At 43.1% G+C, this 72,089-nt stretch overlaps 2 protein-coding genes and 1 long non-coding RNA gene across 7 annotated transcripts; all 3 read left to right on the forward strand.

Moving 5' to 3' along the window:
• The first annotated feature begins 9,238 nt into the window (after positions 1-9,238).
• On the forward strand, positions 9,239-10,973 carry LOC146716686 (uncharacterized). The gene is made up of 3 exons (XR_014915685.1): positions 9,239-9,308; positions 10,048-10,107; positions 10,847-10,973. It is a non-coding gene; the product is annotated as an uncharacterized LOC146716686 (long non-coding RNA).
• A 3,198-nt stretch (positions 10,974-14,171) lies between these two features.
• Positions 14,172-48,086, forward strand: LOC146716687 (uncharacterized). Its single transcript, XM_085434582.1, has 5 exons — positions 14,172-14,226; positions 18,312-18,551; positions 18,898-18,979; positions 46,968-47,926; positions 48,046-48,086. The coding sequence occupies exons 1-5, from the start codon at positions 14,172-14,174 to the stop codon at positions 48,084-48,086; spliced, it is 1,377 nt and encodes a 458-aa protein (XP_085290708.1).
• LOC146716688 (uncharacterized) lies at positions 44,302-52,276 on the forward strand. 5 transcript variants are annotated; one of them, XM_085467348.1, is made up of 6 exons: positions 44,302-44,414; positions 45,195-45,462; positions 49,094-50,116; positions 50,359-50,514; positions 50,832-50,924; positions 51,357-52,276. In XM_085467348.1, exons 3-6 carry the CDS (start codon positions 49,100-49,102, stop codon positions 51,678-51,680), a joined length of 1,590 nt encoding a protein of 529 aa, XP_085323474.1. In that variant the 5' UTR covers positions 44,302-44,414; positions 45,195-45,462; positions 49,094-49,099; the 3' UTR covers positions 51,681-52,276. The 5 variants fall into 5 exon arrangements, with proteins under 5 accessions (XP_085323474.1, XP_085323476.1, XP_085323475.1 ...); XM_085467350.1 differs by having other exon boundaries at positions 44,309-44,378; XM_085467349.1 differs by lacking the exon at positions 44,302-44,414 and having other exon boundaries at positions 44,933-45,462.
• Positions 52,277-72,089: the final 19,813 nt, after the last annotated feature.

Below are 72,089 nucleotides of genomic sequence, written 5' to 3' on the forward strand. Positions count from 1 at the left end.
CAGACTGAGAGACAGCTTTTTCCATCAGGCCATCAGACTGCTGAACACGTCATAGACACCTCAGCTTCACTACTGGAACTTCAACATTATGCACTCCATACTGTATATAAATGCCACTTGTTTTGCACATATTCAACTCTGTATATTTTATATATTTTATTATTATTATTATTATTATTATTTTATTTTATTTTTTTACTATTTAATTTGTAAAAATGTGTATACACACACACACACACACACACACGTAGGAAAATATTTAGTATACACATCCAGAAATGCATACACTATTATATATTGTACATATATTTATTAGTTTCAGGTTGGCCATTCTTGTATTTTGCTCGTTTGTGTTGTTGTGTTTGCACATCTCTGTTGCTTGTGGGGCTCGCACACAAGAATTTCACTCGCATGTGCTGTGCCAGTGTGCCTGCACATGTGATGTGACAATAAAAGTGATTTGATTTGATTTGATTTGATTTGATATTATAGTCTTGCAGTAACTTATACAGAGTGGGCCTGGAGATGGAAAGGATAGATGCAGCTTCAGTAAAAGATGTTTTCAGGGAAAGAACATTTTCCAGTTCCTCTTTGGAAATCTGAAGCCTTCCTTGGTAACCATCCTAGAACACGGCAAAGATAATCTCAATGAGAAAAATTCTCTAACAGAAAATGGGTAATTTGAGGCAATTATACTGTGACAGATTAGCTAGGGAGTAATATTTTATCAATAGTTTTAAAATATCAAATTGGGCAATCAAAAGACACTTCACAGCAAAAACAGTAATAAAATATGATGTAAAACTTGTGAATGTTGTTGGTGGTGATGTGACACTGCTAGTGATGGACCCCTAAGAAGATGAAATATATGTAGAATCAGAATCATTACTTTGACAGGAGTTAATTTAAGGTGATATATTACACCAAAGAAAAAAAAAAGCCAGTCAGCTAAATGATATGTGTAAGAAGGCCTACCGAGCGGTATGGTATCCCAGTGGAGACGGCAGATCTACTTGGTCCGGGTGCATTGCTGGATTCCTAAGGAAACATTTACATCAAGAACGACTGTTACCTACCAAATAAATAAATAGAGTTGTATGATGTTCGATCTGTCTGCTGCCTACCAAATGAAATAATTGAGGACTAGCTAAGTAATCTAGCTTTGCTAGTTTTGCTAACACTCCTATCAACCCGTCCAAAACAGTCAATGGTCCAAAATGTTATACAATAAACTTACCAAGTGCTGCGGCGTTTGTGAGGTGGAGACTGCACTACCGCTGAATCGTTGGATGGCCGACAAAACGGCTCTTCCAATGTTTTCAGCTAAATCGCTGGACATGCTGGTAGGGAATCAGTGACCCGTACAATAAATTTGCATATTAGCTAAATATTTAGTTTCCCGTAACATTTAGATTTAACATTTAAATTTAACATTTAAATTTAACATTTAGATTTAAATATAATATTTAGATTTAACATTTAAAATTGTGTTTTAAATATCAAAAGTTACAAATATTTTACTAAATGTTGTAAAAAATGACTCAAAAAAAGATGTTTTTGTAAGATTTAGAGCTAAATGTGGAAAAATGTTGCCATTAATTTCGGCATGTTTCAGTTTACAAATGGCGCCCCTTATAACTGAGGGTAGGAACATAGATCAAAAGGTAAACTGATAGCTTCACTGTAATGCTCAGCTTGCTCAAAGCCTGCTCATCCTCTTCTTGAATGCAGCTCCTGTAAGGGTGGCTCGATAGTTCATAACAACTCTGAGGTGAGTCACTGAAGAGACTAATAGTTGGTGATTCTGTTTTGAGATGTGATGCTAGAGACTCTTCCAGGGGCCAGAGAAGGCGACACTGAGGGAAATTTAAAACTGCTGGATAAGGGTAAATGTAAATTCAGTAAAATTAGAATTAAATAATCAGCTATGTACCACAGGCCTTCAAGCTGGCTGTAGTTAAACCGATAATTTTCTGTGCATCGTTGCTTACTTGATGAAAGCCCAATTAGGATAACCAAAGATGCGCAGAAAAGAAGATCGGACACAGGCTAGGAAGGATAAGAAAGACAAACGCAACAACACTGTCATCCCCTATGTAGCTGGTGTATCAGAGAAACTCAGGAGCGTTTTCTCCAGACATAACATCCCAGTTTACTTCAGACCCAGCAACACACTCAGACAAAAACTGGTTCACCCGAAAGACAAAACTCCAAAACACAGACTTAACAATGTGCATGCTGTACAGTGCAGCGAGGAATGCAAAGACTTCCACATTGGAGAGATGAAACAGCCACTTCACAAGCGCATGGCACAGGATAGAAGAGCCACCTCCACAGGACAAGACTCAGCAGTCCATCTGCATCTAAAGGTCAAAGGTCACTCTTTCAAGGATTCCAATGTTCACATGTTGAGAACAGATGGTTTGAAAGAGGAGTGAAAGAAGCCATCTATGTCCACTGTGAGCGACCATCTTTGAACAGAGGCGGTGGCTTACGACACCAACTGTTGTAAGCCACTGTCATCTATAATCCAGCTTTGAGATCCTTACCAGACGCCTTAATGCCCACTCACACCCTGGGCCATCTGATCTCAGGAAATCACATGATAGGGTGAGGCTAGGTTTCACAATGAGCCCCTCCGAAACCCTGGCTGATTGGGACCCACACCTGTGATTAGCTAGAGGATCATTAGGGGGTCCATGACCCTCTTGGGGGGATACTCCCACTGGGTTTACATCTGGGACTCTCCAAAATTTGACCTTAGAACTGAAGAAGCTTCTCGTATGAGAGGTGAAACGCCTTCAAGCAACTTACAGAAGTCCAGACGCTTTTCTTTCCAAGCTACTTAGACTGCGATGACCTGGATGACTGAGAACCTTCACAGACATCTTGATGGTTGGTGTTTCGATCCTTGGACACTCCAGTCTGCATGGTACATGCATGCCTTGGCCATGATACTAACTCCAAGTTGCTCTTAGCTCATCAGAGTGTGAATGTTGGTCAGAAGACATTTAAGCATAGAAAACAGTGCTTGTGTGCAGTGGGTGAGGACAAGTGTCAGAAATGATTTATGACAGAGGGATAGCAGCAAGAGTGAACGGGAAGGTTTACAAGATGATACTGATGTATGGTTTGAAGATGGTGGCACAAACAAATGGACAAGAGGCAGTGCTGAAGACATCAACATTCCCACTAGAAGTTACCAGATTTGACAGGATTACAAATGAGTACATCAAAAGGAGGAGCTGTTTGGAGACAAAATTAGATCGTCGAGGCTGAAATGGTTTATAAATGTGTATAGGAGGGAGAGTGGATATATTGGACGAAAGATGCTAAATTGGAGGAAAAGAGCATCTCCTCTTGTCAGAAGAGACTGCTACCCTGCTGAGCAGCCTCAGCCTTCCTATTCTGAACATCCTCCGCCTTTGTATCCTAAATCTTTAGTGCAGGCAGGCACAGCACCTACACAGCTTTTAGAGCCAGCGGAGCCTGAGCCGGTATACGTCAGGTGATGCCTGAGCCCAGGCCTGTGGGGCCCACACAGTCTGAGGGTCTCCACCTCTGCTGGAGGCCACATGTCAAGTCATGGGTTGGTGTGACTGAAGAGGCAGATGATCTGCGACCCTACACAGCAAATTCAAAAGTGTTAAATGTTTTGGTGTTAATAGTCTTCTTGCAAAAGTAGAGTTAATTTTACTCTAAGTAGAGTCACATTCTTTTAATGTAACTCTGAGGTGTAAAATGATAGTAGTTAAAATCGAGTGTTAAAAATGAGTGTTTCTCTGTCAAATCTGGAGGTGTTACAATGGAAACATTAACTCTTGGCCTCTTAACTCTGAACTCCTAGAGGGGCTATGACACCAGTAGAGTAAATTCACAGACTCCGCCCCCAGCACGGCTCCAATCGAAGCTGAAGTGAAGCCGTTTCAGAACATTTTGCTCTACATATTTGAGTTGTTTGCCATGCTTGGTAAGTCATTTTTTCAAAGATTGTTTCAATTATTATTATTAGCTTTTACTTCTGTGGCTCTTTGGAGTTGAGACAAAGCTGTGTGAAAGGCATTAGCCATGTTGCTTGCTGATAGCATAATATTCTGTTTTAGCTAGCTGAAAGATATTGTTTGCGGGCAAATACCACAGCCTTGAAAAAAAGCTTGCATGTGAATTTTCAGTCAAACTTTTGGTCAAATACACCTAAAACAATGTCTAGAATGTGAAATGTTGGTATAATGGTGCTGCTTGAAGCCTGAAAACGATCTCCTATAAAAAAACAAGCAAACAGCAGTAGCAGACGTCCTGACTGGATTCTACGTTAGCATACATCCCTCCAGAGTCTTGTGCACACGGTTTAGGTAAAAATTAAAAAGGTTGAGGTTTTACATTTAGTTCAGTATTACCTGTTGCCTGTGTCCTTGTCTTTTGGGAAAATACTTTACACCAGTAATGGCTCAAAGATGATTCCTTTTCTTTACTGTGCTGCAATTGTTTACTGGATTATTTGTGCCATTAATTAGTGTCAACAAATTTTTATTCAATCTCCACACAGGATATGCTTGTGAAGATGGAATATGGGGGAGAGCAGAAGTGCGTTGAAGTTCCACAAAGGGATGAATGAAGGACATGCATATTGTATTGAAGAAATAAGTGTTGAGAATGCTGTTATTTGCATTTACCACACTGTAAAAAAGGGCAGTGAAATTGACATAAAAACCATGTAAAACCCCTACAGAAATGTATAGTAAACCCCGAAAACACAACTTTCGTGTTTCGATCACAGTGAATTATTGTAAACCTTTAAACAGAATGTTCCTGTTATATTTACAACATGAATGTGTGATTATAATCAAATTTATTGGTTAAAACTATAAATACTGTGAATAAAAACAGTGAAACACTGTAATACTCATAACCAAACAATCATGTTAATTTGACATGCAAATACTGTAAAAATCACAGTTTTAGTCAGTTTTTCTTAAAAACACATGACCTATATGTAAGTCACTTTACAACTGCATGGATGTACTGGGCCTACTTTTAACATGATTCATGAAATGATGCAAAGTCATGGATAGGACTAATAAAAATGTTTTCACAGAATGTCATGATCCGGAGTCTGCGACTCCGTGTTTGTTTAGTTTATTAGTATTCTGTGGTTTTGGTTACCTTGGGTGTTTATACTCTTCTGTTTCATGGTTCATGTTCCTATGTTCTGTGTCCCCCAGTCTGTGTTAAGTTGGTGTGTTATGTCATTGCGTGTATGTGTTTCCTGTTTTATTGTGAAGGTCTGCGTCTTATGTGAGTGTTTCAGTTTGTCTCCCTACTCTCGTCACGTGATCACTCCCAGCTGTGTTCCCACCTGTATGTAATCTCCCTGTGTTCTCTGAGTGTATTTAAGTTGTGTCTTCTGTCATAGTAATTGCTGGTTCGTCTGTGTTGTTTCCCCTCGGTCTCCCTGCGTCTTCCCGTATGTATTTCTCCGGACCTCCCTGCATCCTCGTTTCTGGTTTGTCTTATTAGTTTACCCAGTTTAGGTTTCCAGTTTCATGTTTTGTCGCCACCGTTGTTTGTACTTACCCACCTCTGTGAATAAACACTCACCTGCACCAGAGCTGCCGCCTTTTGGTCCCTTTCTACAATTCCACACGGCTTGCCCCGGCAATCCGTGACAGTACGAACCAGCCACCATGGACCCAGCGGCAGTAAATCTGTCCGAGGAGCTCCGGGACGACGTTACATATAACGTGGAGATTCTCCTCGGGCTGTGGCTTGAGGACCCTCCAGAGGAGCTTCACCGCGCCGTGGAAAGTCGGCTACAACGGCTCTTTTCCGGCCTGCCATGGCTTCTAACTTCGCTTCCTCCGACCGTGCAGGCTTTTCTCCGGCACACACCCCACCTTCTCTCAGCCACTCCTGCCTTGCTGCCCGACTCGCCGGATGTGATCTTGCCCGGCCCGTCGGAGCCGTCTGCGGGGAGGAAACGCTGATCGCGCCGCAAGCGCGCCACCCCACAGCCGGACGTTCGGGCTTCTAAATCGCCGGCTGTGGTGAGTGAGGACTCTTTTTCATTTTCAGACTGCATGACTGTTCATTCAGGGGCTGCGTTTTGTGTGGCGGATGTCAACGCGAGCTGCTTATCGCCTGTGCAGCTACCGGCAGCTCAGTTAGCTCCCCCGCGGCCACTCTCAGCTCGGTTAGCTCCCCCGCAGCCACTCTCAGCTCGGTTAGCTCCCCCGCAGCCATTCTCAGCTCAGTTAGCTCCCCCGCAGCCAGTGCTCCTCTCAGCTCAGTCTCCTGTGCCTCCCTCAGCTCAGTCTCCTGTGCCTCCTTCAGCTCGGTCTCCTGTGCCTCCTTCAGCTCGGTCTCCTGTGCCTCCTTCAGCTCGGTCTCCTGTGCCTCCTTCAGCTCGGTCTCCTGTGCCTCCTTCAGCTCGGTCTCCTGTGCCTCCTTCAGCTAAGTCTCCTGTGCCTCCTTCAGCTCAGTCTCCTGTGCCTCCTTCAGCTCAGTCTCCTGTGCCTCCTTCAGCTCAGTCTCCTGTGCCTCCTTCAGCTCAGTCTCCAGTGGCCCCTTCAGTTCAGTCTCCAGTGGCCCCTTCAGTTCAGTCTCCAGTGGCCCCTTCAGTTCAGTCTCCAGTGCCGCCCGTAGCTCCAGTGCCGCCCGTAGCGCAGGCCCCAGTAGCTCCAGTGCCGCCCGTAGCGCAGGCCCCAGTAGCTCCAGTGCCCCCGCTACCCGTAGCTCTGGCTCCAGCAGTACCGGTTCCACTCATTCACTCCATGCAGGGAGAAAATTTAAGGTCCAGTCAGGGAGTTTCTCGCGCTTTAGCTGCTTCAGGCACCGTTCTGCACTCCAGGGCTTCCCCAGAGGCTAGGTCTCAGTCCCCAGCTGATTCTGGACCCCTGAAGATTAAGCAGCCCTCAGAGAACAACTCCGTGTCAGTGCTGTCTGAGCAGGGCCAGTGCTCAGCACAGCACCCATTGCCTTCATGTCTGCCAGAGGACTCCATGCCTGCTGGCTTTGTGATGGCTTCTGCTGGAGGGTCCAAGGGGCCCGTCCAGCCTTCGTCTCGTGTCTCCGCTGGAGGGTCCGAGGGACCGCTCCAGCCTTTGTTTCCTGTTTCCGCTGGAGGGTCCGAGGGACCGCTCCGGCCTTTGTTTCCTGTTTCCGCTGGAGGGTCCGAGGGACCGCTCCGGCCGTTGTCTCCAGTCTCCGCTGGGGGGCCCGAGGAGCCCGTTCAGCCACCTGTCTCAGCTGGAGGGCCCGAGGAGCCCGTCCAGCCACCTGCTGCAGCATCATCATCATCCTCGCCGGCTGCAGCATCATCATCCTCGCCGGCTGCAGCATCATCATCAGCCTCGTCTGGTCCAGCCTCAGAGCCTTCAGCCTCGTCTGGTCCAGCCTCAGAGCCTTCATCCTCGCCTGGTCCAGCTTCATCCGAGTCTTCATCCTCGCCTGGTCCAGCCTCATCCGAGTCTTCATCCTCGCCTGGTCCAGCCTCTGCAGCCTCGCCTGGTCCAGCCTCATCCGAGTCTTCATCCTCGCCTGGTCCAGCCTCTGCAGCCTCGCCTGGTCCAGCCTCCGCAGCCTCGCCTGGTCCAGCCTCTGCAGCCTCGCCTGGTCCAGATCACCATCGGCTGAGTGGCCGCCGTTGCCTTCCGCACGGCCGGCCCCCGGACCGCCATCGCCTGAGTGGCCGCCGTTGCCTTCCGCACGGCCGGCCCCCCGAACTGTGTCCACGTCACCGCCGTTGCCGTCCGCACGGTCGGCCCCCCGAACTGTGTCCACGTCGCCGCCGTTGCCGTCCGCACGGTCAGCCCCCTGAACTGTTTGGACTCCTGTGCTGTCGGCCCCCTGGCCGGCCCCCTGAACTGTTTTGGACTCCTGTGCTGTCGGTCCCCTGAACTTTTCTGTTTTGGACTCCGTTTTTCTTGGGCTGTGGTGTGTTTCGTTTCATTGGTTTTCTTGGGTTGGGTCTCGTGTTTTGTTTTTCTTTTTGTCTTTTGGCCTTCTGGTGCTCCTGTTTTGTTTTGCCTCGAGCCCTCCGTCCTGGACCCCCGCCGCCCGCCCTGGTCGGGTTGTTTTCTGTTTTTTCTGGCTGTTTTTCTTGTTGGGCTGTCTGGAGCCAGCCTTTGAGGGGGGGGGGGGGTCCTGTCATGATCCGGAGTCTGCGACTCTGTGTTTGTTTAGTTTATTAGTTTTCTGTGGTTTTGGTTACCTTGGGTGTTTATACTCTTCTGTTTCATGGTTCATGTTCCTATGTTCTGTTTCCCCCAGTCTGTGTTAAGTTGGTGTGTTATGTCATTGCGTGTATGTGTTTCCTGTTTTATTGTGAAGGTCTGCGTCTTATGTGAGTGTTTCAGTTTGTCTCCCTACTCTCGTCACGTGATCACTCCCAGCTGTGTTCCCACCTGTATGTAATCTCCCTGTGTTCTCTGAGTGTATTTAAGTTGTGTCTTCTGTCATAGTAATTGCTGGTTCGTCTGTGTTGTTTCCCCTCGGTCTCCCTGCGTCTTCCCGTATGTATTTCTCCGAACCTCCCTGCATCCTCGTTTCTGGTTTGTCTTATTAGTTTACCCAGTTTAGGTTTCCAGTTTCATGTTTTGTCGCCACCGTTGTTTGTACTTACCCACCTCTGTGAATAAACACTCACCTGCACCAGAGCTGCCGCCTTTTGGTCCCTTTCTACAATTCCACACGGCTTGCCCCGGCAATCCGTGACACAGAAGATGTCATTGTGAACCTGAGAGGTTGCCTCTCCATTTATAGGCTATATAAAAATATACAATTAAAATTGTTTACATCATGTTTTTTTCTTAAATCATTCGGGCTATTTTCAGCCTATTGTAGGGTAACCAATAAGAAATTATTATTTAACGACTAAGTAATGCTTCTGTCATAATGCTTGTATTCTTCATGTTTCTTTTAATTGCAATGTGATACTTAGACTAGAATACTTTTTTGGGTTAGGTCAGCAATGTCTCATTATTACAGGCTAAACAAACTTACAGTGCCTCCCATAGGATGATGGTGCCTCATCTCCACAGAGCTGTAAGCTACTTCAAACCACTCACCGTTGCACTGAGCGCGCCTAATTTTGAATGTGCATCTGAAGCTCGTCTCTGATTGGATAATGACGTGAGGGCGGGAGGGGAAGAGCGCCTAGTTCATGACTATAGCTAACGAGCCAGCACGAGAGAGAAGACGGGAGAAGAAAACGTTGAACTTTCAGCAACTACATTGTTAGGACAAATTACAAACATACGATTTCAAGTGTTTTTTGAGGATCTGTGTTTGTTCGTCAGAAAGTCTGCACGGTAAGTTCAATATCTAGGCGACGTTTTTTCAAGATAAAAGCACCAGTTGATATTTAGACCAATGCTCATAACCTAGCGCTAGCATGCTAGTTCAGCTGAAAAGCACAGGCAAACTTTTGAAATACTAAAAATGATCATCTGCGTCTTTTGTAAAAAGGTATTGGTCACATTAAGAGGCTATGTACTACATTGCAGAGTGCATAAGAATGAGCCTTGTTGTATTTTTAAATGTGTTGGCGCCAATTGCAGCCAAACATTCACCACATATTCTGCTTTCAAGGGGCATTTTTATCGTGTGCACAATGCACCTGCACTTCAAGCTACTCATAAAGCTCTTGTTGCAGATTTAAAATGTGCGGTTTCATTATGTGCCTGCCATTTTCAAAAAGTGAAAGAGCTAGTGTCTCACTTAAACGATCATATTGCAGAGGGCAGGTCTGTGTCATGTCCAGTAAGTGGTTGTAAGCATATGTTTACAAAAAAGTCATCATTTACTTCTCACATGTGTAGGAAGCATAAAGCTTGTTCCCCAGATGGTATTGATGACATGTACAAGGAATCTCATCCTCAGCCCCCAAATGACAGTACAGAATATTCAGAAAACACACATGAAACCATGGCATCTGCTAGTTCAGCCAGTGATATGCCAGAGAAGGATAGTCATTCTTATCTCAGAAACATGTGTGTCTTTTACCTTAAACTGCAAGGACAGCTGCTAATTCCTCCCTCTACTATACAGAGTATTGCTGAGGAAATGCAGAATGTGCACGAATTGGGTCAAGCCTACACAATTAATAAGGTAAGTTGTTTACTAAAAAATGAAATGAACCTATCAGATGAAGCAGTCACTAAAATCTGTGACTGCATTAAAGAGTCAGATTTGTTCTCTGCTTGCCATCAGGGACAACTAGGAACAACACACACCAGAAATCAAACATTCAAAAAAATGTTTAAATACACAGAACCCAAGAAAGTGCCATTGGAAATGGATGAAAACATGACAGAAAAATGTGCTTACTACATACCAGTTGGAGAAACCCTGAAGAGCTTTTTAGAGTCACAGTTATGGAGGAATACACAGTCACAACAGTTTGGGGTCCTGATGTAGAAATTTTTAAGGATTTATATGATGGCAAAATATTCAAATGTCACCAGTTCTTTAATGAAAACCCGGAAAGCCTCAAACTGATTTTGTACCAAGATTCATTTGAGGTAGTGAATCCCCTGGGTTCTGCTAAAAAGACGCACAAACTTCTTGCAGTCTATCTGTCATTAGCAAATTTACCCATTCATTTGCGTTCAAATACAGATAACATGTTTTTAGTCTTGTTGTGTGTTGAGAATGACTTCAAGCGTTTTGGAATAGCCAAAGTTTTCTCAGAGTTGTTGGCAGATCTGAAATCTTTGGAGACAGATGGAATAGATGTAGATGGAGAAACAGTAAAAGGGGGTCTTTACTGTATTGCTGGGGACAACTTGGGTTCTCATTGCATAGGAGGGTTTACAGAAAACTTCAGCTGCTCTCAATATTTTTGCAGGTACTGTGAAGTAACACGAAGTGAGTTTTATGCTGATCCAAATGCCTGTGGTCCTCCACGCACTCCAGAGACATATGACGCGGCTGTTGCTGATCTCCAGTCTGAAACTATCCAAGACGTCAGAGGAATAAAGGTAAACTCCATCTTCAATACCCTTCAGTCTTTTCACGTATCCCAGCCTGGTCTCCCACTATGTTCACTTCCCCACAGCATTTTGGTTATACTTTGTCTTGAACGTGGTCATGGCCATGACTGTGTGTATATATATGTATATACTTAATTTTTACTTACTTTGTACGTGTATTTTAACTGATCAATTATAAAAATGCTTAATAAACTTTTATATGATTGTTATTCTACAGGTGTTTCTTCTCTATAAACCCAGAAAAAGGAACCAAAGTAGAGAACAAAAACTCAAAGCGTTGTCTCAGTGTGAACCCTCGAGTCCTCACCCTGATTCAGGATCTCGCCGACCACGAGTGGCGCTAAGCCTAAATTTTGACTCTCTGTGGACTGTTAGTTTTACTTTGTTAATTTTGTTCCACAATGTGTACTGGAACCTTTTACTGGTCGAATGCATGAAGCCAATTCATGAAGATGTTCTTTCTTTGTAGGAATGTTCTTTATTTACATAAGAAAAGAAAAAAACAACATGCTGCTACTGCAGTGTTTCTAGACCACATGTGTAGGTTTGTTTCACCACGTGGTTTTGCTGATGTTTTCTGACCAGGGCCATGGTTGTGGTGACAGCAGGGTGCGTGTTGCGTTGCACGGTGATTATGATCATTTTTGGCACAATATGTGTTTTTTGTTTTAAAGTCTTAACAGGTTATTTAACTTTTTCTGGTGGAGGGTCTAACAAATGCTTGTTTCATGAACGTGGTTCTTGCTTTGCAGGAATGTTCCACAGCTTTTATAGCCTATATTTTGATTGAATTGTGTAGTTGCTGTGTGCATTGCATATTGTGTTAGTTGGAAAAATGGATCCATTTGCTGTCATTTTGCTAATGTGGCTGCAAAATAAATTTCCCAAAAGTGATATTTTCCTCTCTTGTGTTTTCTCAAGATGTATTTTTGCATGTTTGGGTGTAGGCATAGCAGTAAGAAATTTGCTGGGTTATGGTTAAAATTTTACATTAAAACATATAATATTCAGCATAGATTTTATGTATAATTTACAGAGCAGCTCCATTTAATATGCACAGTTTCACCATAGTTCTACCATGTTAAATTAGTTCTTTGTACGATATTTCCCTGTTAATTTTGCAGTTTATGGATCCACAAAAAGCATTTATTACTTGTAAAAGATACAGGAAATAGTGTATTTATATATCACATCTATGTGTGAAATTAACTTCTTTTTCCTGTAGATTTAACTGTTTTAATCTGAGATTCATTCACTGTAAATCAATTTACAAGTTGCATCTGTAAAGCGTTTTTACAGGAAGTCCCTGGTAACCCCAGCTGCCAGGGTTTTCCTGTAAAAACAGCACGTTTTTTTTACAGTGCAGCTCACCTATGTCAGACCTTTTGATAAACACAATTCTAATGAAAGTGAGAACATGTACACTGTTACATCTTTCAAAAAATGTTTTGAAATTGTGGTGCACAGTTCAGAATAAATGTTTTTCAAAAACTATTGCATCTGTTTAGTAAATTTTTATTTCCAAAAGAAATTTCTAGAAGTTCAGAACAGTAAAATTCCCGCTTTTTAGAATGAATTAGAAGATAACTCTTACGTAGTTAAACTAAAATACTCTTTGAGAGTTAATATATAAACTCTTAACACCAAGTGTTAAATTATCAACTCCAGACAGATTTGGTGTTTAACACTAAATCAGAGTTAACGTACCAACTCTCCAAAACGAGTTAAATTAACACTCTCTGGTGTGGACCCACATAGACACTTTAATAGTGTTGAAATCAAATCCGACAGTGTTAATTTGGACATGCTGGATTTGCTGTGTACAGAGCACCAGGAGGAGAAAATCATTACAGTATGTTTTTGTTTGTAAAATAAAAGCTTTGCTTGATGTTTCTGGTCTTAAACTTATTGTATATTCAAATACCCAGTTTAATAAATTCTATGGTAAGTTTCCAAGTAATATTTCACATAAACACATAATGTCACTTTAGATATATGGCATATAGCAAATATGGTGAGTCATCCTTTATAGGGTGCCAGAGGAGCCACGCAGCTCTGCCTGCCTTTGCTAACTTAAAGTGACACGGTCATGTCGACTTATCACAGTCACCAGGTCTTCAAGTCCAAACAGGCATGGAGTAATGTCCTGGATAAAAATTGGTCTTCTTCTGGAGTTCCTTTCTAGTAAATACTTCAATAGATATTATATTTTGGTATATGTGCTGGTCGGCCTGATGTCAGCATGTTGGCAAATACTATAAAATAAATATTTTATATTTCTTTTTTCCTTGAAAGAAAATTGTGACTAAATGACGAGAGAAACAAAACCAGCAGATCTTGATACAATATCAGCATTTGGCCCTCAGGCAGACTGTTGTTTTAAATCTCAGTGCGTCCCCGGTTAGCACTGATTCTAAAAACAGCCAAAGTATTATCAGGGTGGCTAATACAGAGGCACAGACCATGAACTGAACAGCACTTCATCCTCAGACTCATAGAACAGTAATCAGACACAACAATAAAACCATCTGATCTTGTGCTGCATTGAGAGAACCTCAGTGAGTGTGCTGCCATCAGGACTGTGCATTAGATTTATCCCATTGTTTCTACAGACTGTGTGTAAATTATATAAAACTGAAACATGAGCTTGCTGTGCGGGTTATGGTTCACAGCAGCATCTACAAGCGAGAGCTGTCGACTCCCAGTTACAGTTTTAAAGCTTAGCAAAAGGATAACAATTGAAAAGTTTCATGCAGCTGTCATAACGGTAGAAGTTATCCATGGAGGTTAAACCTGCTTCATGCTGCTGAGAGGTCGAGCAGTGCCTGACCTTGACAAACATGCAAGTGTTAGGTCTGCACTCGCAGGCCTCGCTAGCTCAGAGACGCATCCCTGTGAACAAAGCAAGACAATCAGAGCTCAATCCATTTCAACTTGCAAGGGAAGCAGGATCTTGGATCTGAAAGTCCCTCACCTGATCCCAGCCAACGTAAAAGAACCAGCGTCCCCTCACAGCCTTTTATTCAGTGAAAACAGTTACAGAAATACCTCATTGCAAAACCCATATGGTGAGTCGTAAAAGCTATGGCACTGTGTGTATATATGCACGTGTGAGCATGTGAGTGAATGTGTGTGTGTGTGTGTCTCCCTGGTTACAACCGTGTATCAACATCCCGAGTAATGAAAGGGTCATCTCCCCTCATCCCATATAACGGTCCACCATATACAAGCACAGGTGAGCCCATAAACGGCAGGAAGTAAACATTCCTTACTAAATAAGGAAACCAGAACCTTACATGCAATGTGCCTGCAACACTATAGCTCATAGCATCCCCCACCATCCTAGATGTAGGGGAGGAACAGAAAAATATCTGAACATGCACGGCAAGGTTTACAGTTTTAAGCACAACTTTTATCAAAATCACTCCAACAGTAAGGATGTTGAACACATTGGACCAGCAAAAACTAAGTCTATCAATTCATCTGTTGGTTTTTCCAGATCCTCATCATGCGGAGCACAACACGTGATGCTGCACATACTAAGCCTGCCCGTATGATCACCAGTGGGAAATATTTCCTGCAAACAAAGAGACTAATTAAAAGAAAGGACTCCACTGAAAAGCAGTGAGCAGGTGTAGAACAGTCATGTAGGACAGCTCACACACACATTTGGGGTTCAGTATCTTCTTCACAGACACTTTGACATGTGGCCCATAGATAGGAGCCAGGGATCGTACTACCAACCCTCTGATCTGCAGCACAAATTCAAATTCAAATTTAAATTCAAATTTTATTTGTCACACACACACAACCATACACAGTATGACATGGGGGTGAAATGCTTGTAGCTGTACAATGCCCGACCATTAAATGACAGAAGAAAAGTTTTACAATATTTACAATTTACAGTTTACTACAAAAATTTACAAATTAACTTAGGAATTTGCAGTAAAGAATGTGCAAATAGCAGAAGAGATTATAAAGATAAGGATTAGGAATTATAGGAATTATAGGATTATAGGAAATGTGTGGTGGTGCGTGTGGTGACGTGTGTGAGAGTCCAGTCTTATAGCGACGTGTTTGGGAGAGTCCAGTCCTACACCTGGTTCAGGGCCCGAATAGCCTGGGGGAAAAAGCTCCTCCTCATTCTCTCTGTTTTGGCCTTAAGGGAGCGGAAGCGCTTCCGAGACCTCAACAGTGAGAAGAGTCCATTGTTGGGATGGGAGAGGTAAACCAAATTATACCGTACAAGGAAGAAGAATGTCAATGAAGAAGACACAACCCTGATGCACGGTCACAAGTCCTGGTGTGCTGGACGGCTGCTGTGATGTATTAATGGATCTGATCTCGGGCTGAGCAAATGTCAGGGCAACAGGTGACGACTGAGAGGGACATGAAGCACGGCCGCGCCTCTGATTATAAATCTGTCGTGGTGGCTGCACATGCAGCACAGGTGCAGCGTGGGCAGGCTGAGAGGACAGGCTGAGTAAATGATGCTGTGTGTGTGCGGTGTGACTTTATATGAGAGGTGCACTGATTCACACACACAAACACAGTCTAATCTCTCTAAAACTGAAAAACACCCTTAACTCGAGGGACCGCTCCGTCCTCCTCTTCCTCGCCTCGCTCTGCAGTGCAGAACAGTAATAGTTTCTGCAGATGCTACAGTGTCCACTGGGAGCTCTTGTTTGGACAGAGGTTTCATTTTCTGCTGTGGAGTTGTTGTTAGTCTCCTGTTGACGGCGTCCTCAGAAACAGGCACAAGCACACTCTCATTACCCCACTCAGCCTGTACAAGTGTGCATCGCAGTGGACACAGGGGTCCTCCCTTGTCTGCTGGATGCCATCATGTTGCTACCAGTGGACAGCTGAGGGCTATGCTACAGTCACTTTCATGAAAGGAGACTCAGTGGATACCCAGAAACTACAACAACCATGTGCTTACTCTCTGCTACCAGAAAGAGAAACACCTGAGACTAAGATTAGTAGTTTGCAACAATCCTGAAACAAAGCAGCATTATTTTCAGCAGTGAGAAGAAAATCCCAGCAGGAGAGGATACAAAGTCTGCACACAACAGTCTAAACCAAAGACCCTCTGCATCTGTTTATGTAGCATTGTCTCTGAGAGCCCATTTACAAGGAGTAAAATACTCAAACATCAAGGACATGAAATTAAAAAGAGGGACCAAGACACAATAAGAGCACGAGAAAGGAAAAAGAAATCAACACGTCACTGTTCCTCCCACTGCCACACATTTTACCTGTCCTGTCGGTGTGTGTGTGTGTGTGTGTGTGTGTGTGTGTGTGTGTGTGTGTGTGTGTGTGTGTGTGTGTGTGTAAAACATAGGCTGTGTCTTCTTAGCCAACAGTAATGTTAAAATAAGCTAGTAGTCCATGAGTCTGGGGTAAATGATGGAAACACCAGAATATGGCAAACACATGAAACATCCATCTGTGCTGTAGGCTGTCACCTGACTAACATATCAAACATATTTAATGAAAAAAATTATAGCAGTGGAAATCAAACACTGAGCTTCAGTAAAAATGTGAATTTATGTCTCAGCTGTTATTTAGCAAAAGAACATCCTTATAAAATATGATATAATGCTTAGAACATAGAAAGCTTATAAACGACAAAAGCACAGATGTAGCAATTTTATTAAAACACAACCTTGTTTCAATAGAATAAGAGTAAGATCTTGGGAAAGGTTGTTCACACTCAGCTGATGGATTATCTAAATAACTCAAATGCTTGAAGTTTTTCAGTCCGGCTTTAAGCCGTTTCACAGCACAGAGATAGTTCTCATAAAGGTTATGAGTGATATTCTGGTAACGACAGACTGTGGTAAACACGTAGTGCTTATACTAGATATGACTGCTGCATTCGACACAGTGGATCACGTCCTGCTGATCTCTCGATTACAGCTTTGTGTGGGCATTTCTGGCTTGGCACTCCTGTGGATAAAATCATATCTGTCAAACAGGAGCTTCTGTGTTAAGTTGGGCTCGTCATCGTCCTCTGTGGCCCCTCTGCCGTGGGGTGTCCCACAGGGATCTATTCTTGGGCCATTACTGTTTTCATCTCCTGCCACCGGGTGCGATCTTTCGTAAACACAAAGTCTCATTTCATCTATATGCTGATGACTGCCAGCTTTATTTTCCTTTCAGTCGTTCTGATAGCTCCCCAATTAGACTCCTGCTTGATTGCCTTAGTGATGTTAAGTCATGGATGGCTCAAAACTTTTTAAATTTTAATGAACGTAAAACGGAAGCAATTCTCGAATGTGACAGTCTCCCGCTAATTCTTCTGGAATCCGTTCGTTTCCAGTACACGTGGGTGAGGTCACCTGTGTCTTTCCTACATCCAGGACAAACACCTGATACGGATTAATTCATTATGTTGAGTCGTCCTCATGTAAAATAAGTTTTGTGAATAATTTAAGCTGTGAAAGCTTGTGAGGAGTGTTATAAGCTCCTTCACATAACGACTCCCACTCACTGTGTTTGAATGTACGACCCACTTCTTGTTCCCGTTTGGTTTGGACAGAATGATTTAGCCCACTGCTTTGGATAAGGGGAAGAAGATGGATGGATTCTCTGTGAGAGTTCAAATTCTGTTATGTGCTGACAACTAAATGCTTGTTTTAGCATTTCATAATTTGGGAAAGATGCTTCAGATGATTTGTTAGAGTTACGGTGCGTTCAGACCGAACGCGATAGACGCGACCAGAGCATCAGGTTTACATGTAAAGTCAATGGAGGAGTGCGATGAAGCGCGATTGGGGTTCCTGCGAAAATTCAGAAGCAGATTTGTGTCGCGAAAACGCGTTAGTTGCGGGAGCAAGTAGCGCGACTGACGCGTTTGAAGCGGAGATAAAAATACGTGCCTCAGTTTTTGTGTTGCATTTTGTGCATTCGCATGTATCGCGTCTACCGCTCGAGTTGGAAAAATCAGAGCGTCAAGTCGCGCCGCGACAACCAATCAGGAGCCTTGTGACGTGGATCTGACCTAGTGCAAAGGGGCAGGTCCAGCCAAAGCCCTTCATTCTTCATTCAGTATTGAGGAAAGGCTAATCAACGCCGTAGCAAACCACCCGGAGCTGTACGACACCAGCTGCTTTCTGTACCGACAGGAATATAAAGGACCGAGCTTGGAGGAAGATATGTGAAGAGATCGGGCAACCTGCTAAGTTCATTCATTTCTCTTTTGAAAGTTTTGACTGGCTTCTAGCGCAAAAGCTAGCAAGCTCGCCTACTGTCCGGCTATTTTCCCACTGATGAACAAAACCTTTCCGCTAACAAGACAATGTGTTTATTCAGAGCACATCTGCAGGAGAAAGTGGAAGAGCCTCAACAAGAGGAAGAGGACAGAGAAGGAGAAGAGGAGTGAGTCTGCAGCAGGATCAGGGAGGAGATGGAAGTTCTTCGCGGTCATGGGGTTTCTGGACCCCTTCCTCACCCCGCGGGAGACTAGCGGCAATATGGTGGGGACCGTGGAGAACATCCCCCCCGAGGACCAGAGACAGCCCGGAGAGGCATCAGAGGAGTCTCAGTCAGAAGGTATGTTTACAATGAATTAATGTAGGCAGTTAATTCATGCATGTTGTCATATAGGAATATATGTTACTGTTTATTAATAAACAGTATACAGTGGTCCCGCCGTTCATCAAAAAACGTGGCATAATAATACTTTTACGTTTTGCAATCTACAAAGGTTTGCACTTTGAGAATCAGCTTGTGAGAACTGTGAGTAATGTTCATGTGTGTGGGGAAAAAAGTGTATAAAGTGCGTGGTGAGGGGCTGGTTATTCTGAGAACCCCTGCTGCAATAAATAAGGGACCACTGTATATACTTTCTCTATGACTATTGTTTTCAACCTGTTAACATTTAATATTGTCTTCACAGAGCCAACTGATGCTGCAGCAGAGCATCCCCTGTTGCTTCTCCTGGCTCCCCAGTCCCTCAGCTCCTACTGCTGCACCCACAGGTATGTACAGCAGCACTGATAACTTTTTACTCTGTTGGATTCCCTTGTGATTACTGTTAAGTCTAATTGTTGAATGTTGTCATTGTGTTTCTTAAATTTATAAGGTTCAATCTATAGGATCAATACATTCTTTTGTGACCACCTCTCCAGCCACTCTGTGCTGGGGGAGGTTTTATTGCAGATACATCCTATCTGAAAGAGCTGTTTCTTGTGTTGTAAGCTTCCTCTTTATGACCCTTTTGGTCAGCAGGAAGTCATGCATACAGACACACACACACATTCTCACATGACACACACACACATTAGTTTTTGAAAACAGCACAGCTGTGTTAAATTTGGAAACATTGGAGCGATCAGTAGTTTTCTGATGAGGCAGCAGCTCTCCAGGGCAGAAACAATGTTCTTATTTTTCTCCTCCTTCTCCCTGAGGCTCTTCCACTTTAAGCTGGGTCCTTTTTATTCCCGTCTCTCTGTAAATAGTTATATTTTATATACAGGTCCTTCTTAAAAAATTAGCATGTTGTGATAAAGTTCATTAATTTCTGTAATGTACTGATAAACATTAGACTTTCATATATTTTAGATTCATTACACACAACTGAAGTAGTTCAAGCCTTTCATTGTTTTAATATAGATGATTTTGGCATACAGCTCATGAAAACCCAAAAAATTAGCATATTTCATAAAAGAAAAGTGTTTTTAATACAAAAAAAAGTCAACCTTCAAATAATTATGTTCAGTTATGCACTCAATACTTGGACGAGAATCCTTTTGCAGAAATGACTGCTTCAACGCGGCGTGGCATGGAGGCAATTAGCCTGTGGCACTGCTGAGGTGTTATGAAGGCCCAGGATGCTTCGATAGCGGCCTTAAGCTCATCCAGAGTGTTGGGTCTTGCGTCTCTCAACTTTCTCTTCGCAATATCCCACAGATTCTCTATGGGGTTCAGGTCAGGAGAGCTGGCAGGCCAATTGAGCACAGTAATACCATGGTCAGTATCAAATCAAATCAAATCAAATCACTTTTATTGTCACATCACATGTGCAGGTACATTGGTACAGCACATGCGAGTGAAATTCTTGTGTGCGAGCTTCACAAGCAACAGAGTTGTGCAAAATACAAGAATGTAAACAAGCAAAATATACGAATGGCTAAATCTGAAACTAATAAATATATGTACAATATATAATAGTATATGCAAAAAAAAAAAAAAAAATTTTCTGGATGTGTATACTAAATGTTTTTCTACTTGTGTGTGTGTGTGTGTGTGTGTGTGTGTGTGTGTATACACATATTTTACAACTTAAATAGAGTCAACAATAAAATAAAATGTATAAAAATATACAGAGTTGAGACATGTGCAAAACAGTGGCATTACTGTACAGTATGGAGTGCATAATGTTGAAGTTCCAGTAGTGGAGGTGAGGTGTCTATGACGTGTTCAGCAGTCTGATGGCCTGGTGGAAGAAGCTGTCTCTCAGTCTGCTGGTTCGGGACCGGATGCTGCAGAACCTCCTTCCTGATGGAAGTAGTCTGAACAGTTTATGGCTGGGGTGACTGGAGTCCTTGATGATCCTCCCCGCTTTCCTCAGGCAGCGCTTCCTGTAGATGTCTTGGAGGGAGGGAAGCTCACCTCCAATTATCCGTTCAGAGCACCGCACTACTCGCTGGAGAGCTTTGCAGTTGTAGGCGGTGCTGTTGCCATACCAGGTGGTGATGCATCCAGTGAGGATGCTCTCAATGGCACAGTGATAGAAGGTCCTGAGGATGCGGGGGCTCATGCCGAATCTTTTCAGTCTCCTGAGAAAGAAGAGGCGCTGTTGCGCCTTCTTCACTGTTTTGTTTATGTGTACTGACCACATAAGATCCTCAGCCAGATGTACACCAAGGAAGCGGAAGCTGCTCACTCTCTCCACAGCAGCGCCGTTGATGGTGATGGGGGTGTGTACTTCTCTGCACCTCCGGAAGTCCACTATCAACTCCTTTGTCTTTGCGACGTTGAGGGTGAGATGGTTGTCTTGACACCAGTGGGTCAGGGCGCTGACCTCCTCCCTGTAAGCCAGCTCATCACCATTGGTGATAAGACCCACCACTGTAGTGTCGTCCGCAAACTTCACAATGATGTTGGAGTTGTTAGTGGCCGTGCAGTCGTAGGTGTAGAGTGAGTACAGGAGAGGGCTCAGTACACACCCCTGTGGAGCACCAGTGTTCAGTGTGATGGGGGATGAGGTGATGCTGCCCAGTCTGACCACTTGGCGTCTGTCAGACAGGAAGCTAAGGATCCAGCTGCAGAGGGAGCTGCTCAGTCCTAGATCCTGCAGTTTCCTGTCCAGCTTCGAGGGAACGATGGTATTGAATGCTGAGCTGTAATCTACAAACAGCATTCTCACATACGTGTCTCTCTTCTCCAGGTGTGACAGGGCAGTGTGTAGTGTCAGGGCTATGGCATCATCAGTGGACCTGTTGTGGCGGTATGCGAACTGTAGAGGGTCCAGTGAGTCGGGTAGTGCAGAGCGGATGAAGTCCCTGACCAGCTTCTCGAAGCATTTGCTTACGATGGGGGTCAGGGCTACAGGTCGCCAGTCGTTCAATGAGGAGATGGTTTAGGATTTGGGTACAGGGACGACGGTGGCCATTTTGAAGCAGGCTGGGACTACAGACAGAGAGAGGGAAAGGTTGAAGATGTGTATGAACGCTCCAGCTAGCTGAGCCGCGCATGACTTGAGGACGAGGCCGGGAATCCCGTCCGGACCAGTAGCTTTGCGTGCGTTCACCTTCCTGAAGCACTTCCGCACATCCTCCATCAGACCCAGTGTGCGCACTGACGTCATCCGCGGTGCGCACACTGTTCGGTCTCGTGGTGTTCACTGTGTCGAATCTAGCGTAGAATACGTTTAGATCCTCACACAGAGAGGCCGTGGTCTGCGGTGTGCTGGTTTTCCCTCTAAAGTCTGTGATCGTGTTTAGTCCCTGCCACATACTCCGAGGGTTGTCAAACTGTTGCTCCACCCTGTCCCTGTACTCACGTTTGGCTGCTTTGATCGTCTTCCGGAGTTGGTAATGTGCGTGTTTGTAGTCCGATGTGTTCGCGGAGGCAAAGGCGGTGCTCCGTGCCGCGCGAACATCTCCGTTAATCCAGGGTTTTTGATTTGGGAAGGATTTAACTGTTCTGGCTGGAACGACATCTTCCACGCATTTCCTGATAAATCCGCAGACTGAGTCTGTGTACTCATCAATGTCCCTAGCAGCCACGTGAAACATTTCCCAGTCCGCGTGATCAAAACAGTCCCGCAGCGCAGACTCCGATTGGTCCGTCCAACAGTGCACCGCCCTCCGGGTTGGAGCTTCCTGTTTCAGCTTCTGCCTGTAGGCAGGCAGGAGCAGGATGGAGCGGTAAACTATTTACCAGGGGTTTCGGCACTGTGAGCAGGTGCCAGGTCGTGCTAAAAAATGAAATCTTCATCTCCATAAAGCTTTTCAGCAGATGGAAGCATGAAGTGCTCCAAAATCTCTTGATAGCTGCATTGACCCTGCCCTTGATAAAACACAGTGGACCAACACCAGCAGCTGACATGGCACCCAGACCATCACTGACTGTGGGTACTTGACACTGGACGTCAGGCATTTTGGCATTTCCCTCTCCCCAGTCTTCCTCCAGACTCTGGCACCTTGATTTCCGAATGACATGCAAAAGTACTTTGGACCACTGAGCAACAGTCCAGCGCTGCTTCTCTGTACCCAGGTCAGGCGCTTCTGCCGCTGTTTCTGGTTCAAAAGTGGCTTGACCTGGGGAATGTGGCACCTGTTGCCCATTTCCTGCACACGCCTGTACACGGTGGCTCTGGATGTTTCTACTCCAGACTCAGTCCACTGCTTCCGCAGGTCCCCCAAGGTCTGGAATCGGTCCTTCTCCGAAATCTTCCTCAGGATCCGGTCACCTCTTCTCGTTGTGCAGCGTTTTCTGCCACACTTTTTCCTTCCCACAGACTTTCCACTGAGGTGCCTTGATACAGCACTCTGGGAACAGCCTATTCATTCAGCAATTTCTTTCTGTGTCTTACCCTCTTGCTTGAGGGTGTCAATGATGGCCTTCTGGACAGCAGTCAGGTCGGCAGTCTTACCCATTTTTGCAGTTTTGAGTAATGAACCAGGCTGGGAGTTTTTAAAAGCCTAAGGAATCGTTTGCAGGTGTTTAGAGTTCGTTGATTCAGATGGTTAGGTTAATAGCTCGTTTAGAGAACCTTTTCATGACATGCAAATTTTTTGAGATAGGAATTTTGGGTTTTCATGAGCTGTATGCCAAAATCATCAATATTAAAACAATGAAAGGCTTGAACTACTTCAGTTGTGTGTAATGAATCTAAAATATATGAAAGTCTAATGTTTATCAGTACATTACAGAAAATAATGAACTTTATCACACTATGCTAATTTTTTGAGAAGGATCTGTATTTATGTTTAATGTATTTCTGTTTGAGAATTTTAATATTATTTCAAATAAATGTTGTATAATGACTAATGTCTCAGTTCTACTACACAGCAAATATTGTCACACAGCTTGACACATGTAGAATTAATTTCATATTATACTAATGAAAGAATATACTACTATATAGAAACATAGTGAAGACCAATTATTTAAGAGCATAAAGAGAGGTTAGTTTATTTTGGAGTAGAGATCCATTTATTAAGAATATGTTTTAAAAAGGCAGGAACGCTCTTTAGAGGTTTGTGGTTGGCTCAGGGCCGTTGTGGGGAAGTCACTGGGTCTTCAAACAGGCTGTTCTTTTGTTTGCCAAGACGCTGCTCCCTCCGCCGAGAAGTGGGCCATGAACTTCTCCCTCACCAACTTCTCCCTTATCTCCCTTATCAGTTTTAAGAAAGGCTGGTGACCCCTGTTATAGAGTCTGACAGCTGCAGGGATTATATACAAATATTCAACTATCTCAGAATTAAACCAGGTCTAAATAAAAAAAAAAAAGGACTTTATGAGATAGACCTTCTGAGTATCACTACAAAGATTACCCCACAGTGGTCCTCATACCACAGTTTGATATCAGCAAACACTGAGAGCATACGCTGATAGACACCACAGCCATGCTATCATTCAAACACTGATAACACCATAAATCGAATTAAATCGGGACTTGATGACACCTTTCGAGTATTACTAGAAATATTATACACAGTCGTCTCCGTACCAATTCAATTCAATTCAATTTTATTTATATAGCGCCAAATCACAACAAAAGTCGCCTCAAGGCGCTTCATAGATACAGAGAAAAACCCAACAATCATATGACCCCCTATGAGCAAGCACTTTGGCGACAGTGGGAAGGAAAAACTCCCTTTTAACAGGAAGAAACCTCCGGCAGAACCAGGCTCAGGGAGGGGCGGGGCCATCTGCTGCGACCGGTTGGGGTGAGAGAAGGAAGACAGGATAAAAGACATGCTGTGGAAGAGAGACAGAGGTTAATAACAGATATGATTCAATGCAGAGAGGTCTATTAATACATAGTGAGTGAGAAAGGTGACTGGATAGGAAAAACTCAATGCATCATGGGAATCCCCCGGCAGCCTACATCTATTGCAGCATAACTAAGGGAGGATTCAGGGTCACCTGGTCCAGCCCTAACTATATGCTTTAGCAAAAAGGAAAGTTTTAAGCCTAATCTTAAAAGTAGAGATAGTGTCTGTCTCCTGAATCCAAACTGGAAGCTGGTTCCACAGAAGAGGGGCCTGAAAACTGAAGGCTCTCCCTCCCATTCTACTTTTAAATACTCTAGGAACAACAAGTAGGCCTGCAGAGCGAGAGCGAAGCGCTCTAATAGGGTGATATGGTACTACAAGGTCTTTAAGATAAGATGGGGCCTGAATATTTAAGACCTTGTATGTGAGGAGCAGGATTTTGAATTCAATTCTGGATTTAACAGGAAGCCAATGAAGGGAAGCCAAAACAGGAGAAATCTGCTCTCTCTTTCTAGTCCCTGTCAGGACTCTTGCTGCACCATTTTGGATTAGCTGAAGGCTTTTCAGCGAGTTTTTTGGACATCCTGATAATAATGAATTACAGTAGTCCAGCCTGGAAGTAATAAATGCATGAACTAGTTTTTCAGCGTCACTCTGAGACAGGATATTTCTAATTTTAGAGATGTTGCGCAAATGGAAGAAAGCAGTCTTACATATTTGTTTAATATGTGCGTTGAAGGACATGTCCTGGTCAAAAATGACTCCAAGGTTCCTCACAGCGTTACTGGAGGCCAAGGTAATGCCATCCAGAGTAAGAATCTGGTTAGATACCATATTTCTAAGATTTTCAGGGCCGAGTACAATAACCTCAGTTTTATCTGAATTAAGAAGCAGAAAGTTAGCGGCCATCCAGGTCTTTATGTCTTTAAGACATCCCAGCAGTTTAACTCATTGGTGTGTGTTATCTGGCTTCATGGACAGATAGAGCTGGGTGTCATCTGCATAGCAGTGAAAATGTATGCTTTGTCTTCTAATGATACTGCCTAAGGGAAGCATGTATAATGTAAACAGAATTGGTCCTAGCACTGAACCCTGTGGAACTCCATAATTAACCTCAGTGTGTGAAGAGGACTCTCCATTTACATGCACAAATTGGAGTCTATTAGATAGATATGATACAAACCACTGCAGTGCAGTACCTGTAATACCTACAGCATGTTCTAATCGCTCTAATAGGATATTATGGTCGACAGTATCGAACGCTGCACTGAGGTCTAGCAGGACAAGCACAGAGATGAGTCCACTGTCAGAGGCCATAAGAAGATCATTTGTAACCTTCACTAAAGCTGTTTCTGTGCTGTGATGAGCTCTGAAACCTGACTGAAACTCTTCAAATAAGCCATTCCTCTGCAGATGATCTGTTAGCTGTTTGACAACTACTCTTTCAAGGATTTTTGATATGAAAGGAAGGTTGGAGATTGGCCTATAATTAGCTAAGACTGCTGGGTCTAGAGATGGCTTTTTGAGTAAAGGTTTAACTACAGCCAGCTTGAAGGCCTGTGGTACATAGCCGATCATTAGAGATAGGCTGATCATATTTAAGATCGAAGCATTAATTAATGGCAGGACTTCTTTGAGCAGTTTTGTAGGAATGGGGTCTAAAAGACACGTTGATGGTTTGGAGGAAGTAATTATTGAAGTTAACTCAGAAAGATCAATTAGAGAAAAAGAGTCTAACTTAACATCAATGGTACTAAGAGTAGCTGTAGATAATATTACATCTGTGGGATGATTCAAGGTTCAAGGTTCAAGGTTCTTTATTATTTGTCACATGCATAGTTATACAAGTATAACACACAGTGAAATGTAGCCTGACACGCTCCTCGACATGTGCAAAAATTGGGGGGGGGGGGGGGCGTAGAGGGAGAACATTATATATATATATATATATATACACACATATAGTATATACACTGGGTGAATGTGCAGTAGTAGCAGCAAGCAGGTGAATTCTGTACATTAATATGAATAGATATCTGACTATTTTACAGGATAGACAATATAAACATATTTAAAATTAAAGGAATTGAAATGTACATTGTGCCTTGGTTTAGTGTCTGGAAGAGAGTCCTGTCTCAGTCAATTATAGATGATGTGAGAGGGCGGGTGTGTGTGTTTAGGGCACGGATGGCTTGGGGATAGAAGCTCCTCTTGAGTCTCTCTGTCCTTGCCCGGAAGATGGGGAACCTTCTACCAGATTGCAGAAGTTGGAACAGTTTGTTGCCAGGATGGGACGGATTATTGGTAATTTTTTCTCTAATGATAAAAATTTTATTTGTGAAGAAGTTCATGAAGTCATTACTAGTTAACGTTAAAGGGATTGTTGGCTCAAAAGAGCTCTGACTTTTTGTCAGCCTGGCTACAGTGCTGAAGAGAAACCTGGGGTTATTCTTATTTATTTCAATCAGTGATGAATAGTAAGATGTTCTGGCTTTGCGGAGGGCTTTCTTATAAAGCAGCAAACTATTTCTCCAGGCTAAATGATGATCCTCTAGATTTGTGACACGCCATTTCCTCTCCAGATTACGAGTCATCTGCTTTAGGGTACGTGTTTGAGAATTATACCACGGAGTCAGGTACTTCTGATTAGAGACCTTAGTTTTCACAGGAGCTACAGTATCCAGAGTCGTACGTAGTGAGGAGGTGATATTATTAACAAGATAATCGACCTCTGTTGGGGTAGCGTTCAGATAGCTGCTCTGCTCTATGTTGGTACAGGGCATTGGAGATGATAACAGTGGGTGGATTATAGTCTTAAACTTAGTTACAGCACTTTCAGAAAGACATCTACTTTGATAAAGTCTACTCTTCACCGCTGTGTAATCAATTATTGTAAAAGTAAATGTTATCAGGAAATGATCAGACAGGAGAGGGTTTTCAGGAAACACTGTTAAATGTTCAGTTTCTATGCCATATGTTAAAACAAGATCTAGAGTGTGATTAAAGTGGTGGGTGGGTTCTTTTACATTTTGAGAGAAACCAATTGAGTCTAATAACAGATTAAATGCCATGTTGAGGCTGTCATTTTTAGCATCTACATGGATGTTAAAATCACCCACAATAATTATTTTATCTGAGCTCAGAACTAAATTAGATATAAAGTCTGAGAAATCAGACAGAAACTCTGTGTAAGGCCCAGGTGGACGATAGATGATAACAAGTAAGACTGGTTTCTGAGTTTCATAGCTGGGGTGGACGAGGCTAAGCATCAGGCTTTCAAATGAATTAAAAGTCTGTCTTGGTCTTTCATTAATTAATAGGCTGGTGTGAAAAATTGCTGCCACACCGCCCCCTCGGCCTGTGCTTCGAGATTTCTGGTAGTTAGAATGACTCGGGGGTGTTGATTCATTTAAACTAACATAATCATCCTGCTGCAACCAGGTTTCTGTAAGGCAGAGTAAATCAATTTGTTGATCAATTATTAAGTCATGTACTAACAGAGACTTGGAGGAGAGAGACCTAATATTTAATAATCCACATTTCACTGTTTTACTCTTTGGTTCAGATGTGGATACTGTATTGTTCTTTCTTTGTAATTGTTTATGTTTAAGTTGTTTGTTGCTGGTTTTTAGTTTGTTTTTTGTCTTTTTGGAAGCTGACACAGTCTCTATGGAGATGGGTTTTTGGGGGGGTAGCAGGAGGAGAGAAGCTGCAGAGAAGCGTGTAAGACTGCAACTCTGCTTCCTGGTCCCAACTCTGGATAGTCATATTTTGGGGGGTTTAATAAATTTGTCCATATTTCTAGAAATGAGAGCTGCTCCATCCAAAGTGGGATGGATGCCGTCTCTCCTAACAAGACCAGGTTTCCTCCAGAAGGTTTGCCAATTATCTATGAAGCCCACATCGTTTCTGGGACACCACTCAGACAGCCAGCAATTTAAGGAGAACATGCGGATAAACATGTCACTCCTGGTCTGATTGGGGAGGGGACCAGAGAAAACTACAGAGTCCGACATTGTTTTGGCAAAGTACATTGTTTTGGCAAAGTGGGAATGGGAATCCCCGGCAGCCTACGTCTATTGCAGCATAACTAAGGGAGGATTCAGGGTCACCTGGTCCAGCCCTAACTATATGCTTTAGCAAAAAGGAAAGTTTGAAGCCTAATCTTGAAAGTAGAGATAGTGTCTGTCTCCTGAATCCAAACTGGAAGCTGGTTCCACAGAAGAGGGGCCTGAAAACTGAAGGCTCTGCCTCCCATTCTACTTTTTAATACTCTAGGAACAACAAGTAGGCCTGCAGAGCGAGAGCGAAGTGCTCTAATAGGGTGATATGGTACTACAAGGTCATTAAGATAAGATGGGGCCTGATTATTTAAGACCTTAAGTATTGTGGATTTAACAGGAAGCCAATGAAGGGAAGCCAAAACAGGAGAAATATGCTCTCTCTTTCTAGTCCCTGTCAGGACTCTTGCTGCAGCATTTTGGATTAGCTGAAGGCTTTTCAGTGAGTTTTTTGGACTTCCTGATAATAATGAATTACAGTCGTCCAGCCTGGAAGTAATAAATGCATGAACTAGTTTTTCAGCGTCACTCTGAGACAGGATATTTCTAACCTTAGAGATGTTGCGCAAATGGAAGAAAGCAGTCTTACATATTTGTTTAATATGTGCGTTGAAGGACATGTCCTGGTCAAACATGACTCCAAGGTTCCTCACAGCGTTACTGGAGACCAAGGTAATGCCATCCAGAGTAAGAATCTGGTTAGATTTCAGTTTTCTTTCAGTAAACACCGACAGCATTCATTGATAGCATAGCACATCCATATCAGCAGTGTATAAACGATGGCTAGAGATTTTTCCAGTCGGGCTACCAAAATCTATCTCTGCCCTGCCCGTCGGGCTATCGTAGGAAGGAAAAATATATGTCAATGCTTTTGCATTCTTTTGGAAATGTAGCTGGGTAATTATGTCATTGGCATCGGTGAGCCACTGTCAATATGTGACATATTGAAATCGCGCTTGAATTTGCGCTTGTTTTTTTGCTTTCACTTTGCAATCACACAAACTGTGTATAGAGAGCGACAGTACTGATTGGTGAGTGATGATAATTTGTGCACCAATTCCTCTGACATCGTCTTATCAATCGTTAGCTTACTATGCAAACATGACAAGTGAAATCTCCCGCAGCTTAAACATGTGAGAGGTTGATCGCGCAGAGAATCGCTGAGCTTATGTGAGTGTGTGTGTAAAAGCAGCAGGATATATATTTTAGTTCTGCTGAGCCAAATAAGACAGGTCAGGGTGAAGAAGTGACAGCCAAAGAAAAGCTTACCGCAAAACGGATAAGTTATGACAAATCAGACTATAAGGCACAAAGAAAGTGCAGCATTATGGTTTCATGGACAAAATAATTTCTGTGGCTGCAATATGACGAGCTAAATAACCAGGGCTGCACATAAGTGGTCCGCAGGTGCGCATTCGCTGTCAAAATAAAAAACGCGCACAAGGGTTAGGGTTAAATTTAAAAACTGTACTTTTGAGTTAAAATATATATTTATAATTTTAATAAATAACAAATTAAAAAGGCATGAACATTTTTTTTGTATTGAAAAAATATCGAACCGTGACACCAATGTATCGAACCGAACCGAACCGTGAAGTTTGTGTATCATTGCACCCCTATTAAACACTTTTACTAACCTCAGGCAGATGGACAGGCGCTCTGCAGGTGGGATTGAGCGCCTGTAGTTGGTGTCTAGGTGGGCGATGCCGGGACCAACGCGAGACAGCAGGTCCTCAAACTGGGCGAGGGACAGACGGTGGTACCGCTGAAAGCAGCCGTCATCCAGGTGCAGCTCCTGGAGCAAATGGTGAAACTCACCAAACTGCTCATGCTTCTGGAGGACCTGATGGACCCAGGTACGGCGAGGACGTCCTTAACGCCGCTGCTCTGCTCTCCAAAATAAATAGAAAAGGGAGACTCTCTCTTCAAGCGCTAGCTCGACAGCTGCCATCTTGCAAACATACCGTCTGGCACTATTTCCTCCCACATTTCCGTCGACCAATTCACGTTGGACGCGCGTCAAGGTGCGAATGTGCACGCCACCAGCTAGGGGCGTCTGGCGCTTTTTGGTCATGTCTATCGCGTTCGGTGTGAACGCACCGTTAGGATGAGCCTGGAGTTATTTGTAAAAGCGGGAGGTTGAGCGGTGGACAGTGTGGTGTAAATTAGATGTAAATCATTGGAATGATTACATATAAATGTAATTTCCAACAGTGGTACTGGACCACATTAACACAGCTAACATAACAACAGAGCAATGTCCCAGCTCACAGTGGGAACTAAACGTGGGCAGCTTCCGTGTAGCTCAGTCGCACAGGAACAACAACACGTTTGGTCTAATTACTGACAATCCAAGAGCGAACATAACGGAGCGTCTCGACTTAAACATCAAAGTCCAGCCTGTCAAAAAATCACAAAGCTACTGTTTCACATCTTGTCTGATGGTAGCTGCTTCCACTCCCGTCAGTGTGCATCTATCATTACTCAGCCTGTGAATGCATTTCTCTGGCTAACTGTGTGCTCACTTCCTGTTATCTATGAGTGTTGTTCATATCAAATCCTTTTCAGAGTGAGAATCATTTACTCAGGTCATCACATGTTGCATACAGTGGGGCAAAAAAGTATTTAGTCAGCCACCGATTGTGCAAGTTCCCCCACTTAAAATGATGACAGAGGTCAGTAATTTGCACCAGAGGTACACTTCAACTGTGAGAGACAGAATGTGAAAAAAAAATCCATGAATCCACATGGTAGGATTTGTAAAGAATTTATTCGTAAATCAGGGTGGAAAATAAGTATTTGGTCACCTCAAACAAGGAAAATCTCTGGCTCTCACAGACCTGTAACGTCTTCTGTAAGGAGCTTTTCTGTCCCCCACTCGTTACCTGTATGAATGGCACCTGTTTGAACTCATCATCTGTATAAAAGACACCTGTCCACAGCCTCAAACAGTCAGACTCCAAACTCCGCCATGGCCAAGACCAAAGAGCTTTCGAAGGACACCAGGAAAAGTATTGTAGACCTGCACCAGACTGGGAAGAGTGAATCTACAATAGGCAAGCAGCTTGGTGTGAAAAAATCAACTGTGGGAGCAATCATCAGAAAATGGAAGACATACAAGACCACTGATAATCTCCCTCGATCTGGGGCTCCACGCAAGATCTCATCCCGTGGGGTCAAAATGATCATGAGAACGGTGAGCAAAGATCCCAGAACCACACGGGGGGACCTGGAGAATGACCTGCAGAGAGCTGGGACCAAAGTAACAAAGGTCACCATCAGTAACACACTACAACGGCAGGGAATCAAATCCCGCAGTGCCAGACGTGTTCCGCTGCTGAAGCCAGTGCATGTCCAGGCCCGTCTGAAGTTTGCCAGAGAGCACATGGATGATACAGCAGAGGATTGGGAGAATGTCATGTGGTCAGATGAAACCAAAGTAGAACTTTTTGGTATAAACTCAACTCGTCGTGTTTGGAGGAAGAAGAATACTGAGTTGCATCCCAAGAACACCATACCTACTGTGAAGCATGGGGGTGGAAACATCATGCTATGGGGCTGTTTTTCTGCCAAGGGGACAGGACGACTGATCGTGTTAAGGACAGAATGAATGGGGCCATGTATCGTGAGATTTTGAGCCAAAACCTCCTTCCATCAGTGAGAACTTTGAAGATGAAACGAGGCTGGGTCTTCTAACATGACAATGATCCAAAACACACCGCCCGGGCAACAAAGGAGTGGCTCCGTAAGAAGCATTTGAAAGTCCTGGAGTGGCCTAGCCAGTCTCCAGACCTCAACCCCATAGAAAATCTGTGGCGGGAGTTGAAAGTCCGTGTTGCTCGGCGACAGCCCCAAAACATCACTGCTCTCGAGAAGATCTGCATGGAGGAATGGGCCAAGATACCAGCTACTGTGTGTGCAAACCTGGTAAAGACCTATAGTAAACGTTTGACCTCTGTTATTGCCAACAAAGGTTATGTTACAAAGTATTGAGTTGTATTTTTGTTATTGACCAAATACTTATTTTCCACCCTGATTTACGAATAAATTCTGATAGGTTTGTAGCTTGAACCTATTCGCTGGAACGTTGAGGACAATATAACTACACAGCGAGCAAGACACGAAGTAGGCAAAGTTCTCTGGTTTACTCATGCATGAGGGAGACCTGCCTGGAGTCAAGTGTCGTTCCACCACTTGACCTCCGTCAGACTCTCAGCCAGGTTCCCCATAGCACTTCTTTTATTGTGGTTACATGAATATGCATAGGGTCATTAACATATGATGTCTACCTACACACAAAGTGTACCTTTCCTGTGTGTGTGTGTGTGTGTGTGTGTGTGTGTGTGTGTGTGTGTGTGTGGTGTACTGCTGATCAAAGGGTCATTTAACATGAAAGCACAAAAGCAAACATCCTTGGTCAGGAAGAGGGTAGCCTCCCCCTCACCCTAGATGGTTCACCCTAGATAACATGGTGAGGAAGTCCAGCAGTTCATCTATACAAAAAGCACTTAGACTAGAACAGACGTAGCTACGTTAATCCTACCATAAAACAATAAGACAAGGTACGACCTCTTCCCATGCTCACAGGATGTAGGTGTGCATTCTAGTGTGGAATACACACCAAGCCTTTGTAGCCTGCTAAAGATCACACAGTCTATCAGTACACAATTGATTATACACCTCTAAGCATATATGGTTAAATATTTCTAAACATAAATGACAATCAACAATACAAAACCTAACAAATTCTTTACAAATCCTACCATGTGGATTCATGGATTTTTTTTTTCACATTCTGTCTCTCACAGTTGAAGTGTACCTCTGGTGCAAATTACTGACCTCTGTCATCATTTTAGGTGGGGGAACTTGCACAATCGGTGGCTGACTAAATACTTTTTTGCCCCACTGTATAAAGCACCAAAGTAGAGCTGGAACGCTGGAAACACCCCAGGTTTGTCAAACAGAGAGAGGAACATTGTCAAACAAGATGGGACCATGATGCATTGCATCACTACTCAAAATCTCTCACTATGCATTTGATTACATCCCACTGTGCTGGGAAAACCATCAAAGGGTTTTAGTGGAGATGCAAATCAGTGTGGCGTTTATGTTTTAGTGAAGAGGGGACAAGCTTCAGACTGCAGCTGCACACACTCATTAGAATGAACAGAGGACAAACACATAAACACTGTGTGTAACGAACAGGACTGCGCTTTGTGAGGACGACGTTATTCTTGAATATAGTTACATTATTACACAAAGCTCATGGTTGTGAAGTGGAAGCTCGTCCACATCTACATCCAGGTCTACGTCACCAACAGTGTCAGTGTGACATCAGTTGGTAAAAAGCAGACCATTCATATCATGACTTGTTTGGACCCGTCACTCGTTCCACTCATTTCTCATGATCGTGGATAATTTTACATATAGTCTGTTGACCAAATTTACTTCCTGTTGGTCATTTTTTCTGCAACTGAGTCACAAAAATGAAGCAGCAAGCAGCAATAACAGGTCACTCACACCTTCCTGTATGTTGGGGCATGATGGAGGCGTTTCCTGCAGTCACATGGATATCTGGAGTCTAACTGGCTGTTTGCACAGCTAAGTTACTTCCTGTCCACTATAGGAGGTATTCAGGAAACACTTTTCAATCTAGCAGCGCCAAGGCCTGGAAATTAAAGTGAGCACCGATCATGTTGATATGATTAAATCTCGAGAGGAATTTGTTAAAGAACAAGGTACAAACATGCCCGTCATATAAGAGGAGCTGCAGCACCTGCAGACACATTCAGTAGCTCCTCCCACTCCAAGTAATAGTTCAATTCAATTTGATTTACATGGCACCAAATTACAGTCACCTCAGGGCACTTAATATTGTAAAGACCCCCCTATAATACAATAAAAAAAATAAATAGCGGTTAAGTATTAATTTCATTATGCCTTCATACCATTCTTAGCACATGTGAAATTCCGGATAATTTTCAAACTTCTTCTGCTCACCTTCAAGGCCATTCATAACCTCGCTCCTTCTTACCTTTCTGACCTGTTAACCACCACTTGTTCTGCCCGTTCACTTCGTTCTTCTTCTTCTATCCAGCTTACTGTACCTTCCGCCTCACCACCATGGGAAGCAGAGCTTTCAGCTGCTCTGCTCCCAGGCTGTGGAGCTCTCTGCCCCCTGAAATAAGAAATATTGGTTCTCTCCCCCAGTTTAAATCCCAGCTCAAAACTCATCTGTTCAAATCTGCATATTCACTGTGAATCCACTGTTTGTTCATTTTATCTTGTGCTTTTATTTTATTGTTCTTATTCTGCCATTGTTTTACTAGGTGTTTTATCCTATTGTAAAGTGTCCTTGGGTGACTTGAAAGGCGCTCATAAATAAAATTTATTATTATTATTATTATTATTATATGTGTCCAGGTAGGACCAGCATGGTGGCCCAAAGGAGCCTGCGTTGGCTTTGCACTTTTGACCTGACTGAGATTCACCAAAGAGCAAAAATCACACTTAAAGGGACAAACCGGGGTAAACGTCACATCATGAGTTGTGGTGGCCACCTTCCACCCTGTTAGTAATTACGCTGTGTAATATAAGCCTGCTGCAGGAGCCATTAGTGCATAGCAGGGACTGATGCAGTTCTTCCAGCCCAGTGATTGCTGTTTTCCTGTATGAACCAAGCAAAACAAACAGCAACAACAATATCTTTGCTCGCTCAGTCAAACCATGTGAGGGGCATTTTGGTGAAAACACCTTTTGGAAAATCTTGCTTCTTGCTCTGTGAAATTATACACTAAGTGGGTCAAATGTGTGAATTTAAAGAGTGTTTAGTATACTAATCATAAACTGTGTGATTACACTTGGCGCTCCTGCTTTGCATGACATAAAAGCTCAGCCCTGGTTTACAGTCTTCAAACAGCCTGGTGTGTCTATGATAAATCCACTGAGAGCGTTAGCAGGAGAGGGCTCCAGGCTACGATGCAAACAGACCTCGCGGTACATCCATAACTGTGCTGAGGGAGCAGAGTCCTAATATTGTGGGGAAAACATCGGAGTGAGAGTTTGGGAAACTGAGTTACTATATGCTGATATTGCTTTTTTAACATTCCAGCTCAGCTTCCACATTTTTTCCTTTCTCTCTAAAGTGAAGGAGTCTTTGATCCTCACCTAGCGTGTCACACTGCTTGTTTTTCCCTGTCAGATATCAGTGGACTAAAACAGATCTGGAGGTGAGATTACATGCTTTTAAAGGTCTGCATGAAAAGAAGTATAAACACGTGACAGTGCTGGAATAAAAGCAGATTTATCTTCAAAGACACACAGGTGCACGACTTGTTTCCATCAGGGCTGCATCAACTGGCCTCATATACATCGAAACAGTCATGGCTTTAAGGATATCAAGATAAAAAAGAAGTAAATCACTCATTCCCCGGTCTGGACGGCGTGCTGACTGGAGAAGGTCACCTGGAACATAGGAACCCCTGCCAGGTGGTCAAGACGAGGCCCCAGAGGCTCGTGGGAGAGCAGAGGATAACACTGTGCAAACAGCACAATGGCTTTGTGGGGACAAAAAAAGCTTGGTGACATTTGGATAAAGCTTCTATTGCATTTCTAAAGAATAGAAGGGTGTTCTGTGCCCAACACGGATCCCCCTGTTTGTTCTCTCTGTGATACTGAACTGTGTGCACTACTTCATCACAGCTGATTCTAGGATTTTTCAGGCTGATCATTGATGCCCAAGTCGCAATGACATGACGAATAATGTCCATCCATCTTCTACTTATCCAGAGCCCTGTGTTTAAGGGCAGCAAATGTATGCTATGTCTTCGAATGATAATGGGTAAGGGAAGTGTGTTTAGTGTAAACGCGAATGGTCCTCCACAATTAACCTCTGTCCAGTTTGTTCATGTAAATAGGGGGTCCTCCTCACACACAAATTTGTCTATTAGATAGATATGATTCAAACGGTTAGCACGGTGGTTAGCACAGTTGCCGCACAGCAAGAAGGTCCTGAGTTCCACCATCAGGCCGGGGTCTTTCTGTGTGGAGTTTGCATGTTCTGCCTGTGTTTGCGTGGGTTCCCTCCGGGTACTCCGGCTTCCTCCCAAAGACATGCAGCTTGTGAGGTTAATTGGATTAATCCAAATTGCCCATAGATGTGAATGTGAGCGCGAATGGTTGCTATGATATTATGGTCGACAGTATCGAACGCTGCACTGAGGTCTAGCAGGACAAGCACAGAGATGAGTCCACTGTCAGAGGCCATAAGAAGATCATTTGTAACCTTCACTAAAGCTGTTTTTGTGCTGTGATGAACTAACTCTTTAACCAGGCACTTTCTATTCTCTACATTTTCAAAACAGGCTCGTTACTTTTAATTCGAGGCTAATTATTATTACACGTCACTGTGGGCCTTCAAACATCGAACGGGTTTGAGTCTAAACACTAACACATGAAAGACATGCATTAATCACCAGGTAAAAAGAGATGAGCGAGGCAAAGCCTTGTGCCAAAGTCAGGGGTTAAAGTGGGACGGTGTTTGTATTTATCGATATTTAACGACTGCAATTGTCCATAAATTACAGTTGCGCTACTTTGGCATCTAGCTAGCGCTACAAAAGAGGAGCGAGGAGCATTAAGGGAGTAATATTTTTACGTAGCAGTTTCAAATGCAACGTTTCTATCAGTTTAACAAATACACAAACTGCAGCTAAAAGTCCAGCTGCTGTATTTGACAGAGAGAGAAGAATGAGAGCAAACTTCACCTTACTTTACTCCTTACTTAAAAAAAAAAATCAGATTACTGCCCATCTCTGCTGGTGACCCAGTGTTTATGTTTTTGATTCAATAATCTTTATTTAATAATAATAATGGATTGCATTTATTTAGCGTTTTTCTAGGCACCGAAAGCGCTTTCCAATTCCACTATTCAGGAGCTCTCTCTGCAGGAGGGGGAGATACAGGAGAGGTGGAGGAAGATCTCAGCCTGGGTGTTTTTTGTCTTATGTAGTCTGGAAGATGAGTGGACGGTGGGGTGGGTGCAGTTTTCTCTGTGGTGGGGTTGGGTGGACTGTCCAGGGCTCTGTGGGGCCGGGAGGCACTGCTGCACTGGGCCCCGGTCTGGATGGGCCTGGGCCCCCTTTCCCTGGCGGGTCGCGGAGTATGGGGGTGCCTACTGGGGTCAACAGGGGAGCTGGCCCCAGGGAGGGGTCACTTGCCCCTCCCTTCCTTCCCTCCCCATCTCCAGCTGCCTCCCTCTTCCCGCTCCACCACAACCACCCACACATGCAGGACCTTGGAGTAGGGGTATGTCACCAGGGTGCAGAGGAGGCTACCCCCCCCCTGTCCCCTTCTGGCTGCCTCTGCCTCAATTTTATCCCACAACTTAGACATTCACATTACTCACACTCTCATTACACATACATATAGGATCTTGGGGGTGGGCACGATACACGGAATCCAAAGTACCATCAGGGTGCACACCCCACCCCTGGCATCGTTGCCCACCTCTCAATTTTAAATACACGTAGACATTGAGGGCTAGCAGGAGGGACCATGCGCTTACCTGCTGCTCTCTGGCAGGTAGCTCCATGCCCTCCTGGGTTTTAAATGCACCTTAGAACACACATGCATCAACACTACAATGAGCGGGTGGAGGGAGGTTTGGAGTCTTCTCTCACCCCCGTTCTCTGCGGCCTGTTGGAGCGGGGGGGCTAGGAGGAGGAGTTGGCCGTCCGACTGCGGTCTGGAGTGTGGGGCCTCCCTGCTGCTGCGGAGTCGGGGCGATCTGCCTCCCCCCACCGCAGGGAAAAGGGTAACACCACCTGGGTCTGGGTGCAGTTCCCCCCTCCAGGGGCAAGGGTACCTAGACCCGGTTTGTAGAGTACGCTTGGGGAGTGTGATCGTGTGTACAGCGTCTCTTTATGTCTGTCTCCACGTTGGTTGAGTGTGGAGTAAGTGCATATGAGAGCATGAGGGTGGGAATGGATGTTTGTGTCTGTGTGTGCCTGTATGTCTGTGTCTATATGTCAGGTTGGGTGTCAGACGCCACCTCTCTGGGGACATCTCAGGCCCTCCAAGGTTTGGAGGCCTATCTCCCCCCACCACCACTTCCCCTGCCAGTGGTGGACTCCCTCAGACATCGGTGCGTTGGTGGTTCTTTGTGTCCGGGGATGGGCGCCCAGGTACACACTGGCTCACTCCTTGGCGGCCGCTTATCGGGGCCTGGAGCCTGGGGCTCGCTCGGGCCACTTTGGAGGTGGGGTGCCCCCGGCCTCTCGGCCTGGGGCTCGGTCACTCAGGCACGGCTGGCTGCCGGCGGAGCTCACGGGCGCGTCACTGCAACCCCCCCTGGCTTCTGCTCCGCGGCTGCTGAGTGAGCCCTCATCTGGGACTCTCCTCAGCTCTTTCTGGGACAGTGGCACGGCTGCCCCTCTGTTAGTCTTCCTTGGTCTCTTGTGTTCTGGGGGCCTCTGGATGTCTGGAGTTTTGATCTCCTCCATACCTGCTTCATGCCCTGGAGGACACACACACCCTCTAGCAGATCATTACATGAAGGAACCTTTTAAAAAAAACAGGCGCGTCCATGCTCACAGGTGTACACACGGGTGATCACACCCACAAACTACACCCTTTTTGGCTCCTACCTCAAAGCACACTGTGTTCTGTTGATCTTATGTGCTGCACAATAATGTTTAATATTTAGTATTTACTGTCATATTCCCATATATCATTGTGATGTTGTTTATTCTATTACTCATGTTCTCTTCTGCTTGTTTTCTTTTTTCTTTCTCAGCAGGTGATCCAGGTGATTGATAGATGCATTTTTTTTTCTTTTTCTTTTTTTTTTCTGCCCGTTCTGTTGGTTTTTGTCTTTTGCCCTTCTCCCCCGTTCCTCTTCTCAGCTGTTTCTCTTTCCCTCTTTCTTTCTCCCCTTCTTTCCCCCAGTCAAGTCTGTCCCGTATTCAGTAAGTGAAAATAAAATGAACAATAAAAGGTGAATCAAATGGACCATTACGGCAAGGCTGGGATGGTCAATTTGGTAAAGTAAATCCGTTGGGCATCTTTCTTTGCCTTTAGACAACAATTCTGATGGCAAAAGAGCCAAACGGGACAGGCAAAAAAAACCAAAACAATTCCACTATTCATTCACACACTGGTGCAGTTGTAGCCACAGCTGCCCTGGGACAGACTGACAGAAGCGAGGCTGCCATATTGCACCATCGGCCCCTCTGGCCAACACCAGTAGGCAGTAGGGTGAAGTGTCTTGCCCAAGAACACAACGACCAGGACAGAGAGAGCTGTGGGATCAAACCGGCAACCTTCTGGTTGCAGATGAACTTCCCAAGCCCCTGAACCACGATCACCTGGTAATTTGTTGTTATTCATGGTTATCTTTATCTCTTTGGTTCTTGGTGATCTCAGTTCTCCCTCCCTCAGTGTTTATGTTAGCCTGTGTATAGTCCCGGTGTGCCTCGTTTCCTGTCGAGTCACGCTTGTCTCTATGTTCGTGCATGTCAGTGTCAAGTCTGCGTCTTTGTGAATGTCTCATGTTTCCTGTTTTATTTTGACAGTTCCTTGTCCTGTGTTCAGTGTATGCAGTTTGGCTTCCTCCCTGTCTCATTGTGGTGCCGAGTATTGCAACCTCGTTGCGAGCTCCCCCAAGCAACAGATGGTTTTTGTGTTTAATTTTACTTTATTTTTTCACGAGTAGCACATTTCTTCTTGTGTACGACCAACAAACCTTACTGGACATAAGCGATGGACTTTCCCATCACTTTCCAGACTTCAAGTTTTGCACCACGGACCCTCTGTTTTCAGCCCCCCATTCATCTCACCTGAGACGCCTTTGATCTGGGCACCTGGCGGCTGCAAACGCCGACACAGAGGGAGAAGATCCGGCATTCTGTTTCGACTGAGACGGCGCACTAACAGACCACCGCTCCCCAGTTTATTACTGGCTAATGTGCAGTCTCTGGAGAACAAGCTGTGCGAGCTTCTGGCACGGATCTCAATCCAGCGAGAGATGCCGGACTGCTGCGTGATCTTCCTCACAGAAACCTGGCTATCGGACAAGGTACCGGACTCCGCAATACAACTACCGGGGTTCTCTGTGTACCGTGCGGACAGGTCACAGGATCTTACTGGGAAAAGCAGAGGCGGTGGTGTGTGTTTCATGATCAACAACAGCTGGTGTGATTATGCAAACGTGCATCCGGCTACTTGACCACTGCTACACCTCCTTCTAGGATGCGTACAAAGCCCTCATTCGGCCAATCAGATCACCACTCCATCCTGCTCCTGCCTGCCTACAGGCAGAAGCTGAAACAGGAAGCTCCAACCCGGAGGGCGGTGCACTGTTGGACGGACCAATCGGAGTCTACGCTGCGGGACTGTTTTGATCACGCGGACTGGGAAATGTTTCACGTGGCTGCTAGGGACATTGATGAGTACACAGACTCAGTCTGCGGATTTATCAGGAAATGCGTGGAAGATGTCGTTCCAACCAGAACAGTTAAATCCTTCCCAAATCAAAAACCCTGGATTAACAGAGATGTTCGCACGGCAATGGCGGCACGGAGCACCGCCTTTGCCTCCGCGAACACATCGGACAACAAACACGCACATTACCAACTCCAGAAGACGATCAAAGCAGCCAAACGTGAGTACAGGGACAGGGTGGAGCAACAGTTTGACAACCCTCGGAGTATGTGGCAGGGACACAATCGCAGACTTTAGAGGGAAACCCAGCACACCGCAGACCACGGCCTCTCTGTGTGAGGATCTAAACGTATTCTACGCTAGATTCGACACAGCGAACACCACGAGACCGGACAGTGTGCGCACCGCAGATGACGTCAGTGCGCACACTGTGTCTGAGGAGGATGTGCGGAGGTGCTTCAGGAAGGTGAACGCACGCCCTGACCCACTGGTGTCGAGACAACCATCTCACCCTCAACGACGCAAAGACAAAGGAGTTGATGGTGGACTTGCAGAGGAGTAGAGAAGTACACACCCCCATCACCATCAACGGAGCTGCTGTGGAGAGAGTGAGCAGCTTTCGTTTCCTTGGGGTACATCTGGCTGAGGATCTTACGTGGTCAGGACACCCAAACAAAACAGTGAAGAAGGCGCAGCAGCGCCTCTTCTTTCTCAGGAGACTGAAAAGATTCGGCATGAGCCAGGACATCTACAGGAAGTGGTGCCTGAGGAAAGCGGGGAGGCTCATCAAAGACTCCAGTCACCCCAGCCAGTTTCAAGTTTGTGTTTCGTGAGTTTATTTTTTGAGTGTTTGCACAGTGTAATAAAGCTGCCCAGTTCATCCCTTTGTGTGTGCGAGTCCTGCATTTGGCTCCGATCCTGCCACACAGCGTTTCTTCACAGATGTCCTATTTTTACTTTTTTCCCCCCCTCTTAGAGCAACACACTCTTTTTTCAGGCTAAATGAAGATCAAGTTCTTCTGATTTGAGGTTTTCTTTTTCAGGTGATCCACAGTATCCAGAACATATGCAGGATGTAACACTATTACTTAGATAATTGACTCATGAGGGAATAGAGTTTGTGGAGCTGCACTGTACCACTTTGGCACGTGGTATTAAGATCTCCACCCTACATCACTTTGTGGCCATCTGAAAGTCTTGTGCTACAGCCTCACCTGACTCCTTCCACACCAGAGTTTTTGCGTCAACTTCCAGAGCTGAACTCATCTCAGCTCAACAGAACCTGTCACTGGCTAATCAAGCCCAACAGGAGCTGTCTAGTCTAGTCCCCAGTCCAGGAGGCTAGTTCCAGAGCGCTGTGTTGAAGTGAACCTGACTACATCTCGCCAGCATCTCTCAACCTCGTGGTTTAGCTCAGGCTCCTTCACTACCAGTGAGGCGACATTCAGTCTACACAACCTTAAACGGACTGGACCACTATGGCCTCCAAACTGCTGCCTGACGGACGTTGCACCTGACCACGTATCGAACCAGATATGTGAGAATCACTTCAAGGTTGTTTTTGTGTTTGTTTGTTGTTTGCGGGTAAAATAAGATCATTTGTACGATAGATATTTGCCCACTGCATTACATTTGTGTTTACAGAGTAGCTGAAGTTAAAGACAAAAAATGTGATACAAATAAGGAACTCATTTTAATTTCGAGCCTGAAGATTAAGATAAGATAAGATAAGATAAGATAACCTTTATTAGTCCCACACGTGGGAAATTTGTTTTGTCACAGCAGGAAGTGGACAGTGCAAAAGTTATGAGGCAAAAATTAGAATACAATAAGAATAAATACAGTACACAACTGTACAGAATAGAATAAAATAAAATACTATATACAGTAGAATAAAATAAAATAAATATACAATAAGATAAAAATAGAATACAAATATAAATACTATATACAACTGAGTAAAAATACAACGATGACAGAAAGGATTATTGCACTTAGTATTATAAAGATGCTTTACTCTAAATGTCTTCAAACTCCAAACAGGTACTTATTAAATCTTTATTTATTTATATCAGGATAGTGTGGGCACGGATGTAAACTACTGTTGGGAAATGAGCAAATGTGTAAGGTTGTATTGTGTTTGCTTGTATATTAATATCCCAGTGCCACGACTCACAAAACAGAATTGAGTCTCCATAGCTGTACTGCAGGGGTGGATTACCTTTTCCCTCTAACAGATACTCCTTTATTTAAGGTCACGATGATGACAGTGGGATCAATGCTGGGTTGAGAGCTATTTACTGAGAAGGAAACAGTATGTTATTCATTTAAAATCAATGTTTTTAGAACTCAGGAGTTTGGATTTTGCTACAGGCTGTGGCAGCAACATGATATTCAAATATTTTAGAATCCATTAACCTACAGAGAAAACAGGGTTTTGACACCTCAAGAAGTCTGCAGAGTTCTCCAGTGTAATTAAAGGAAAGTTATTGACACATCCTCCAAATGTGTTCATCTAAGCTTGCACTGACACATGAGCAAACAAGCATACACATTTGTCTCGCTGTGAGTGCATGCAAGCAGCAACAAAGCCGGTGTAAATAGAAGTGATGGCAATGATAAATTCATGTCATAATCTGAGCTTACCTTGGGGTTGTCTTTCTTCTTCCTCCAGATAGGGAAACTCTGTGGAGTTCCTTATCACACAGCCAAAGATAACAGGGCTGCAGAACAAAGCAATGATCCCGTCTGTTTTCTGACAAGAGAAGTAACTTGGATCCCTGCGGAGGATTCCCACCTTGTTCTGGGACAGAGAGCAGAAGATAGAGGCAATATAGAGAGCTCATTTACATAGAAAACTTGACAGAGATGCTTAGAAGAGAACAACAGTTTCACCCAAGTTTGACACAAAGAGAGATTCACTGCAATACTGTACCAAGTGTGTCTCCTCGAAATGACATTCAGATTTTACAAAGCAGTTTTCCCAGCTGTGTCGTGATGCCACTAACCTGTTTGCTCAGTGGATTATGTTCACATTCTGCCTCTTTAAGTGAACCACAGTTGGAATCAGAATCAACTTTATTAAGTTTGTTTTTTGATTGGCACTACATACACTCTAAAAAGTGTATTTCAGCAGTAGTTGAAGTTATGTAAAGTTCAGAGTCAGTTTCATTAAGATTTCTGCTTTAGTGGAGCCAGTCTAAATTTGTGGAGTATATCAACTTGTTATTACGTGTTGTTCCCTCAGTACACATGTAACCTGCTATTCTCATTAGAGTCAACCTGCATCAATTAGGTTTCTCCTGACGCAGTGCATCTGATGTCATGACGTCTCCGCCTTCTCCAGAATTTTCTACTTGCGGTTGAGAACAACAATTTGAGAGGCACTTGGCTGCAGGCAGGACCTCGTGAACAATTTGGTCAATAAGGTAACGAAGATATTACTTTTTCCATAGTCCTTGAAGGTAAGTCAAATGTAGAACACATATTTTAATATATTAGATATAAAAATATTCCAACTGTATTGTTAAGTTTGTTAAGTGTTTAGTAAACTGACCTGACCAAACCGCTATCATTCAGCCCTGCTAACATTAGCGAAATGTCAGACCTGTTGGTAGTTTGTGCTTGGACATGTAGGTTAAGTTAGTAGTTTTCCGGCGGTACTCTCTTGTTTTAATATCGTAACGCTAGCTTAAAGTTGTGTATTCATGCAGTGTGTCGGTGTTGGCTTACTGTTAGTTATTCATTAGCATTAGCACATTATAGCGGCAAGCTGGGCCGCGGTTCTCTTCAGAATACGTTACTTCGGGCGCGCGCATTTATACACGAGTGGTTGTTCGCAGTATGCCTGTCGGCGTGAATAGTTCACGCGGTCACGGCCACGGGTGATGTAGGAGGTAAAGTTTAGCTGTGGTGGCTCCAGGAAGCATGCATTTACTGCCGCTTGCATTGCTTTCAATGTACATAATGTTAAGAAGGCGAGGAGAAAGGGTGCGTGCAGCGCTCGTACACGCACGGATCAGCCGTGTGAGAGGGAGATGGTGTGCGGCAGAAAATCAAAATTAGAAATCATAGAAGAAAGTATTACGCTATTGAACACAGAAAATACAGCCATCAGATTTCTTGTAGACCTAGCACACTTCTGGTCTGTGTCTGAATACATATATAAGTACATAGATGCAGATGAACACTGTAAACATGATGAAAGATCGACAGACTAACTCGAACATATCTTTAATCTTTAGGACTTTGGGTAGCGCTTCCTTTCCTTCCTGTCAACCTCTCCAGAGGGGTGTCTGCTGATGGCAGAAAGATTACATCACCTCTGGTTGGAACCCTGGACAGTGCCACAACCTTTGGCTTGGTGTCCAATGTGACGCCCCATCGCCACCTTCTGACCTAACTTCTTCTCAGCTCTGTGACTACTTCAAGAGGGGCATTCCTGTGTGGAGGCGTGCCAGGCAGCTCGTTTTACCTGTGAACTTGCGTACTTTCAGTTTATCAACAACAAAGGTATGCAAGTTCAAAATAGTAATGTCTCATTTAAACTTAATTCAGTTTTACACTGAACAGGAATCGGCTTTATATATAAAACAATTGCAAAAAAAAAAAATGTACCTATGGGCATTTGGGTTTTGTTTTTAAACTTTTGTTTTGAACTTATCCCTTTAAAATCTAATTAGAGAGGGCTGGCTACATTTGATGAATACATTTTGTGTTTAAATGATTCGCTTTGTGTTGGGCAATGTGGCAAAAAGCTGAGATGAGATCTAGTCTCATATCACCATATTGATATATTGTAATATTGCCCAACTCTCCCTCTGTGTTTTCTCAAATTATTTATATACACCCAGTAAAGCGTGTCTCTTTGTTCCTCCAGTGCTATGCTTCATGTGGAGATGCAAGGACTGTGGGACAACATTAACAAAAAGATCTGAATTGCTCAAACACTACAAACTGATTCATAGGCATTACGGACGAGGCCACTCATATCCATGCACTTATTTAAATTGTGCATGTAGGTTCAAGACTTGGAATGCCCTACTGAGCCATCTATCAAGAAATCACCCTGCCCAACAAGCAGTCTCCAAAGCTGCGTCCACATTCACTTGCCATATTTGTGGCCATAATCAACTCTCCACAGAAAGAGAATATTTTCAACATATCTATCAGCATCTTAAAAATAAGGAGACTGTAACATGTGTGTTCCAAAACTGTGAATATAAAACCAATGTCTATGAGAACTTCAAAAGTCATAAATACAGAAAACACTCTGGTACAGTGAACACATTTAAGCCTGGAATAAGTTCTGTTGATGAATCTTTTGCCAGTGTTGCCAGTGATATTTCAGATGTGGAAATTATAGAGAGTGATGTAAATTTAAATTCTGCTTTTGACAATGGGTATTCTGAAAACTTAGAGAAGGATATTGAGCTTAAAATTGCTTCAGTGCTCCTTAAGTTGGAACACATCTTTCTTGTGTCTAATGCAGCTGTAGATGAGCTTTTGCAGGAGTTAAACTATTTGATTGGTTCTGTTTCTGTGGCGATTACCCAAAAGACTATTAGCCAAGTATTACAAGACAACGGATGCCAATTTGACCAGTCAGTTGTTGAAAAGCTAGCCAGTGTACTCTGTGAGACAAACCCTGTAAAAAAAGCAATTGGAGATAAAGGTCCACTTTCCAGTCCTTGGAGACGAAAAGCATACTATAAGAGCCACTTTAAAGTAGTGGAACCAGTGGAATATATACTTGACCGAAAAAATAACAAGTCATTCCAATATATTTCAATTTTAAAGTCTTTGCAGCATATTCTTGACTGCCAGACAATCTTGGATCAGGCTGTTAATTTGAATACTGTAGATAATCAGCCTCAAAAAACTTATGTGCACTACAAAACTATCTTCGATGGTGACTTCTTCCATGAAAATGGACTGTTGTCCAAGCAGGAAAGCATTTCATTGATATTATACATTGATGAATTCGAAATATGTAATCCCCTTGGTACATCATGGAGGAAGCATAAAATTTGTGGATTGTACTGGGTTTTGGGTAATTTGCCACCAGGCTGTAATTCTGCTTTAACCTCAATCTATTTGGCTGCTTTAATCAAAAGTAATGATCTGAAGTGCTATGGGTATGAGAAAGTGTTAAAACCTGTAATTAATGATCTTGTAATTTTGGAACAGAGTGGGATATTTCTGTCAAAGTTGGGCAGAACAGTAAAAGGCACTGTTCAGTGTGTTGTTGCCGACAACCTTGGTGCACACAGTATTGCTGGATTCTTTGAAAATTTCTCAGGGACATACGTATGTAGATTTTGCACTGCAGAAACATCAGAGTTCCAGACTATTGAAGTCAGAAGTGAAGTCTTTACTTTAAGAACAAAAGACATTCATGCAGATCATTTACGAATTATCGAGGAAAACAAATGGCCCAGTTATTATGGTGTGAAATCAAAGTGTATTTTGTCAAAGCACCTCTCACATTTTGATGTTACCACTGGGTTTCCACCTGATGTTGTACATGATCTTTTTGAGGGAATTGTTCCTTTTGAACTTGCGCTTTGCCTCAATTTGTTAATCAAAAAAAAGTATTTCACATTATGTACATTGAATGAAGCAATATCATCTTTCAACTTTAAGTGGGCTGACAAAACAAATCGACCTCATCCTGTGGCTCTCAGTTTTGCATCCAAAAAAAGTGTAGGAGGGAATGCACACGAGAACTGGAGTCTTATCAGATTTTTGCCTTTGTTCGTTGGGCAGAGTGTACCCTGTGAGGAGCCTGCTTGGCACATCTTAACAGACTTGAAGGACATTGTTGATCTTGTTGTCAGTCCTGTTCATACTGAGGACTCCATTGCATATCTTGGTTTTAAGATCTCCGAGCACAGAATCAAGTTTCAAGAGGTTTTCCCAGATGTTAATCTTAAACCAAAGCACCACTACTTGGAACATTATCCATACTTGATCCGTAAGTTTGGGCCACTGGTTGCACTATGGACTATGCGATTCGAAGCAAAGCATAGTTTTTTTAAAAGAGTTGCAAGGAACATCAGATGCTTCAAAAATGTACTTCTTTCCCTTTCACAGAGACATCAGTATCAGATTGCATATCATTTGCATGCAATTAGCAAACAAGTAATTTCCCCATGGGGATCAATAAAGTATCCATTATTATTATTATTTGCCAAACCCCCACTGGAAGTAACAGATGTTTCCACTGTTCACATTGATGTTCTTAACAAGGACATCTCAAATGCACTGAGACAGAAGTCTCCAGATATGGACAATGTGTGCTTGGCTAAAAGTGTAGCATATAATGGAATAATCTACAAGTGTGGGATGATCTTGATCCACGGCTCACTGGGAGGACTGCCAGAGTTTGGTGAAATCATCCAAATGGTGATACTGCAGGACAAACTAATCTTCATTCTGAAAAAGCTTAGCGGATGGTATATGGAACACTACAGAGCTTATGATCTCAAAACATCACCAAGCAAAGAAGTGGAACTTGTTGAGCCACAAGAACTGCATGATACCTACCCACTGGCAGACTACAATATTAGAGGGATGCGTCTTGTCACCTTGAAAAGATATGTCCATGTTTAAATGGTGAGGCCTCAAAATATGATAAAGTATTTTCTTAAGTGGGAAAACAAAACCCAGACCCATACAATACTAATGTGTTCTCAGAACATATTTATTTTATACTGCAAGCCAAAGTGGTGTGATGATGTCATTGGCAATTCATCAGTTATGTCATTTTTTTTAATGCAGGTCGCTGGATTCCAGTCAGTGAATGCTAATCCTATGCTCTCCCCCCTTCTGCTTCTCTTCTCTTTTTCTTCTTTCCTCTCCTTATTGTCTCCTATATTCTCCTCACCTCCTCTCCTTCTCTCTTCTCTTCAATGTCTCCCATATTCTCGCCATCTCTCTTCTCCTCCCTTCTCCTCTTCGGTTTGCCTTCTCTCCTCGCTGCCTCAGCTGATCTCCACCTCTCCTCTTCATTTTCTCCTCCCCTTTCCTCCTCTCTTTGCCTTCTCTCTTTTCCTCTAGTTTGACATTAAATTCTCCTAATTGGAAATGTCAGTGGTTTACATGTTGATCCTCACTAACTGTGCTTGTGCTTTGTTCTCAGACCACCATGGCTGGTTCAACACCTGCAAGACTGAAGGTGATTTTAGGAGAGAACAACATTGAAAAGCTGACTCTTCCAAATGGCATCCCAGAGTCACTTGAAGACCTTCTCAGCACGATAAAGACTACCTTTGGGTTAAAAGGTAACTTCAGACTGCAATACATGGACCAAGACTTTGGCAACGACTTCTTTAATCTGAATTCTACCACCGAACTTCGGAATTTGGGGACAATCAAAGTGATCCACCAGCAAACAAATCCACCTTTGATCAGTGCCGATCAGTCCACTTCATCTCTGTCTCTTTCATTTGAGTCTGATGACGGTATTTCGGTGGCATCAAATGACACAATTATCCTCTCATCCCCTGAATCTATGTCATCTCGAACACAACAGTGGCCAGAAGACTTTGCAATTCCCCAATTTTCATATGACACAGAGCTACAGCTAGAGAGGGGGAATACTGAGTACCGTGTGAGCCAAAAAATGTTGACTTTAAGCGCCCGAATGCTGTCTGATATCCTGAAAAGAGTTGCAGAAGAAATTTACCGTTACAAGGCCTATCCAGAGGATGCACATTTCTGCGCAGCTGCAGAGGCCCTTATCAAAAAGCACCCATGTTTGAAAGAACCTGGATCATTCAATGGCTGCTACGGTTGGAAACAACGACTGAAGTACAAAATGGCAAACTACAGGACCCAGCTCAAATTACAGGGGTGTCCAGAGCTGTGTGTAAACTCACTGAAATCTAAAGCTACTACAGATGCTTTCCCTGCTAAAAAAGTGAAGAAGCCAAAACGTTCTGAAGCTAACTTTTATCCATCCTTTCCTACTGGTGAGACTCTGGACAGCATGGAAAAAGTGAGACTAGAACTTCTGACAGAGATCGGGATAAGGGACAATGAAAGGGTCATCGCAGACAAAATGGCTAACACGTTTGCCTACAGACGACATGAGGTGGTAAACCAAGAACCAAGCATTCAGGAACTGAAGGACAGATGGCCTGCACTCTTCACACAGAAAGAGGTAAGAATGGAACTGAAGTGATCGAAGTCTGTATGCTTCGGGATTTATTGCAGTTAACTTTCATGAATCGGTCATAACTTGATTTGGTTGAGATTTTATAACACTGAACTTAATGAAAGAATTTACATTTTGAATTCCCATATATGTTATACTTTTTGGGATATAGACATTTTGGCATACAATCAGTTTCAGCATTTTGTTCCATAATACAATATCTACTGTCATTTGTGTTTTGTTTTTAGATAAATACAGAGTTCCAGAGGCTCATGGCTGTTCCTCTTGAGTGGAAGTTCATGGCCCAGTTAGACATGCACTCAAGTCAGCTGATCAAAGTCATACGTGCCAAAGGAGGAGCAACACGCCAAAAGATTGCGAACATCTTGGACACATTGGACCAGGTAAATCTGTACCATCAAACAAGATGCTTCGTAACTAAGAGGGCTGTCAAAATATATCTGAATCCAAAAAAATATATATATATTTAACTGAATCTTTCATAAAGACAATATGGGCAGGCCAATGCTAATCATGGCTTTCATATGCATGAATGTTTTTAGCGACTCCACTGAACTCATCCCCTTTTCTTTCTGTAATGAATCTCTGGGCTTGTGAATTACTGTTTTTAAATAAAGTACATGTAAGTTAAGCAATAAGAGTAAGGATGTCTGTCTTATGAAATTTAGAGTTTAAAATTACTCAACATTTGTTGTTCTAGACTGTGGACATTAATCATCGGAGGGAATGTGTGCTGAAAGCCCTCACCATCTTCCTGGGAGAAGATGCAGATGGCCTGATCAAGGAATACCTTGTAAGTTTCAACAGTTTGTCAGCACATCTTGTCAAAGGGACACAAAAAAGTTAACTGTTAGAACAAACATAACACGTGAACCCTAGTTGGATTGCTGACATGTATTTATTATCATGACCATATTGGACATTATGTAATTCCCAGCAACAACACATTACATATCGGATTGACTTTGTTTTAAGTAAGACGGGCTTACTTGATTATTTAAGTTCAAAGGAATAGTTTGACATGTTGGGAAATCTTATCTTTCTTGCTTACAATTTGATTAGAGTCAGATTGATACACCTCTCTCTGCTGTTTCTGGTGTGTGATGACACCCAGCCAAGAAATAGCCCAGCACATAACACATATTGGTACATCACCCAAACACTTAATCACAGTAAGAAGTGAGGCTAATGATGATTTGTGTTTGTGTCTTGTACCCCTCTGTAGGACTGTGGAGCAGATGATGTTCAGAGGGACCTGGAGGAGGTCACCATGGCAGTGTATGTGATTCGGAAGGAGGGGGAGGGACTGCAGGAGCCACCTGAAGACATTGGCATTGTCATTGAGGGTGTGGAAGTGTTGCATGAACTAACTTCAGTTGCCTCAGCTTGTGCCCTGCTTCTAGGTTTGATCTATGCACTCAACCTAGCTTATCCAAAACCCTTTCGCTTCACTTTTGAAGTGCTCCAAAAAATCTTCATGCAGCTTGATCAGCACAAGATGTCCCCCAAAGTCCAAAATCTGTATATCAAACTTCAAAGCTCCCAGTAATGGCACAGAACAATGACCAACAAATGGCCCTGTGCCATAATGCGAAGGAACAACTGTGTTTGGACATATAGCATGTAAAATATGTAGTCTCTTTTGGATGTTGGGCCTTTTTTATGCTCCAAGAGACCTCAAACCCCAATTTAATGTGCTTTTATGGTATTTTTATTTATTTTTTAATTTTTTTTCAGACATATTTGCCTTCGTTTCAAGGGAAAGGTTGCATTTCAGGTTTGATGTGCTCAGTTATACAACAAACTGTTGTGACATTCTAAAACTCTAGAGGAGTGTTTATATTTTTTCATCCCCATTGGTCAGCTACACTGTTCAGATATTTATTCATTGGCTATAGCTGAAGAGAAGTTTCTGTATACTCTTGGGGCACTTTTTCATAGTTGACACTGTATGTGTTAAGATTGATATTTGTGTAATACTGTGTTGCACTTTACACTTTGTTGACAACTTTGTGGTCCTACTAAGCATTACTTGCATTTTGTGCATATGTGTTTCAAAAAGGACAAATGTGTAATGTATTTGACCAAAAGCTGTGTTGGTTGCCATAAAGGTAATACTTTATTACATTTATACAATAAAGCATTTAAAAAAAAAACCATTGGATTTTGAATTTTTGAAAAATATTTTCAGGCAACTTAAAATTTTGATTTAAGCTTTATTATACAAACTAAAATTTCATTTTAGAGTCACTACAAAAAGTAATTTACACTAAACCACATTATTAGGTTAGCAAAGAGCAATATTTTACTTTTGGGTTATGCAAATTATTGGGTTGGAAAAACTGAAAACTTTAAGTTGAAATGTCTTAATTTTAAGTTGGATTAATGCAAAATGTTTATTTGACAGCAATTAATTTATTAAGTACATGTAACTTAAATCAGTTGTGTTAATTTAATGTATTAACTTAATTTCAAAGAACTTAATTAAATTTGGTGTTACCAATTGAAATAATTCAATTAAGTTGGTTCAACTATTTTCTTTTTTCAGTGTACAACCCTGGACGTGTACATGTCCTGGTGGAGGGAAGATCAGCACAGATGATCCGCTCTGCTGACCTGGTTGCAGTCTGGCCCTGTCCTGCTTTGTGGCCGAATCAGACAATGATTGATGTGCACAGGACAGACTGGATGGTGGAACTGTAGGTTGCAGGTTGAACTTCCTGATTTGGAAGTATAACCTCTGCTTGGCCTTCTCTCAGTCAGAGTGTGTGTGAGGACCACCTCAAATCCCATGAAAAGATGGGTCCTAGGAATCTGAAGTGATCCACACTGGGTACTGTTTGTTGAGGATTGTAAGAGGAGAGTTTGAGCAGGTCTTGAGCAGATTCAGCTCAACATGGTTCTGACTCTACCAGTGGACCTGCTGGTTCACCTCCTGTTTGTACATGAACTCATCGCCATTCTGAATAAGAGCTGTAATCGGCGAACTGCAAGAGTTTCAGAGCTGGTTCTACTGAGGTACAGTCATTAGTGTAGAGGGGGGAACACACCCCTGGAGGAGGCCGGTGGGAGGAGGAGGGCACTTCACACAGCTCCAGAGATCTGTTGGCATGGACTCCTGGAGCCTTCCTGGTCTTCTGTTTTTGGAAGACATTCTGAAAGGGCTTCAGAGTAGAGTGGCTGCTCCACAAAATCCAAAGGTGCCAGTCGAGGTGGTTCGGGCATCTGCTTATGATGCTTGTTTTAACTATTTGCCAAGCCAAACATTGTCTTTCCCACCAACAGCAACAGCAGCAGCACAGGGATATTCTGCCACACTGGATACACGTCTTCTTTTTTCTAAACATTGTATATGACATATGTCCTCCGTACAATAATTTTTAATTAAAACTAAACACGAATAAAGCTTAAATAATAAAAACATATTGAAATAAGGAAATTCACTGTGGAAGCACTGAATTTTAAACAGAAAGTCAAAACAAAAGAAAAATAGATACAAATGAGAAACAAGAAAGCATTTGGAACTAATGAATGTAGAAATGTGCACAACTTAGTAAAGTCAGGGCTTTAGTAAGTTGTGCAAAGGGCTGGACTCGTGCCCTGGCTCCTTTGAAGAGCTGTAATTATTAAGATAAGATAAGATAAAATTCACATTGTTACAGCAGCTAAATGAATATAGCTGGAATCAGCAGATGCAGCACAGTCTATAACAGTAGTTCTCAAAGTTTTCACAATGAGTACCATCTCAGAAAAGATATGACCCTGCACGTACCACAATATTAAAGTACAGTAGTACTGGCCTATTTAGCAACACATACAGTTTACATGAGGCAGGTTTATTTCTTATATGAATTTTATTTTTTTAGCAAAAATAAATATAAATATACAAACAAAAATAACTGTACTTGACTGAAACACTCAGTGAGGTTATTAACATTTGTACTGCATTAAAACACTCACAGCAGATGGATATTAATAATACCAGCTCCATGGCAACAATCAAAACATTTAATTGTGTTTGTCAGCCCTGTAGCTCCTAGTTCGGCGGGCCCAGTCAGCGTGACTATTGGCTGATATAAAAAAGACTATCCCTTTTTCAAAAAAGACAAAACCTGGTTTAAACTGAATTTTGGTGATCGTGTGGTAAATAATTTTTAATGTATGTATATTTGAAAGAAATCTTGGAGACCAGTCATTCTACACAGAACGACTGATCTATAACAATAACACAACAACAGGACTGCAGATGATCACAGCAGGCACACGGTGTGGATCCATGTGATGTGGTGATGATCCACGTCCTCCAGCGTGTCCCCTCAGGACTGTGGGCACCAGTGGAATGACAAACACGACTCTCACAGCGTTTCCAGCATTTTCCAGGTCAGTGCGTGATGGATGTGGGAGGTGGATGACAGCATCATTAAATATTAAATATCTGTTAATAACAGTCCGTCCACAGGTCTTTGTACAATAACTCTAAAATCAAACTTGTAATCAATACAATTTCTGCACTTTAACAAAAGCGTGCTTCTCAACAGTCCGGCATCGATGGCAGATTAAACGCACCAGAGAGGAATTACTGAGAATCACAAACTGTGAGTAATCTCAGTTCACCAGTTTGTGGCTCATATCTCATGCAGTTTGTTGACACTCCTTCACAGATATGTGTGAAACACTGCAAACACAGCTAACAGCTATGAAAGAAATAAATCTGTGTATGAGCAAGCTTTTCATCTCCGTTTGTGATGAGCTTTTAAACCTGTCTTGCACTCAGAGACAAAAGGCTTCTTGTTTCTCTCCACCTGTAGGCTGCAGAAGGCTTTAACAGTCATACATTTTATTGTCTCATATTTATTAGCTGGAACCAAATGATAACATTTATGTTGAATTTTTCTCCTGAGAATTTCTCATCACAAACTCTTTGATGTTTTAATATGACGTGAAGGAGAGTGGAAAGCTGCAGATGTGCATGCAGGGTGCACACAGGCAGCACGGTTTCTCTCCAGGCTGAACGTAGCTGTGGATAATAATGTGGACTCTGGGTCACATGACACTCCCATGAAACCTTCTTCTGCTGCATTTTTAAATCTAACATTTTATTAACAATGTAACTAAAAAGCCAAAAAGCTAATATTTCATTTCCAGATATTTCTAACATTTACATGAACTCTGGGCCTGTGAAGTGTGTGCTTGAAGCAGTCTCTTTGTCTACAATGAAGAGAACAAAGACTAAGGAGTGACTGGCTATGAGAGCAAGACCGGTGTGTAGCATCACCAACAAGCTAACAACAAGCCTTTGACGCAGTGTGTGTGGCAGCAGCTCCCAGCAGTGTGATGTTTGCATGGGAACATGAGATGTGTACCTTTTGAAATAGAATCATGTGGTTGTATTTTAACAAAGCATCAGTCACATTAAAACCTCACACACACACACACACACACTGCTGTAAACGCCACTCTGGCCGTCTGATTTAAAAACACTCATGTGTAAAGCTTCCCTCTCCTCTGTTCCTCTCGTCTTTCCGCTCTCAGGCCGCTGATCCACTGTCTGAAATATTCAGTGTCAAACACTTAAAACGAGGAGAAGAAAAAAGAAGAAGCACCTCTCCACCCTGTGCTCGCCCGTGAGGGCAGGATGGTGTGGGGGTTTGATTAAACGTGTGGGTGGAGTGGAGCATGACGAGGTCTGCTCTGACTCCTATTTCACTCCATGAACTTTGGCTCCTCTTGTGGATTCGTGTGTTTGTTGGCGTGTTCCAAAGCAGCACACGTGAGTGAGAGAGCCTCACACTCATAGAGAGAGAGCTGGGCTTTAGCTGGCTTCACAGTAGTATTTGTATTCAGTCGTGGTTCTTGGCAGTCATCTCTGCTGACCCATTGTGTGTGTTTGACTTGATTCAGGTATAAAATACAAAAATACAGTGATTTTATTTTATTAATCCTTTATTTATCCAGGTAAAAAATCTCATTGAGATTAAAAATCTCATTTACAAGAGAGACCTGGCATCATAGCAACAAAAGTCACATACCACATAGGTATATAACATTTAAAACAAATACAATATCCCATACAAACATGTGTAAAATATACAATAACAGATCAAATTAAGAGTACATTAAAAACAATCACACTGAGTAAAAGAGCTGTTCTCTCATTCCTTTAAAACAGACTTAAACTCTCCCAAGGTAACCAATTCTGATCATTTCAGTTCCTTCTGCAGATTATTCCAGGAAGCAGGGGCAGCGTATTTAAAAGCCCTTTTCCCCAATTCTGTTCTGATTTTTGGGACAATCAATTGTATGATTTTGTTCGAACGAAGGTTGTATTGGTTGTGGTTTTTACACATATAAACACATAAATAAGATGGAACCAGCCCAAGGAGAGATTTATAGATAAAAATCAACCAATGTCTCCAAATATGCAAAGATGGACATTTAGCAGCATCGTGAAAGATTAAAAATACAAGTATTATTTTCATTTCCAGCTCTGTAATTATATTTCTGTAATCCCTCTGCCTGCTTTCCTGGCCGTTCGGCTGCTTCTCTAGTCCAGTCATCTTCTATCCAGATGCCTTTGAGTCAATCACCTCCATTTTCGATGGTTTAAATCTGTGCTCTTGCTTTCAGACAGTCATTTGTGCATCAACCATCTCCACCTCAGCCAGAGCTCTATTCAAGCTGCCGACTCCATCTTCCTCCTGCGTCTGAAACAAACATGGTTAGCTCCTATCCTGTGCTATCCTGTGTGACCAGGATGTCCTCTGTCACTGGTGCCATAGAGCTAAGAGTAGAGACAAGTGTGTTTTGTCTCACAGGGATTTCATGTAAGCACAACATCATACCTCATGACTGTGTTTACTATGCAAAGTAAACACAGTCATGAGGTCACGTGCATCACTAATGTGGCTGTTCATACACACAGACACAGATATTTTCACACAACTATCTTGCTAACAGAAAGAAATTAATGTTAATGTATAATTCCCGTAGAATTGAACGCACGTCCAACAAAGCATATTGTTTTAAGTTATGGGGAATAGTTAAAGGTACTTACAGGAAATGATTCCAAGCCTTCCAGCTCCGTGCTTCTTTGTATTGGCTGTATGACAAACCTGGGTGCGGTTTAAAGCTATCTCAGGTTATCTTCAATAATTCACAGTGATTTTCAGACCCATCAGTCTAAAAAGGAAAAGGTTGCTAATATCCTCCACTGATGCTGTGTACGCATCATTCTCAGCTCCTTTAATTGATCCAGTGAGCCTGCTGCTGCCGGCTGGCAGAGTTTTCTCAGCTGAACAAATGTAATTTATTGAGCAATAATATTTCACTTAACTCAGTGATACTCCTGCACACCGCTGTCAGTAGTAAGTGCGTATTTAGATCAACACTTCCATATTCTGTTTAGTCTGCCACAGTTCAGCAGCCAAAACCACTCAAGAGCAGCCTGGTGTAGTGTAATCCCTGGACTCCATGGCTGGCTGGAGGTGTACGGGATGAGGTCCCAGCAGAGCCATACGCCGTCTGGAAGAGGCAGCCTGTGAGCCTGTGCTCAGGGCTACTGAAACCCAGCTCACAACACACATACACATACACATCAACACTCACAGTGAAAAACACAGCAGACGAGCTGCAACGGTTTTCTTCTGTGCTTAAAGCGAAATGCATTTGCATATTGTCAAATCTAATTACACACTTTTTTCTCCTACGTGTGTCTCCAGAGAAACAATATTCCTGTGGAAACCCTTTGGATAGATGCTCCTTTTCTGGCTTGCTCTTTGAAACCTGATGTTGAAGTTTCTCCAGCTGGATTTTTACTTGAAGCCTTCTCCCTTAATTCACTGTGACCACTCCTCCACTTCCAATGTGTTTACTTGTAAAGAGAAATCAGGTTACGGCTGTTTGCAGAATCCACAGCCTGTTGATGGAGACTGAGTCTGAATTACTAACACACACACAACATTATACATGCGTCACAAAACTAACAGTGCTCAAACTCAGTTTTTATGCACAGTAAGAACATTTCCATCTTTTTAAATGAGGCCCAGTGTCACATCATCAGCTTTGTTCTCATGGCTCAGTATCTCAAACTGAATCAGTGAGACTCGGCCGCAGACGTGTGAAAGTCAGGGCTCGTCAGACTGGAGACCAAAGTCAGCAGGAGTGCAGAAAACAAGTCTTACCCTGCTGATGTATCTATCTGATGTCCAGTGGACACTCGGTTCAGTATTCAGTGCACTGACTGGAACCACTGATTCTTTCCCCCTCGGTGTCATTCTGTCACCGAGGGGGGAAAGTGAGACTTTCATGAGCTGGTCAAGTGAAGATGTTTTTCTCTTCTCCAGCAGCTATGTGCCGTTTTAGTGACTCACTGTGTGCATGGTAGTTATAGAAGTAAAAACTGCACTTTAAAGAAGCTTTCCTCCACCCACGCGCTCATCGAGCGAGCTTCACTCATGTTTGTGGACAGACGGGCACCACAGCTGCTGCTGCTGCTCTGCTAGCTGCGGTGGCTCTGCTGAAAGATTGACTGAATCAATAAAGCAGATGGAGATGCATGCCTTTCCACGCACCTTTGGAGCTCTATTTTTATAAGCTTAGTGGCATCAAAGTCAAGTGCACTCTGAGCTCATCAAGGAAAACATACTTGGGGTAAACTAGCAGCCAGGCTAACCTGTTGCACCTGTAGCATGAAACTGGTCATGGCTTTAACTTCAGTACTGTCTGAAACGTCCCATGCTCACCTTGTGTTACCTGAGACAGCTCCACACTGTGTTAAGCAGCACACCTGTGGTGCTACACATTTTTAGAGTACTGCCTTGAGGTTATGATACTGGCTTTTTCTTTCTAATACAAATGTGTGAGCAAGGAAGACACCAACTCGCTCAATATATAATTCTATATAACCAAATGTAAGGCTCCATGGTAGCAAAGATACTGGAGTCAAGGTGTTACAATCCGGCGATGTGCTCTTCTGACCAGAAGAAATCCATGCAAAATACTTCATGTGCAGGACAGGAGTGGTCCCGGGGCCTGACAATGGGGGCAGTCATGTACTGCATGTAAACCTGTGATCCAAAGAGTTCACACTTCACTGTTCAATATCTTATTAAGTGGTATCTATCCTACATTGTGCACAGGCTCTGACTTCCTCAATGATTTCATGGGATCCTACATTTGATTCATTGAACCATTAACACACACACATTATTTATATCTATTTAAATGAGAATGCAGTCGTTAGAGTTTTCTTTGTTTCTCTGTAGTATTTTGTAAATAAATTGGTTTGAATACAAACGCTGGTCTAATTCATGTACCACGCTATCAGCCTCTGGTATGTGGAAATTTAAGATCCTACAACCATAATACTGAGATCCATTTAGTCAGAACTCCAGACTAATAGTTTAGTGTATTATGTGAAGCTGATTAAACTAATAACGTTTCCAGATTTCCCATTCATGCTGATTATTTGGATTATGGATTAAAATCCAGTAACAAACATATTCAATGGTGTATTGGTCATTGGTGTCCATGAGAGTCATGGCTCGACTCTGTTGTCTGCCTGAATCACAGCCCCATTAGAATAATTGCAGTGAGTTCGGGGCGCTCTCCTTTCTGTTGAACTTGCCATCAAACCTCAGAGAGGAGCTCCAATGGGGGCTTGACTAACATATGAGCAGTGTCAAGAACACAACAGTGCACACATGTGATAACACTGATATTAATTTTCCATGCAAGCTCATATTTAGTGCATGATAAGAATGTTTCCACACAAATATCAGTAACTAAGAGACATTAAGCTCAGAGACACAAGAACAAAAAGAAACTGTGAGATGTCCAAAGGTCGCTGACATGCAACGGTGGCTAATAAACACGTGTGTGAGTGAGAACCAGGGGTTGTTACTCAAAAAAGTAATCTATTACACAATACTCTTTACTTAAAACTAATGCAGTACATTACTTAATTACTCAGCGGAGAAAGTAAACACACAGTTACATTATTACCTATTAAGCAGATAATAGCAGCGGTAGTGGTGCAGAAACACTGAGTAAGAAGAAATGCTGACTGCATCACAGGAAGCCCCCAGCAGCCTGTAGCAGCGTAACTAATGGATGCTTTATTTAAAAGAAAGTTTTAAGTGTAAAGAAGAGAGAAGGTCCCTGTCTCCTGAACGCTCACTGGGAATGACCTCGTCGCTAAAGGCTTTGCCTCCCAGCCCGCTTAGAAATTAAAAACATTAACTTGTAGTTAATGCGAGGTCTATAGCACACAACACTTGTGAACAAATCTGTGAGTGAATCCTAAACGGGGGGTAGACGAGTTAAACAAAGTCTGACTGGTACTGCATTAAGCCACACTCCTTGTAGGAGTTGCTCTGAACAGGTGTTCAGCCTTCAGTGCAGTGGAGTGGGCAGGTGACGTGTGGTGGTGTGGGTTGAGGTTCAGCTGAACACAGTCTGCTGCACCAGCACAGATGTGTAATGAGCACAACAATGGGCACATTCCATTTCCCTTACGGGTTCAGGTGAACTGTTATGGACCGTATATCCACAGATGTAGGAATGTGTCCACACTTGTGAGCAATAAGCAGCAACTCACACAGACAAATATTCAGAGGATGAGGAGCTGACAGTTCTGCAGCAACTGAGATGTCAGGTCATGTCAATATGGAGCCAAATCTCTGCAATGTTTCCAGCACACTGTTGATTCTGTGCCTCGTAGCACCAAAGTATATATACTGTAGTTGAACTACGATCAGCTGATTTCAGTTCGAGGGCCCGAGGAGGAAACAGCGGCCCAGGCTACAGTGTGGTTAAGGACATTTTATTTATATTTTATTTCACAAAAGAACAAGGGCACCATGCTGCAATGCAAACTGCATCCAGGACACACACCACTGCAAATGCTGTTAATACAGCTTCAACTCTTTGCAAGCGCCTGCACACACAGCATGATAGCACTAACCTGACCAAGAAACCAGAGTGATGGTACAGCTGAGCCCCCCTGAGTTATGGACTCCAGTACAACACACACACACACACACACACACACACACACACACACACACACAGCCTGTGTTTGCAAGGAAGTGATGATGATTTATTTACAGTACAACTGCACCACCAAAACTTGTGGCAGCCTTCCAACTGTCACGCCTCCAGCTCAGCTCCGTCCTCCCACCAGGTCCTGGTGGATCATTGGATAATTCCATTATCAACTGATAAAATCTAATCAGTTCCCATCCGGGAACAACTGGTGTGAACATGAAGGTGCTGAATACTAGAACAGCTGACCTGACAGAGAGGATTATGGCTAAGATAGAAACCTGGACCCTCCGTGCTTGATTATCTTGTGATGTAACCTTTGAAAGTGGACTAGAAGATGTGGCTGCACTGCTACAGACAGTCCAATCAGCTGATCTACACCACGACAACAATGACTGTTGCTTGTCTACAAGCCAAACAGGCACAAGGAGCAGCAACCTCTTTAGACAAAGAAAGTAGAGGCCAAGATCAAGGCAGCACAAAGGGAAGTAAGGTAATTACATTAGCTCTGCAGAAAGAAGAAAGGGAAGCCTAAGATGTGCAAAAGCTGTCTGTATCTGAGGCCTTTTTAAAACGTTCTTCATAAACAGTGAAATAAAACTGCAACGTATATTAAATGACTTAAAAAACAATAATTTAATGCTCAAGGTTGACTTTATTTTAGATTTTCTCCACACAGGATCAATATTAGACAAAAAGGGTCTAAAATATCCATAAATCCACATGAAAATGTCAGGAAATCATAGTCTGCAACTGTTCAGTAGAGTTGAGGTTTAGCCTTTCCCCTCTTATTCCAAAACTAGTGTTTGGGATTTCAATCTCTTGTTGATTTTAGGTGAAGATGAAGAATTTGGAGGTCGTCCTACATTATTGCATCCACTTTGTGCAGTGTGTTAGTACCACTGGCAGATGGTACCGTGTTAGTGTCTTAGATTTGAAAGCCACACATTTACTCCTCCATCCATCTCTCGTATTCATAGCCAACTCGCTCTATGTTTGTCTGCTCTGACCATCAGACATAAAAATAAATGTGAAAAACATTGTACAAAAAAAGCCAAATTACTAACCTAACATATCTCTAATTCACTTTATCTTCCTTTTCCTTGTGGTGTTGTAACAAGTGAATTTCCCCAGTGTGAGATTAAATAAGATATATTTCTATTAGTGCTGTCAAAAGATTAAAAAAAATTAACAAATTAATCTCACAATTTTCTGTAATTAGTCGCGATTAATCACAATTACTTGATCAATAGCATGGTTGCAATTACATTTTTTCAACTTTACATTTAATCTTGTAACTGACATTTATGCAATACAATGAATTAAATGCAGAGTAAACACAAAGCATGTTAAATGCTTAAATTCAAAGAGAATTTGTGTCATGGTCCTGGGCCATGTTGGCCCAGTATTCTTGGTTCCTTGTATTTTCGCTCCTTATTTAGGCCATGTTTTCTGAGGTGTCCTCTTGTGGTGTTCCCTAAGTGTTTTCCCTTTGTGACTCTTACCCCCTTTGTGCCCCTCTGTGTATTTATGAGCTCTCGTCTCTCTTTGTGTTTATTCCATGTTTCCCCCAGCCTGTTATGTCTGTGTTCTCCCCGTGCTCTCTCTCCTCCTGTCTGAACCTCTGTGTACTTCCTGTTTTACTTTGACAGTCTCTCGTCAGTATGCGACATGTTGTGTTCACTCCTGCCCTGTCTCGTTATGTTTATCAGTGTCACCTGTGTTCCCCACCTGTGTGTAATCTCCCTGTGTTCTCTGGGTGTATTTAAGTTGTGTCTTCTGTTATGGTAGTTGCTGGTTCGTCTGTGTTGTTTCCCCTCAGTCTCCCTGCGTTTCCCCGTATGTATTTCCCCGGACCTCCCTGCATCTTCGTTTCTGGTTTGTCTTATTAGTTTACCCAGTTTAGGTTTCTAGTTTCATGTTTTGCCACCCTTGCTGTTTGTATTGACCCACTATCATAATAAACACCCACCTGCACCAGAACTGCCGTCCTTTTGGTCCTACTACAAATCCACACGGCTTGCCCCGCAAACCGTGACAATTTGAATAGTTTTCTTCAATCTTTTAACTCTCTCTCCTGTATTTCTCTCCTGTGAAATGCAATTTTTCAAAAAACCTATATACTAATAGGTGAGTATACAATTAAAATGTTTAATCAGATTGATCACAGGGTTACTGTGGATTTATTTTGATTAATCGCGATTAAATATCATTCTTTTTTTTCTATATTAATCGCATTTCATTTTGCATGAGCAAACAGACTCGAGAAAAAACTAATATACGCTTTTAACATGTTTATTGAACATGTTGAACATTCATGTTAACAAAAAACTCTGTAAACGTTTATCCACTCTCTCTGTCACTCTTGGGGAGGCTTCAAGTCCTTGAAACGAGTGAAACGAGGAACCAATACTATGTGAAGCGCGCATTCTTAACAATATTAACAGGTCTGCAGTTTTTTGCAATCCACTTGGCAGTTGAGTCAGTCAACGTTTCGGAGGTAGACTCACTCCGTGAGCTGGGTGACGCGTTAGCCAAAGTGCTAGCAGCATCCCGGATTAACATAAGCTTCATGTCAATGTGATATTTTAAGCTGGAAGTGCTTCGTGAAAACAAAGTTCCTTCTTGCACAACATGCATAATATGCCGTAATATTGCATAATATTTGTTTTTTATGTCGGTCGACTGTTCCATCTTCTTATTTTTTTAATACTCACATTTCCTATCAAGAGGGCTGATGTGCGTTTATCATCTTGATTGGTTCAGCTGCCCGTCACTACCTGCTCAACTGCCCATTTGCGCATGTGCGAAGGTAACTCTGCTTGGACAAACGGCCCGAAATGCATTGACAGAAACATTTCAGGGATTTTGAGTCATTCTGCACTCTAGATGTGTGTAAAATCCTTTAATCGCATTGACCGTGATGGTGGATTAAGTTACGTTAAATTAATTTTGACAGCACTAATTTCTATGTATGAGAACAAAGCCCAGACTGACCCAGCTGTGCACTGCCTGGACTGACTGAAAGAATCAGCCTCTGACTCAGTGCTGCACACATGGATACAGGAACGCAGCTCAAACTTGGGGATAAAAATGTGAACTTAGTTGACATTTCTTTAGTTTTCTTGTGTTTGTTCTGACAGGTGGTCTCATAAATGTATTGTGTATATGCAAATATACATTACATATGCACATTGTCGCTCCCACACAGTCTTGGTTCCACAGTGAGTCTTTTGTCATGTCTATACAGAAAGATAGACATTTTACAAGACTGACGGCCTTGGCTAACCACCTGAAGAAGTACACCACAGTGACAGAAGCCAGGAGAATAAACAGCTGTTCTCCACTGATCATCTAAGGTGAGCTCTCAGCGGCAGGGGAACCATATGAGAACAGCCCCACCAAGGCTGGAGATGGAGCAATACTGGAAGGGCATATAGGAGAAGCATGCAACACAACACAAAAATGCTCAGTGGGTAGTGGACGTAAAAGCAGACCACAGCAAAAAGGCTCCAGTAACCATCACAGACATCCACGAAAGAGTCTCAAGCATGAGGAGTCGGTCAGTACCAGGTCCTGACATGATTCACACTTACTGGCTGCTGCACTCCACTCCAGCACAAATGAACCAACTGCTAATAGACGAGACACACACAGAATGGCTGACTGAAGGCTGGACAGGCCTAATTTTCAATGGTCTCAAGAAGGGACCCATCTAACTCCCAGCCAATAACCTGCCTCGGTACAACATGGAAGCTCCTGTAGAGACACACGGCTCAATACATGAGCAGGGCCCAGAACAGAGGTGGCAGAAACACCAGATGGGAAAAACAGCAGCTGCAGGCAGACAGAGCAGTCACTCACAACTGTAAGACTGGCTGTGCACTGCCTGGACTGACTAGAAGAATCAGCCTATGAATCAGTGCAGCACATGTGGATCCTGGAACGCAATGTTGAAAATCAAAATTACTCCACAACAATGTGAGAGACTGGTGTATAAAAAGGATTCCACAAGCTAGTGAGATATGTAGTGTACATAGTTTTCATAGGACAATATGCATTTGATGGTATGATCACTGGCTCATTTATCGTAATATTGAACATTCCCTATCATTGGAATAAACTGAGCTGGCTAGTGACATAAAATACAAACATTTAACTAAAAATCGTACTCAACACAGTGCTTGCACACATCTCGTGTTTCATATTTTAATAGACAGTTTTATGGAATTTCTTTTCACTGCCACAATCACCCCTCAAGAGCAACATACATGTGCAGCTTTGTAAAGGAAAATCTGTAGAGGAGAAGCTCTTCTGCTCGTTTTCTGGTTTTTCAAACAACTCTTGGTGGTATGAACACACATGGCTGCTCCAAACAACTCCAGAAAGCCTTGGGAGCATACACAGGAAGCAATGAGGCAAACCCTGTTTTTCACTGCTTGTGCTCATGTGTGTTTGTAACAGTGGCTCTTCCTGACCCTTTACAAAGTCTGCATTTGTGTTAACTTCTATTAATATACAGGGTGGGTCATTTCTATGGATACAGCGTAATAACATGGGAATGGTTGGTGATATTAAAGTCCTGTTTGTGGCACATTAGTATATGTGAGGGGGCAAACTCCTCAAGATGGGCGGTGACCATGGTGGCCATTTAGAAGTCGGCCATCTTGGATACAACTTTTGTTTTTTCAATAGGAAGAGGGTCATGTGACACATCACACTTATTGGTAATGTCACAAGAAAAACAATGGTGTGCTTGGTTTCAACGTAACTTTATTCTTTCATGAGTTACATACAAGATTCCATCTTTCAGCTCTCCAGGCAATACCTTGGTGTTCCCTCAGATGAGCTGGAAGAGGCCCAGGGCTTACTCTGCTAACACCCCAATGACATTTTGGGAGGTGTTAATTACTGCACAACCTTCTTGTTTTCAGTCGTGGCCCCTGCATACCAAACACCCAGGCAGTAGCGGTAGAAGGCCAGCAGCAGGTCCGGGATGGGCGTGAGGTTCTGGGGGCGCTCCGTCTCTGGGCTGGGGCCCGGGCCGGGCCTCGGGGGCTTGGGTCCTGGTTGGTGTGTTGCCGGGGTTGTGGGCGGGTGGGTGGATGGGGGCCCAGCCCTGGAGCAGGGTGCTGCCGGTGCGTCGAGCCACCTGGGGGGCTCTTCAACTGGTCTGGATGGGCCTGGGCCCCTTTTCCCTGGCGGGTCGCGGAGTATGGGGGTGCCTACTGGGGTCAGCGGGGGAGCTGGCCCCAGGGAGGGGTCACTTGCCCCTCCCTTCCTTCCCTCCCCATCTCCAGCTGCCTCCCTCTTCCCGCTCCACCACAACGACCCACAAATGCAGGGCCTTGGAGTAGGGGTATGTCACCAGGGTGCAGAGGAGGCTACCCCCCCCCCCCCTCTGTCCCCTTCTGGCTGCCTCTGCCTCAATTTTATCCCACAACTTAGACATTCACATTACTCACACTCTCATTACACATACATATAGGATCTTGGGGGTGGGCATGATACACGGAATCCAAAGTACCATCAGGGTGTAAACCCCACCCCTGGCGTCGTTGCCCACCTCTCAATTTTAAATAAATTCAAATTCAAAATTCAAATTTTATTTGTCACGTACACAGTCATACACAGTACGATATGCAGTGAAATGCTTGGACAACTGCTCGTGACCTAAAGAAAACAAAAAAAGGAAAAGGCTATGAATAAGATAGGAAATAAATATGAAAAATTAAAAAGGGTAAATTTAACTAGGAAGGAATAGAATATAAATTAAGGTTAAAAAGGAAATAACTGTACAACACAAATTAGAATGAAGGGTAAATTTAACTGGGAAAGAATAAGATAAAATATATAAATTAAAGTTGAAAATAAAATAATTGTACAACAAAATACACAATATAGAACTATATAAGAATGTATGAAGAAATATAAATATAAATAAATATATACACAATAACAGCAGCTGTACAAGTATTAACCAGAAATGAAGAATATAGTGACCAGTGTTGTGCAATCCACATTATGTCTTGTGCAGTGCAAATATGCTTAAAGTGATTTAAGTGATGAAGTGAAAACAATGTCCAGAAGGTCCAGTGTGTGTGTAAGAACTGTATGTGTGGGTCAGTACTGTGTGGTGGTGTGATTGAGAGACCGTATCGCCTGCGGGAAGAAGCTCCTCCTCAGTCTCTCTGTGTTGGTCTTCAGGGAGCGGAATCGCTTTCCTGACCTCAACAGAGAGAACAGTCTGTTGTTGGGATGGCTGAGGTCCTTCACGATCTTCCTGGCCTTGGTCCAGCACCGCCTGCTGTAGATTGAGTGCAGGTCAGGGAGCTCGGAGCGGATGGTGCGCTCAGCTGACCGCACAACCCTCTGTAGAGCTCGTCTGTCCTGCATGGTGCTGCTCCCGAACCAGGTTAAGATGTTTCCCGTCAGGATGCTCTCTATGGTGCACGAGTAAAAGTTCCTGAGCACCTTGGAGGGCAGTTGGAAGTCTCTCAAGCGTCTGAGGTGGTAGAGATGCTGACGGGCCTTTTTCACCACGGTGTTGATGTGACAGGACCATGACAGGTCCTGCGTGATGTGAACTCCGAGGTATTTGAAGCTGTCCACTCTCTCCACTGGGCACTCGTTGATGACGGGGGTCTGGTAGTTCCTCTCCTGCTTAGTGCTGAAGTCCACTATCAGCTCCTTTGTCTTACTGACGTTTAGAAGGAGGTTGTTCCTCTGGCACCAGTTCTCCAGATTCCTAATCTCCTTCAGGTAGGCCGTCTCGTTGTTATCAGAGATCAGGCCCAAATACACGTAGACATTGAGGGCTATCAGGAGGGGCTATGCGCTTACCTGCTGCTCCTTGGCAGGTAGCTCCATGCCCTCCTGGGTTTTAAAAGCACCTTAGAACACGCATCAACACTACAATGAGCGGGTGGAGGGAGGTTTGGAGTCTTCTCTCACCCCCATTCTCTGCGACCTGCTGGAGCGGGGGAGCTAGGAGGAGTTGGCCGTCCGACTGCGGTCTGGAGTGTGGGGCCTCCCTGCTGCTGCGGAGTCGGGGCGGTCTGCCTCCCCCCACCGCAGGGAAAAGGGTAACACTACCTGGGTCTGGGTGCAGTTCCCCCCTCCAGGGGCAAGGGTACCTAGACTTGGTTTGTAGAGTACGCTTGGGGAGTGTGATCGTGTGTACAGCGTCTCTTTATGTCTGTCTCCACGTTGGTTGAGTGTGGAGTAAGTGCATATGAGAGCATGAGGGTGGGAATGGCAAGGCAAGGCAAGGCAAATTTATTTGTATAGCACAATTCAACAACAAGGTGATTCAAAGTGCTTTACAGAGACATTAGAAACAAAAACAAATAAAAAGCATGATTTAAAATTGATTAAAACAAGCAAACAAACAAACTAACTAAACACACACATTTCACACCTGTTCGCGCGATCTGAACCCTTATCGTAAGGGGAGCTACCAGTCCTTCTGTGGACGAGCTACTTTCTATTTTAAATTCCCTGAATTTAAAATACTCTCTAGACCCAGTCTAGACCCAGTTGGGGAGCTACCCAGAGCTCTAATCCCACACCTGTTCGCGCGATCTGAACCCTTATCGTAAGGGGAGCTACCAGTCCTTCTGTGGACGAGCTACTTTCTATTTTAAATTCCCTGAATTTAAAATACTCTCTAGACCCAGTCTAGACCCAGCTGGGGAGCTACCCAGAGCTCTAAACCCACTTAACAAACAAACAAACAAACAAAACAGTATATAAAATCAAAACAGATAAAATCAGAACAGTAGATAAAATCAGTTTTGAAATTTAAGCTTAACAAACAAACAAAACAGTATATAAAATCAAAACAGATAAAATCAGAAATAGATAAGATCAGTAGTTAGTGTAAGTTTTGAAATTTAAGCTTAAAAGTGTGGATTTGGTGCTTTATTCAAATGCAGCTGAGAATAGGTGAGTCTTCAACCTGGATTTAAATAAACTGAGTGTTTCAGCTGATCTGAGGCTTTCTGGGAGTTTGTTCCAGATATAAGGAGCATAAAAGCTGAATGCAGCTTCTCCATGTCTGGTTCTGACTCTGGGAACTGATAAAAGACCGGATCCAGATGACCTGAGGGATCTGGAAGGTTCATACTGGGTCAGGAGGTCATTGATGTATTTTGGTCCTAAACCATTCAGAGCTTTATAGGCCAGCATCAGAACTTTAAAGTCTATCCTCTGACGGACAGGCAGCCAGTGTAAAGACCTCAGAGCTGGACTGATGTGGTCCACTTTTTTGGTCTTAGTGAGGACTCGAGCAGCAGAGTTCTGAATGAGCTGTAGTTGTCTGACTGATTTTTTCGGTAGACCTGTAAAGATGCTGTTACAGTAATCAAGCCTACTAAAGATGAACGCATGGACTAGTTTTTCCAGGTCCTGTTGAGACATCAGATCTTTTATCCTTGAAATATTCTTGAGGTGATAGTAAGCTGATTTTGTTATTGTCTTAATGTGTTTTTCTAAGTTTAGGTCTGCATCCATCACTACACCCAAATTTCTCGCCTGGTTTGTGGTTTTTAGATGTATAGATTGAAGTTCTCTGGTGACCTGTAATCGTTTTTCTTTGGCGCCAAAGACTATTACCTCAGTTTTGTTTTTGTTTAGTTGGAGAAAATTGTGGCACAACCAGTCATTAATTTCCTCAATGCATTTACCAAGAGCCTGTACAGGGCCTCGGTCTCCTGGTGACATTGTGATATATATTTGTGTGTCATCTGCATAGCTGTGATAGTTTATTTTGTTGTTGTTTATAATCTGTGCCAGTGGGAGCATGTAGATGTTAAACAGAGGGGGTCCCAAGATGGAACCTTGGGGAACTCCACATGTGATACTTGTCTGCTCGGATGTGAAGTTACCTATTGATACAAAGTATTTCCTGTTTTCTACGTATGTTTTGAACCAGTTTAGTACAGTTCCTGAAAGTCCTGCCCAGTTCTCCAGTTGTTTGAGTAATATGTTGTGGTCAACTGTATCAAATGCTGCACTGAGATCCAGTAAAACTAGAACTGACATTTTTCCACTGTCTGTGTTCAGACATATGTCATTAAACACTTTTGTCAGAGCGGTTTCAGTGCTGTGGTTCTGTCTAAAACCTGACTGGAAGGCATCGTAGCAGTTATTCTGTTTTAAGAAGTAATTGAGCTGTTGAGAAACTGCTTTTTCAATGATCTTACTTAAAAACGGGAGATTTGAGATCGGCCTGTAGTTGTTCATTTGTGTCTTGTCAAGATTGTCCTTTTTCAGTATAGGTTTGATTACAGCAGTTTTTAGTGGTTCTGGAAACACACCTGACATTAAGGAAAAGTTGACGATCTGTAACAGGTCTGATTCTAAAGTCTTTGAGACCTTTTTGAAAAAACTTGTTGGCAGGACATCTAAACAGCAAGAGGAGGAGTTCAGTTGACCTAAGATGTCCTCCAGATCTTTGCTGTTAATCGGGTGAAACTGTTTGATGGTGTTTAAACAGCTTTTCGGTGGACACAGTACATATCCTGGATCTGCTGTTGATGTACCAACTGCTTGTCTAATCTTTTGGATTTTGTCTGTGAAGAATTTGGCAAAGTCATTACAGGCCATGGTTGAATGAAGTTCAGCTGCCACTGACACAGGAGGGTTTGTTAGCCTGTCAACTGTAGAAAATAAGACCCGAGCATTATGGCTGTTTTTAGTGATGATGTCAGAGAAGTAGGACCTCCTTGCACTCCTCAGTTGTAAATTATAATTGTGAAGTTTCTCTTTATAAATGTCATAATGAACCTGGAGGTTTGTTTTTCTCCATCTGCGCTCAGCTTTCCTACACTCTCTTTTTTCATTTTTCACCAGTGTGGAGTTTCTCCATGGAGACTTTTTCCTTCCAGAGATAACCTTCACCTTAATGGGGGCAATAGTATCCATTACATTTAACATTTTTGCATTAAAGCTATTGACGAGCTCATTGACTGAACCTTTGGACAGGTCAGGTGTTAATGGGAAGACCTGGTTAAAGATCTCACTACTGTCTTCAGTTATACACCGTTTTGTGATCACTGCTGTTGATATATTTGTGTGGGCTGAGATTTTACTTTCAAAGAAAACACAGTAATGATCAGACAGGCCCACATCAGACACAGTAACCTTTGAAATGCTCAGGCCTTTGGAGATCAGTAGGTCAAGAGTGTGTCCTCTGTTATGTGTGGCCTCTGTTACATGCTGAGTCAGCCCAAAGTTGCCCAGAGTGTTACTCAGGTCTTTAGTCCCTTTGTCCTGAGGGTTGTCCACATGAATGTTAAAATCCCCAACAATAATTACACAGTCAAAATCAACACAGATCACAGACAGCAGTTCACTGAGGTCATTAAAAAAGTCTGTGCAGTATTTGGGAGGCCTGTAAACATTAAGAAACACAACTTTGGATGGGGCCTTCAGCTGTAAAGCCACATATTCAAAAGACTGAAAACTTCCAGGAGATAGCTGCTTACATTGAAATGATTCATTAAATAAGACAGCGACCCCCCCTCCTCTCCTGCTCACCCTGGCCTCACTGATAAAACTGTAGTTAGGAGGGGTCGTCTCGATGAGAACAGCTCCACTGTTATTTTGGTCCAACCAAGTTTCAGTTAAAAACATAAAATCAAGGCTGTGCTCAGTGATTAAATCATTAATTAAAAATGTTTTCCCAGCTAAAGATCTAACGTTTAATAAAGCCAACTTAAGTGTTTTAGAGGCATTACTTGTCCCCTCGTGTTTGGGAGCAGTCTGTGGCACACAATGTATGTTTACTATATTTAAAGATCTTTTAGAGAGCAGCTCTCTGTGTTTTGACCAGGCCACATGTCTCCTTCTGTCACCTAAAAGTACAGAAATTTTAAAACCTTCTAGTAAACAGGGTCCCAGCTATTCCTGG

This window comes from Copadichromis virginalis, linkage group LG2, assembly GCF_057382275.1.
Source record: "Copadichromis virginalis isolate Kocher_CV1m ecotype Utaka linkage group LG2, C_Virginalis_male_GT1.1, whole genome shotgun sequence".
Lineage (NCBI taxonomy): Eukaryota > Metazoa > Chordata > Actinopteri > Cichliformes > Cichlidae > Copadichromis > Copadichromis virginalis.

Excerpts from the sequence above, each read along its gene's own strand:
- LOC146716687 (XM_085434582.1), top strand. The coding sequence starts at position 14,172 with ATGAAAGGGTCATCTCCCCTCATCCCATATAACGGTCCACCATATACA. Across the intron at positions 18,552-18,897 it reads AGAGGAGTCTCAGTCAGAAG|AGCCAACTGATGCTGCAGCA; the intron begins GTATGTTTACAA and ends TTGTCTTCACAG. Across the intron at positions 18,980-46,967 it reads TCCTACTGCTGCACCCACAG|GAAGCATAAAATTTGTGGAT; the intron begins GTATGTACAGCA and ends TACATCATGGAG.
- LOC146716688 (XM_085467347.1), top strand. Across the intron at positions 50,117-50,358 it reads CACTCTTCACACAGAAAGAG|ATAAATACAGAGTTCCAGAG; the intron begins GTAAGAATGGAA and ends TTTTGTTTTTAG. Across the intron at positions 50,515-50,831 it reads TCTTGGACACATTGGACCAG|ACTGTGGACATTAATCATCG; the intron begins GTAAATCTGTAC and ends TTGTTGTTCTAG.